The sequence below is a fragment of the Miniopterus schreibersii genome, assembly GCF_964146895.1.
Source record: "Miniopterus schreibersii genome assembly, chromosome: 12".
Classification (NCBI taxonomy): Eukaryota; Metazoa; Chordata; class Mammalia; order Chiroptera; family Miniopteridae; genus Miniopterus; species Miniopterus schreibersii.
Window position 1 is genome coordinate 38,707,989 of NC_138112.1, and position 70,451 is coordinate 38,778,439.

The following is a 70,451-nucleotide window of genomic DNA, read 5'->3' on the forward strand; positions in this document are numbered from 1 at the left end:
CCAGAATTCGTGACTCTTTTTAAAAACCTCCAAAATGTCATACAATAACAATGATAATAGTAATAATAAATATTGGTGCCAGGTGTTTGGGCTGAAAGGCCAGAGACAGGGATTATAAGAGAAAAAGCAGACGGAGGAAGATAGCTCAGTTACAGACCCAATGGGCTGAAGGTGACTGTGGGATATACAAGCAGGGACACCCAGTGAGCAGCTAGTGGAATACGTAGGTCTGCAGCTAAGAGAGAGTTCTTGGAAGTCATTAGGTGGCAAAGGAATTCCTGTAGGTGACTGAGATTGGCCAGAGAGAACTGGGAGGATGGGAAGGGGGAAGGCCTAAGACAGAGTCCTAAAGCACACCAACACAAGGAATGGGCAGAGAGGCTGACGGAAGAGACTAAGAAGAAGTAAAACCAAGAAATTATGGTGTCATCAAAGACCTAAATGTGAGACCTGAAACAATAAGTTACGTAGAAGAAAACATAGGCACCAAATTTCTGGACCATGGTCAAAGAGAGCATTTTATGAACTTGACCCCAAAGGCAAGAGAAGTAAAGGCAAAAATAAATGAATGGGACTATACAAAACTAAAGAGCTTCTGCACAACAAAAGAAACTGACAACAAAACAAACAGGCAGCCAACCAGACGGGAGATGATATTTGCAAACAGTAGCTCCGACAAAGGTTTAGTTTCCAAAGTATATAAAGAACTCATAAAACTCAACACCAAACAACCCAATCAAAAAGTGGGCAGAGGACCTGAACAGACACCTCTCCCAAGAAGACATACAAACAGCCAATAGATATATGAAAAGATGTTCTACCTCACTAGCAATTAGGGAAATGCAAATCAAAACTATATTGAGATACCACCTCACACCTGTTAGAGTGGCTATTATCAACAAGACAAGCAATAACAAGTGTTGGAGAGGTTGTGGAGAAAAGGGAGCCCTCATTCACTGCTGGTGGGAATGTAAACTGATACAACTACTATGGAAAGCAGTCTGGCGATTCCTCAAAAAATTAAGAATAAAGCTACCATACGACCCGGAAATCCCTCTCCTGGGTATCTACCCAAAAAACTAGAAAACATGTATTTACAAAGATATGTGCACCCCTCTGTTCATTGCAGCATTATTCACAGTAGCCAAGACATGGAGACAACCAAAGTGTCCTGCAGTAGAGGACTGGGTAAAGAAAGTGTGATACATATACACAATGGAATACTACTCAGCCGTAAGGAAGGATGGAATACTGCCATTTGTAACAACATGGGTCGACCTTGAGAATATCATGCTAAGTGAAATAAAAGTCAGAAAAAGGTAAGAACTATACGATTTCACTCATATGTGGGATATAAACTGAAACTTGTGGACACAAACAGCAGTGTGGTGGTTGCAACAGGGAAGGGGGTACGGGGGTAGGGAGTAAAGGGAGTCTTAATATATGGTGATGGGAGAAGATATGATTTGGATGGTGGGCACACAGAGCAATATATAGATCTTGTAGTACAGAAACCCACACCTGAAACCTGTATGTTCATGTTAACCATTGTCACTCCAATAAATTTAATAAAGTATTTTTTTAAAAAAAGAAATTACAGTGTTACAGAAGCTATGAGAACAGAGGATTTCAAAAAATTAAAATGTTGGGGACTATAGATGTTCCTTCCAAGAAATACTCCAAAAACACAAATCTGATCACATCACTTAACATGGCTGACAAAGCTCTCCCTAAGCTATCCTCTGTTCAGCATTCAGCCACCTCTCTCACTACTAGCCCCTCAAGTTCTCTACAAAAACCAGTGAATGTTCCCCCAAGGCACCCATGCTTTTTGAAGTCTTTGTGCCTTTGCACACTACATGCACTTTGCCTCAAGTGCTCTTTACCCTCCCATTTCTATAACCTAACTCCTATTCATTCTGCAGCACCCAGGCTCAGTTGAGAACCTTCCTAATGTAACAGCCCTCTAAATACCCACCTAATAGAGTACCCATCAGATAGACAGATGTGTAATTACCTATCTACCCAACTATTTCCCCTACCAGACTATGAGTTTCTAGAGGGCAAGGAGTGCTTCTCATTCATCATTTATCCCCAATACTTAGTATAATATTGGCCTGGCATGTAGCAAGTATTCTCATTATTCTTTGTTGACTGAAAAGGGTTATAGTAGTAAAAGGGACATCAAGCTGAGGGAGAAGTTTTAGGTTTTGTGTTTGTTTTGGTATGGGAGAGGTCTAAGCATAGTCACAGAAAGGAAAATGAAAGAGTTGAAGGATCTAGAAAACACATGGAATAGCCAGTGGGATCAGGTACTAGAGGTAACAAGAAGGAAATGGGGCAAAAACACCACAGAATGGCCCCATAACACTCATCCAGCAGGAATTAAGTAAGGTGAGCGTGGTTGTAAGATAAGGTACAGATAATGAAAACAGAGCTCACATCTGATGTGACACGTATTTGTCCCTGGAGACCAGTTCAGCACCTATCACAAATGAGCCATTTAGTAAAGAGTTAAATGTGTAAATATTGAGGCCCAAGCTGGGAACTTGCACAAAGTAAAACAGAATGAATGGCCTAAGCCTACACTGTCACCCAAGTCTTCTGACTAGAAGGCCCCTATGTAATTCAGCTTGGGGGAGGGGGGTGGAGGCATGCACCCCCACCTTCCCCAGGGACCTCATTAGAGATGTTTAGCTGGGCAGGTGTAAACTCAGGCCCTGGGAGACAGGGCGGGGCGCTGGAGCCACACTGCCTCCACCCCTTCAGGAAACCTGGCTCTGGTTGTGTTGCTAAGAGCTTCAGAAGCCAAAGACAGAGGAGTTGCAGCTGGAGACTAAGGGCAGCCCCTTCCAGGCAGGCAGGCAGGCACTAGCCCCCACCTCCTGAAGCCTCCTACCAGCAGAAGCCCTTGATATCACACCCAGGCACCAGGCCACAGAACCATGAGCCAGGACAGCAAAGTGAAGACGACAGAGTCCAGCCCTCCTGCCCCGTCCAAGGCCAGGTGAGCCATCCTGGTCTCCTGGGTCAGATCTGTCTGCCTCACGAGATGGAGCCGGATTCCTCTTGGTACCCCAGTCACAAACTCAACATTGAATGATGAATAAATGCAACATGACTTCCCCTCTTGCCCACAGGAAGGCACTGCCTGTTTTGGACCCGTCTGGGGATTACTACTACTGGTGGCTGAACACGATGGTCTTCCCAGTAATGTACAACCTCGTCATCATCGTGTGCAGGTTTGGCTGGATGCTAAGTGAGGGGCGTTAGCAGAGACGTGGGCTAAAGAGTGAGGCTCGGGAGAAGGGGCAGGGCCTGGGGACCAGCGGGGCCTAAGCGAGGGCCCCGTGGGGAGTGCTCAGTGGCTTGGGGAGACCACCTCATGCACAAAGGGTGTCCTTAAGCCAATCCTTTCTGTGTCTGCCACGCAGAGCCTGCTTTCCCGACTTGCAACACGATTATCTGGTGGCCTGGTTAGTGCTGGACTACACAAGTGACCTGCTGTACCTACTGGACATCGTGGTGCGCTTCCACACGGGTCAGTGAGCCCCAGGACTGACCCTTTGTTAGAAGTCCTCTTCCTAAAGGGAGAGTGACCACCCCTCCCCCCAGCACTTTCACATACCTCTATGCTTGACAGCACCTTACGCACACCAGGCAGCCTGAGCAGGGTGGCACCTGCCCAGCCTCTCCCTGCCGCTGTCTCCCCGCCCTGCCCTGGCCTGCCATCCTCACCCTCGTTACTGGGGCAGGCAGGTGCCTGACTCAGCCCCAGGCCTGACGATGGCATCCGACACCCGACCCCTGCCCTCCCCTTCCTCCCACCAGGGTTCCTGGAACAGGGCATCCTGGTGGTGGACAAGGGTAGGATCGGGCGTCGCTACGTTCGCACCTGGAGCTTCTGCCTGGACCTGGCGTCGCTGCTGCCCACGGACGCGGCTTACGCGCGGCTGGGCCCGCACACGCCCACGCTGCGGCTGAACCGCTTTCTGCGGGCTCCCCGCCTCTTCGAAGCTTTCGACCGCACGGAGACGCGCACCGCCTACCCCAACGCCTTCCGCATCGCCAAGCTGATGCTCTACATTTTCGTGGTCATCCACTGGAACAGCTGCCTCTATTTCGCCCTGTCCCAGCACCTGGGCTTCGGGCGGGACGCCTGGGTGTACCCCGACCCCGCGCGGCCGGGCTTCGCGCGCCTGCGGCGCCAGTACCTCTACAGCTTCTACTTCTCCACGCTGATCCTGACCACCGTGGGCGACACGCCGCAGCCCGCGCGCGAGGAGGAGTACCTCTTCATGGTGGGCGACTTCCTGCTGGCCGTCATGGGGTTCGCCACCATCATGGGGAGCATGAGCTCCGTCATCTACAACATGAACACGGCGGATGCGGCTTTCTACCCGGACCACGCGCTGGTGAAGAAATACATGAAGCTGCAGCGGGTCAACCGCCGGCTGGAGCGGCGCGTCATTGACTGGTGCGCGCCGGAGGGGCCGGGCGGGGCGGGCGCCGGACAGGGCCCGGGGCCTGGGGCCTCCTGCGCGGGGGGGGGGGGGTGGGGGGGGGGGGTGGGGGGGTGGGGGGGGTGGGGGGGTGGGGGGGGGTGGGGGCAGGAAGGCAGGCAGGACAGGCATTCACTGGGGGGGACTAGGAAAGGGATGTCATCCACTAACTGGGTCTGGACTTGGAGGGAGGGGTTGGGTGAGAGACTGATAAGGAAAGAAACTCATGCGCAAGGAAGGATAACCTAGGTCCTGGGAACTGCCCCTGCCTGGGAAGGCTCCGAAGGCCCCGGAAGGCCTCAGGGCAGCACCCATCAGGGCCTGGCCAAAAGCAAGGTGGTCCATTATGTCACGGTTAGTCCACTCTGTGGGCCCAACGAAAGGAAGTGTCGCCAACAAGAGCAGAAGCCTTTGGAGGCGATGGGCTTGGTGACTGAAGTGGCTCTCGGTTGGGTGCTAGGAGACATCACCGGCTGGTGGGCAGAAACTGACAGGCGGTCAGGGGTGTCTCATTCATTGTCTGCTGAGGGAGGCTTCCAGGCCCTGGGTGAGGGAGGAAAGGTCAAAACATATCTGTGACCCACAAAGGCGACTGTGGACTGAAGGTATTCATCAGCCCACCCTCCAGTGTTCCCATGACCCCTGTGAGATCGCAGTGTGGTTGGGCTCTTGGCTGAAGCAAAGCTGAGCTGAGCCCTGAAGGAAGGGATGGAGGGAGGCACATCAGAGGCGGGTGAGGAACTGGTGCTGCCCTCGTCTCCAGGTACCAGCACCTGCAGATCAACAAGAAGATGACCAACGAGGTCGCCATCTTAGAGCACTTGCCAGAGCGGTTGCGGGCAGAAGTGGCCGTGTCTGTGCACCTGTCTACTCTGAGCCGGGTGCAGATCTTCCAGAACTGTGAGGCCAGCCTGCTGGAGGAGCTGGTGCTGAAGCTACAGCCCCAGACCTACTCACCAGGCGAATATGTCTGCCGCAAGGGGGACATTGGCCGAGAAATGTACATCATCCGCGAGGGTCAGCTGGCCGTGGTCGCAGACGATGGTGTCACACAGTATGCTGTGCTTGGTGCAGGGCTCTACTTTGGGGAGATCAGCATCATCAACATCAAAGGTGGGTACCCCAGCATTTGCTTCCAGACAGGGCTGGGGGGGATGGGAACAGCAGAAACCAGCCCTGAAACCCGATGGTACTTTAGAGCCTACAGATTAAGGATATGTGGCCTTTGCCTGAATCACTAGAGGGCCCAGGACAGAAGCAGGACATAGAAGGAGTACAGGAAAAGAAGCTAAGCCAAGATCAGTGAGTAGGGTGGGCCCTTGGAAGAGAGAGTAGACGTGCTCTGTGGCTCAGTTGGTTGGGCATCGTCCTGTGCACCATAAGGTTACCGGTTCAGTTCCCATCCTGGGCACATGCCTAGGGTTGAGGGCTTGATACCTGGGAGGGGGCATGCAAGAGGCAGCCAATCAATGTTTCACTCTCAGGTCAATGTTTCTCTCTCTCTTTCCCCCTCTCCCTTCCACTGTCTCTAAAAATCAATATAGATAGATGATAGATAGATAGATAGATAGATAGATAGATAGATAGATAGATAGATAGATAGATAGATATAGATAGATAATAGATAGATAGAGATATATACATATACAGATATAGATAGATATAGATAGATATATAGATAGATATGAGGAAATTAGAGCACAAGAGGTTTAGAAACTTGTCCAAGGTCACACAGGTAATAAGCACACACACTTGGGGTCAGTACAGGAACAACTTTCTCACAGCCAAATGGAAATGAAGGCATTTCCATTTATTGAACATGAACTCCAGTCAGGGCCAAATACTGTACATTGGCTCATTTATTCCTCTTATCAGCCTGTGCAGTAAGAGTTTCCTATCACAGGTGGACACTGAGGTCATGGGAGATGGGACAACCTGGAAAGGGGGTGAGCACACTGTCACTGACTGAGGCTAGATACTGTCTCAACCTGGGGATCCCATTCTTCAGTTGTCCTAAAGGCCTTATATCTGTCCTCCAAGAGCCGCCCTCAAGCTCTGCAACCTGTATGCAGTCGGCTGCTGTCTACCTGACTTTGGACAAGTCACTTCCCTTTTGTAGGCCTCACCTGTCCAACAGGGATGATACTAAAAACCCAAAAAGTTATTTGTGAGGATTAAATGAACTATATCAATGAGGCACCCAGAGTAGTGCCTGGCACATAGCAAGTGCTCAACAAACAGTAGCTCCCTTGCCTCTTCTAAGGTACTTCTAGCTCTGAGACTTTGCAGTGTGTCGCCTAACCCTAACCCACCCACCCTCCCCCCACAATATCTTTCTAAAATGCTAATGATGTCATACAGCTCCCCTGCTTAGAATATTTCAGTACTTTCCCATTGCCCTCAGCATAAGGTCTGAACTCCTCACCATGGCTTATGAGACCTGGAGTCACCTGGCTGTCACCTCCTCTTCCCACTGTCCTCACACCCTACACTTCAGCCACTCTGGACTGCCTTCTGTTTTCTGCTCCAACCTAACTCTTTTCTACCTCCATCCCTCTGTTTATGTTTCTCCCTCTGCATAGCTGCTCCAGCCCCGCTTTCCCTAGTTACCTCCCCTCAGTCAGGCATCACTTTCTCTAGGCTTCCCTAAAGTCTCGGCCTTAAGGTTGGGGGCCTCTTTGCCTGTCCTCCCACAGACCCAGATGCACACATCCACCCTGCACCAGCTATGCTGTTATGTAACCATCCAATTAAATGTCTGTCTCCTCTAGACTGTGACTTCTTGGAGGCAGGTCCCTAATACCCTCCCAGCACAGGTCAGTCCTCAGTAAGTTACTGAATGAAAGAATTACTGAAGGAGAGAGCTTCAGAAGCACAAATATGGAGGTGGAGGCCCTTGTTCAGGAGTGAAATGCTCCCTCACACCCACCCTGACTAATTAGCCTCCCATCTGCCCATGTGCCACAGGGAATATGTCTGGGAACCGCCGCACAGCCAACATCAAGAGTCTGGGTTATTCCGACCTGTTTTGCCTGAGCAAGGAGGACTTGCGGGAAGTGCTGAGTGAGTATCCACAGGCCCAGACCGTCATGGAGGAAAAGGGCCGGGAGATCCTGCTCAAAATGAACAAGTTGGACGTAAACGCTGAGGCAGCTGAGATCGCCCTACAGGAGGCCACGGAGTCCCGGCTGCGAGGGCTCGACCAACAACTAGATGATCTACAGACCAAGTTCGCTCGCCTCCTGGCTGAGCTGGAGTCCAGTGCACTCAAGATCGCTTATCGCATCGAACGGCTCGAGTGGCAGACTCGAGAGTGGCCAATGCCTGAGGAACTGGCCGAGGCCGATGATGAAGGCGAGTCTGGGGAGGAAACTTCCAAGGATGAGGAGGGCAGGGCTGGACAGGAGGGACCCCCAGGCCCAGAGTAACCCCATCCCTATCCTTAGGAGCCCCACCTCCAAGTGAATCAGAGCTATAGGAAAGCCTTCCTGCAGAAACTCTGCCATCTTATCTGCTAGGTCACAGAGATGGGAGTGAACTGGGTCTGCAGATGCCCACCTGGAGATGTAGGAGTACAGCACACACTCACCCTGCACTCACCGGCACCCCCACACACACATGCATGCACACTACAATTGCACATACATACACTGGCTCCAAGACTGTGCATTCCACAAAAAATGCTCTGGAGTTTCCATTCTCAGGGCACACATGCTGTCTCTCAAACATAGATATGTCTTATATACACATTCAGTCATGCACTTCATAAATACACATATACTGAGAGCCATCCACCAACAGACACACAGATGCCCTCCACAGGTGTGCACACATCTGTAAATACACAAAAGCACACCCAGAGCCCTCTTATTCCAAGATATCCTTTAAATGTCCCCCTATGGGGTCACAAGTGTACCCTGCAAGTTGCATTTCAATAAAGTATTTGCCTCCTTACTAAGCATTTACAGGGCTGATGGGAAAAGGCTGTTGGCTTTAGTAGTGGGCCATATGACTTCTCTCTGAATTCTGAGTCACAGGGGTGAGGGGCATGGGCTGTGTAGTAGCTGGTGGGTTGGATTCAAAGGGGCCCAGGTACCTGATGAATCAAGAATCAGTACTGAGCCAAGGTGAAGCAGGCTTATACCCCACACTGCTGTAGTGTGTACACGCTTCCATAGGCACATTCACATACACACACTGACCACTGCATCTCATAGCAGAGTGTATATCCTCAACCTTGTGAGTTCTATGGGGTGTGAGCAGATACCTCTGCTCCTTTTTCCTTCCTCTGGCCCAGCCCTGGATCCTGTGGTCAGGGCTACCCTGCATTCAGGACTAATTCCAAGAGAAGAGTAGTTCCTAGGACCACTCACCTGGCCCTGTCCTACCCAGTTGTTGAAGCTGACCTTGATGCTGGCAGATATTACAAAACATAGGGTGAAAATTAGAGACTAGATGGAATGGATTATCGTGGTTGGGACAACTGAAGATGAGGGTTTTGAGGGTTTTGACATGCTTGGAAGGTCTGCAGGTTTGGAGCAGAGAAGGTGTTGTGAGATCTGTATGGAGGAGTCTGATATCATCTGAGTCACACTCTTCCTAGTCACAACTATAGCTCTTCCAGGGCCTGGCCAGTCTTTGTGTGTAAGCTGTAGCCAGTTGGTATTTCAACATGTACCTGGGACTTAATTTATCAATATGGCTGAGTAATGACACAGAGTGGTCAATACCATTGAAAGAAGAATTTATTGCTTACAATTCCCAACAGGAAGGGGCACACTGCACCATGCAGGATCACACAAGGAAGAACCAGGATTGGTCAGGAGGAGCAAGGAGAAATCATGGGCAAAACACCTTTATTACTATAGCAGTGAAGTTTTTATGTGGGAATATCTCCTATTAGGCAAAAGGCAAAACACAGATTTGGGGGATTGTGGTTGAAGATTTCATAATATGATTTCCAAGCACCTGTGAAAGCTGAGCAAGAGGGGCGATGTAAACCATTTTGGTCATTAGTTGGGCCCATGATTTCAAGATACCCAATATCAATTACTGAATATCAAGAATGATTATTACAGGTAGTGCAAGAGAATGCAGAGTGCAGCCCTCAGTGCTAGGGTGGCAGGATGTATGGAGAGCATCTGCTGATGTGTGGTCATAGGGACAGTCCCCAGAGCTGTTGGTGTCTTCAGAGCTGACCAACCTTTTGAATATGGTGGATGCAGGTGACACAGGTGCACTCAGACATGAAGGACTTAAAACAACACTTTCTCAAATAGCCATAAGAACTGAGGCTGAGACTGAAGTCAAGGTGTCAGAAGAGATGGTGAAGGACGTTGCACATTAAATTATTTTAAAATATGTGGTTATTTTGTGATATCTTCTTCGCAAAATATAAGATCCATGGGACTGACCCTAAGCCTCTCTAGTTCATATATGGATCCTCAGGGCCAAAACTGTACCTGGCACATAGTAGGTCCCCAAATATATATTTGGCAACCAAAGAGATGAAAGTTGAAGTAGACAGAGGCTCAATGCTGGAGAAAGATGCATGTCAGTTTCTCAAGAGGTTTTCATACCATCTCAGCCCTCAAATCACATGGAGCTAATTCCTCATGGTGGAGCCACCACACCAGTAGACACCCTGAATATCAGCAATTCCATGCTGGGGCCTTCTAGTTATGGAGTGATTTCCACCACTGTGTGGAAGACAGTGCTTTGACAGTTTGGGATTAAGCTGGATAGAGTTAAATCAAGATGGGCAGAAGGGAACCCAAAGTTTAAGTTCCTGGAATAACCAAAATAATATTTTTTTAGCCCAAAGAATGTTAGTTACTAGACTAAGAACTTATATATGTGGCAGAAAACTTTACTGACATATTCACTTGGGCTCATTTTATCCCTCCTCGCATTATAAGAATGTCCCTGAATCTCTGTGTCTCCCAGACTTAAACCTTTTTTAATTGCAGCATCAAAAACAGAAACTCTATGCCCTAGCTTTTGTTTATGAAAAGGAAGAGTCCTAAGTTTTCACAAAAATAATTCACCTAGTGAATTGTGCCTGATTTTCTGCAAGGGCTTAGAGTTGAAGAAGCAGAAGCCTTGCCCCACCTGGTGTGGCTCAGCAGTTGAGAGTCGGCCTAGGATCAGGGCACATGCTCGGGTGGCGGGCTTGATCCCTGCTAAGGAGCATGCAGGAGGCAACCGATCAATGACTCTCTCATCGTTGATGTTTCTATTTCTCTCTCCCTCTCCCTTCCTCTCTCCAAAATCAATAAAGATATATTAAAAAAAAAAAAAAAAAGCAGAAGCTTCTAGGCCCAGCGACAAAAGATTCTCCAAGACCAAAAAAAAGGAATGAGAATGAGATTCTTGAGCATTATATTAGTTTTCTTGTGCTGCTGTAACATATTAGCACAGATTTTGCAGTTTAAAACATCACCCATTTGTTATCTCACAGTTCTATGAGCCCACACAGTGTGGCTCAACTGGGTCCTCTGTTCAGGGCTTCCCAAGGCCAAAATCAAGGTGTCAGCTGGGCCAGGCTCCTTTCTGAAGGCTCTGGCAAACAATCTTTTTCCAAAATCATTCAAGTTGTTGGAAGAATTCAATTCCTTTTGGTTACAGGACTGAGGTATTTGATCTCCTTGACACATGGCCCCTTCATCTTCAAGACAATAAAGGCACATTAAATCTTTCTCACTCTCCAAATCTCTCACTTCCTCTTCTATTAAAAGGCTGAGAAAGACCTCTGCTTTTTAGGGCTCATGTGATTAGGTTCACCCAAATAATCTAGGATAATACCTGATTTTAAAGCCAGCTTGTTATTAACCTTAATTACATCTGCAAAGTCCCTTTTGCCCTAATCACAGGAATAACACCAGAGGACAAAGGTAATAGGAGCCATAATTCTACCTATCACAGGGTTTCTGGGGAGGAAAGCAGCCTGGACTCCCACTTCCACAGGGGTCCTAGAATATGGAACACTGAGAACTGAGTCTTTGAAAACTGGAGAAAGATCACCGTGCGCTAGCTGGCATGGGCCTCAGAGCAGCGCCCCATAGGTGGAGAGCCAGCTTGAATAAGGTGCATATCAGCATAATCTCCATGGTCTGAAGGCTGAGGCCCTCCAAATATTCTGTCCAATATAAACTCCTTAGAGACTTTTGCAAGACTCTAAGTTGGGGAAAAAGAGAATGGAAAGAAAGCCACAAAACACAACTGAGATTAAACCTTCCACAGGCTGGTGGTTAAAAGCTTAGATGAGAAGTGTTGATTTAAAGAATCAAGAAAATGGCCAAACTTTTACACACTGTTATGGAATCACTCATGACTGCTACACATACATTATTTCATTTGGCTCTTAGAAAAATATTAGGAAATTTAAATTATTATTATTATGCTTATTTTTCTAGATCAGAAAACTGAAACTGATAGAGCAACTAAAAATGTTAGATACAATTTATTGTCAATCCATTTTATGCTAGGTCCTGGGCTAAATGCATTGTCTTAATTAATCCTTACGACGATATGAGAAAAATGCTATTATTACCCCATTTTGAAATGAAACCACAGCTCTGGGAGATTAAACACCTTGCCCCATATCATAGGGAACCTAAGGGCCATGGAATGAAACCTAGGTCTGTCTTACTATTTCTTTTAGAGATAAGGAAAGGGATTACCTCAGCTTGAGGCCAGGCCAGGCAAGCTGCCTGCCTTTTTGAGAATGACTGTTACAGACAGTCGCCAGTGGTAACCAGGGAGAAGGAGCCAATGAAGCAGAGCAAAGCTTGTGAATCACCAGCCAGCCTGCCCAGTGTGCTGAAGTGTGATCTCAGGGCTGCAGCCAAAGACAAGGGACCACCCACTGCTCTAGAGAAAAGCTGCCAATTCCTGCTCTTCTGACTCCATTCATGCAGCTGTGGGAGGAGGGCAGAGGTTTTGGAGTCTGTGCTAGATTCCTACACGGGTGTCAAGAGTTGTCCAAGGGGCCTTCTACTGAGAGCCCAGCTGCTTTTGGGTTAGCTCTTCTTGCTCCCACTTTCCAGACCAAAATCTCACCCACTTTCCTCCTTGGGTCACAAACCTCAGGACACTTCAACCTAACTAGGAATTGAGGTGTATGCTCCTCTACAGTGTTCCCAGTTAGCTACTTCCCCCTAGAAGCTTCTTCAGCCCTCCCCACTTCATCCTTTCCTGAGGATTTGGCTGCTAGCCTCCTCTCCCCCAAGACAGATGAAAATAAAGTACCAAGCTTGGAGGAAATCATATGCATAGGGAGAGGGGCCATTCAACCCAAGGAGAGATCTGGTGCAAGCACTAGGAGGCAGGACAGGAGGTGGGTGGATTCCAGCTTGGGGCTGGAGCTAGGGTTTGGCTTGAGGCTTGGATCAGAAACGAGTCGTCAAGCTGGGGTTAGAGTCACGGTCCAAGTCACTGATGGGAAAGAGCTGAGAGCGAATCGGGTGCTTGGAGCCAGAGTCGGCTTTTTGTTCTGAAATATTACTTACTAGCTGGGGGATTCTCTGCCTCCTACAAAATCTTTCATTATTGTTGAAAGAAATGCTTGGGGAATTAAAATATAAACAAGATAATGAGTGCAAACTGCCTATAAGTGCTTGGCAGATAGCAATTGCTTAAAAATGAATAGTAGCTATAACCGTTATTCCTATCCCTCTAGCAGCAGTTGTGCCTTTGAGGCCTCGGGGCACAGGTGATCTGATCTGGCTTGGTCCTGGGCCTCAGGACTATCCTGGCAATGCCAGACCTGGCCAGCAGAGGGCACAAGGGTCCCCCTTCTCCCCTCCTCCCGGATAACTCCCAGGAGTCAGGATTGCGTTGCCTTGTAGGGTTGGGAGAATTACCCTGAGAGAAATGGAACCTTAAAGACAAAATCAAGGTCTCAACTGGCTTGTGAAGCCCCTTGTTCGGATTTTTAAAGAAAACTAAAATGCAGCAGTGGTGGTGCTGACAGACATTACCGAGGAAGTTGTGACAAATCAGACTGAGGCAGCCCCTAGGGGGCAGCACCATCTAAAGGCCCGAAGCATTCAGGACTTGAACAATCTTTGTCCTCACCCAGAAGGCATGGGCCCTCTCTGCATCTGGCATTGCCTTTCCAGTTTCAGTACCTTGGCCTGTTGTCCTCAGCCTTGTTCACCAAAGGGTCCCATAGGGCCCCACAGGCTAATGACAGGGATGTGTTCATGGAAGTCCTCTCTGGGTGACTTCCTGGGAGAGCCTTCCTATGTCTTTTTTAGCCCTCAAGTGAGGCCCTGATCTGGTACATCCAAGCCCCTCTTGGCCTACCTGTGAGCTTATGTCTGAAGCCAAGAGTAACCATCCAATTGGAGCCAGCCCCGTTGTTGCTTCTGCTCTCCCCAGCACAAGCCCCAAGTTCTGGAAAGCCTGTCCTATCACCTGTTGTTTGTTTTTTTCTCTGCCCAGCATCCTTGCTTGTTCTGGCTCCAGCCGGTCTGTCTTCTCAGCCTGCTCCTTCTTTGTTTAATTATCCCAAGAGAAGGGCCTCCTATGTGAGCAGGCAGTGCGTGGGCAGAAGCTCAGCACAGAAGGATATCTGCACATCATAGAAATGCAGAGAAAAGAAGGCCTTGAAAGATGTGGGGAGAAGGCAACCTAATCCGCCACAGAGCAAAGGGCTGAGCCAGTAGGGGTGTGGGCACCCCAAGGACTAAACTGTGGCTTGGCTTCTCTCTTAGACTGGGTCCCAGCTGTGTGTGTGTGTGTGTGTGTGTGTGTGTGTGTGTGTGTGTCAGAGCCAGAATTGCTGGAGGCAGAGCCTGTTCCATGACCTTCACACCATTGTGTGTGTTAGCACTGAGTTTCCTGAGTAAAATGCTGTTTTGTGGATCTACAAGCTACCTGGAATAAGCAGTACTTTATAAAGCCGGTTATCTGGCTGTGCACTGGGCACTATATTCTCATCTCTTTAGTTGTTTCTGCTCCAACTCTTATTGGTGTGTTTAAACGTTCCCTTCTTATCTCAACTGTGATATAGAATATTGAAAGAAGGACTGTGTGCCCACATTTGGGTAGTAGGGCAGTAGCTAGGTGATTGAGGTTTTCCCAAGGAAAAGGTAAATTGTTCTGCCTACAAGAGTCAAGCTCAGCAGGGCCAGCACCACCCTCCAAAACAGGGAAAGAGAGAGACAGAGAACAAACAAAAAAACCTGCCAACCTTGGCAGGTCAAGGCTTGAGTCAGAAAGGCAGCGTCCTTCAGGACTGAGCCTGGCCTTGCCTCAGGACGCCTTGCACTTGTTTCCTTGACCTCAGGTTTCTCACTTGTTCTGGGACAAGGGTCCAGGTTTCTTTCCTCGGGCTACCCATGCTGACTTTGCAGTTTCTTCCTTACTCTGATCTGAAGTCTCCATTTTCTGGCCCAGAGACATCCCATGAGCTCTGAATGCTGGCTTAATCCTTGGCATAGATGGGATTTCCTGACTTTGAGAAATGAGTTCTGACCCTCTCAGCACTGCATTTCCATTCCCTCTTCTGCTCATGATATGTCCCCTTTCTCTGCTATACCAAATACTTGGAGGGTTTTTCCTCACTTTACAAATCATCTTCTTGAAACCATCTATGCCCACCATCTCCTAGCCCTCACCTTTCATCACCCAACTGTAATTAGTTAGAGGGGTGAATATAAGTGAGGTACAAGGGTGATGAACAATATTGAATGCACCATGAAACTATAAGCAATTCAAGGTTCCTTGAGCATAAAGAAAAGATAGAAAATAAGTAATGAGAGTAGTATGGAGAGTGGTTTGAGAAACTCTAGGAGAAAAGGCCAGAAGCAGACCCTTGAAATATAAACAGCAGAAGGGCAAGTATACGGCTTATAATTGAGAAAGGGGTGGCTTCTGATCCCCTCACAACTCATGTACATAGATTTGGGGTCCTCTGTGCTCACTGATGCTGCTGTTTCACTGCCAATAGAACCCTGCTCCTTGACACTCAGATGTTCACTCTTCCCTCTCTCACTGCCGACAACTCCCACTTTTCTGAAGCCTACTTATTACTCACTTTAGACTTTGTCACCTACCTCATAGTTCTGTCTTCATGTTCAATTGAGATTTCATGGCCCATTATTTTACCTTTGTCCCTTTGTTTTTCCCTCCCCTTTCCCCATTAAAATTTCAACTTTGGATGAATTGAACCATCAACATTCTCCATGCTTGTATCCAACCACCTGAGCTGTGCTGGAGAAACTGATACCACTAGAAATTCTTGGTTCATAACTCTTCAGTGGGTCTTCAACACTCTCCTAATTACCTAATTATCCTTCTACATTCCCCTGGTCTCCACTTTCTCTTTCCCATTATATACAGTTTTTCAAACTCTCTTGACTCTTAAATTTTTAATACTATCCACTCATACACACACACACACACACACACACACACACACACACACACCACTCAGTGTAACCAGATCTCAAACTTCATAGAGAAAATAGAAACTATTTTCTCAGACTACAGCTCTGTCTCACCAAATCTACACACCTACTGTCTTAATTAAGATACAGATCAAGTTGCTATAACAAAAGAGAGAAAAAATTGTGTGGCCTTAAAATTATAATTTCTTTCTTTTTCATACTGGAGCACCATGGGTGATAAAATGGCTTGAGAGTATAAAAGACCCAGGCTCCTTCCATCTTGTCACTCGGCTGCCCTTAGTGTGTTACCCTCACTGCATGGCTAGAGAAAGGTGACTTACTGTCACATCCGCATTTAACCTACAGGAAAGAACAATTAGGAAGAAAGAGTCTATGCCTCTCCTATAAGAGCTTGATCTGGGAGCTGAATTTATCACTTCCACTCATAGCTGCTATTCAGGACATATCATAAAACCACACTTAGCTGCCAAAAATCTAGAAAATATAGTTGTTATCTGGTTGGTCATGACTTATTTTCATCTACATTTATTCTCTCCTACTAACTTCCTCTCACAATTGAATCTCCACTCCTATCAAAATCTAGAACCCTCCATATGTACTCTGGGTTCCATACCTCCCTGCCTTTTCAGGAAATTTGCATTAGTAATTAACTTCTCTTACAACCTCACCACAATGGTGCTTTTCCCAAGGTTGTCAAGGGTCTCCAGGTCACTAAATTCAGAGTGCATTTCTCTGTCCTCATTGTCTTGGTCCAAGAACAGCATTTGAATCAGTTCATCACTTTCTCCTTTTGCTTTTTAGATGCCTTACTCCCCTTGATTTCCTCCCACCCTTCTGCCTGCTCCTCTTGGTCTCTTTAGCAGGCTGATCTTTCTCTATCCAGCTTTTAAATAATGGCCTTTTCCAGACTTCTGACCTGGTTCCTCATTTCTTTTTTCTTTCTTAAAAAATATTTTTTTATTGATTAGAGAGAGAGAGGAAGGGAGAGGGATAGAGAGATAGAAACATCAATTGGCTGCCTCTTGCATGCCCCCTAGTGGGGATTGAGCCCACAACCTGGGCACGTGCCCCCACCAAGAATTAAACCAGTGACCTCTTAGCTCATGAGTCGATGCTCAACCACTGAGCACACGGGCTGGGCTCCTCATTTCTTTTTATTCAACATACTCCCATTAATTCTACGATTTGCATTACTTCCTATGCAACTTGTATATTCAGTTTCCTACTGGAATTCCTACTTAGGTGCCTAATAGACACCTGAAATTTAACATATCCAAAATGGAACAGATTTGCTACTGGGAGTTGTTGTTTTCTCTATGAAGTGGGAGGCTGGCTTACTTATTGTGAGTGAAGGATTCATGTGATTTGATTAAGATTAGTTGGATAATCTCTCTATCCTGAGGTCAACTGATTAGTAACATTAATGACACCTGCAAAATCCTTTTGCCATATAACATAATCATAGGAATAATATCATATTCACAGGTTCTACCCACAATCAAGGGAAGATTACACAAGAGTGAGAGTCATTCTTATAATTCTGCCTACCACAGGAGGGAAGCCAGGAAACCATCCCTGAGAAATGCCAAGAGCTTGAACTGAGATCAGAAGGATAAGCAGGAGCTAATTAGGTAAGGAAAGAAAGCTTGAGCAAAAACCATGCATATATGGAGGGCATATATATTTTTTTTAAATGGACTAAAGGAAGGCTAGTGTGTCTACAGTAGGCAGAACAAGAAGCGCGGAGGCTTGGAATAAGGTCATTAGAGAGGTCAGTAGGAGCCAAGGCATGTAGGCTTCGTAGACTCTGTTAAAAGATTTTCTCTATCTCAAAAGCAGAAATTGGAAGAGTGGCATGCTCTGTGTTCTGAACATACCCCTCTGGCTATAAGGTGGAGGGTGGATGTAAGGAGGCGCCAATAAAATGTGGTGGATCACTTAGGAGGCTAGGAAAATTAGAGGAAGAGACAGTAGGGTGATGTCAGTGGAGATACAAGCAGACCGATTCAAGAAATACGCAGTAGCTAAAATCAACAGGGCTTCCCAAATGGTTACCTATGGGAGTGAGGCAGTTAGGTTCCCAGGAAGTGGACCCTAAGACAGAGATTACTGGGGAGGGTGTTTACTAAGGAGTGCTCTTGGAGTCAAAAGCTGTGTAAGAGAGAGGGTGGAAGGATTTGCAAAGGGAGAAGCTGAGCAGTGATTCAGTCCCAACAGAGGCCTCAGTCAACCCCAGGAAGAGCTGCAAATGCGTTTCAGAGTTGTCCTCGGTTAGGGTGAGGCGGCTGAACTTTTATGCCTCTCATTGGATGCAAGATGTCCCAGAAGGGAAACATGGCCTTCCATGAGCCAGCTTTCTTCAGCTCAGGCAATTCCTGAAGGGGCTGACAGTGGAGAGCTGTGTTCCAACAGCCCTCTCAGCAGCTGGAGAGTAAGTCCTTCGTTTCTGGGGAGGAGTCCGGGCTTTCCATCACAGCCTCCACCACAGCGATGAAGAAGCGTAAAGGAGTAAGGCATCCAAAACGATCCCTAAATTTCTGATTTGTGCATCTTGGTGGGTGGTGGATGTTGTCATCTTGGTGGGCCGTACCTCGTAATCATTGGCTCACCTGTCATTCTTCCCCACCCCACCCCTCCCTGCCCCACTAAAGCGCAACCTACTCAGGCACAGCCTCTATGGGACAGCTAGTGCACCCCTTTATCCCTGGCACATATGTAGCTGAATAAGTGAATGCTGGTCTGCTTCTCCTCAGTCCACTCCTCTCTCCCCTACATTTCCTTTGCCCGCCCACACCCTATGGTCACCCAGTGTGGGAAAAGTTCAGCAGGTTATCTGAGGCCCCACCTGTGCTAGAGTTGAACAAACAGCCAAGCAGCTCCTCTGGCCCAGGGCTCTCTGATGGGGATGGCAGGCGGTGCTGGGGGCGGCGGCGGGGCGAGCAGGTGACATCGCCCCCTGCAGGCTGAAATCCTCCGGCGCCCCAGCCCCTTTCAGCTCCGCGCAGGCTGGACCAGGGCCTCTCCAAAGGACTGGACAGGGCTCTGTGAATCCCCACAGGCTCACACCTCGTCCCCAGTCTCATCTGCTCTTGTGCTGAAATATCGGAGGAGGCAAGTCCTGCCCACGCAGCTGAACCGACCTCAGTGCTGCGCTTGCCCCCATCAACTTTGTTTCCCCGGCACCCCAGTCACCCAGCCCCCTCCCGGCCCCGCCCGTGGGAACCTGGCGCCCCACGCAGGCTGCTCCACCTGCGCTGGGAGCAAACAGGGCGCGTCCGTGCGTCAGGTGAGGGTGGGCGCTGCCTGGAGACCGCGGAGGAAGCAGCCGCCTCCTGCGCGCTCGGGCTCGCGCCGGGCCGCATGGCAACCGCACCCCGCCCGCATCCCACCCCACCCCCGTTATCTTAGGCTATTCTTCCCACCGCTACCCCCGCCGCCCTCGACGCCCACGGCAGACTCCTCCTCGGGGCAGCCCTTTTCCCTGCCGGGGTTCCCGGGGTCAATGCTGCCTCTCCCGCCCCTTCTTCCCCCCCTGCTGGGGGGTTCTTGGGAGCTTTAGGTGGAAGCCTGTGTGTGCGGCCCGCGGTAGGAAGTGCGGGGTGCGGGGTGCGGGGTGCGGGGCAGACGCAGGGGCTGCCCGGCCCCGCGGCAGGGAGCTGCGGGGAACTACGGAGCGATGGTGTCAGGGTCACTGCGGCCACTGCGGCGCGCGCTCGGCGTGGCCCGAGTCCCCTGCGCCCCGCTAGTGACCAGCGCGCGGCCTCCGACTCAGTTGCCATCTCTACGTCCCCAGACTACCGGGGAAAGGGGCTAGACCCCAAGGCAGCCGCACCCCACCCTCCTCCCCACCCCAGTTACCCTCCCTCCCCCGCACGCTCCCTGCTCGAAACCTCTCCATCCACCCCGCCCCCACACACACCTCTCCACACACCGGAGTTCCCGCGGCCGGGACGCGGGTGCAGGGGAGCGGGAGGGAAGGAAATCTCCGAGAGGAGCGGAGATCCAGGGAGGGGGCGGGCCTGGAGGACAGTCCCGCAGGGGGCGAGCCCTGAGCGGGGGAGGGGCGGAGGTCGCCGGGCAGGACCGCCGCCCGCCCGCGCCCGGGGCCCGGAGCCCGCGGGGAGCGCCGCGGGGAGCGCGGGGCCGCGGCCAAGGTTGGGGGCGGGACCAGCGCGCGGGCGCCTCCGTGGGGCCGCCGCGCGAGCAGGTGGAGCCGCCGCGGGAGCCCGCCCGGCGGAGCCGAGGGAGGCGGCTGGGCCAGGGCCATGGAGCTGCTGAAGCCCAACCGGAGCGCGCCCGGACCCGGACCGGGGCCGGGGGCTCCCCCGTGCCGCCCGGGGGCCCCCCTCCTCAACAGCAGCGGCGCCGGCAACCTCAGCTGCGAGCCGCCCGGCATCCGCGGAAACGGGACGCGAGGTGGGTGCCTCCTAAGCTCGCTCCAGAAGCTCCCCCTCGCTGCACCCCACGACTCGAATAGGGGGACCCCACCGCCCCCACACTCCTCCTCCAAACGCTCACACCGCCCCCTCAGGGCACCCCCTCAGCCCCCAGGCAGCTCCCCTGGCACGTTTGTCCCCTGCAGCTCGTAAAATTCCACCCCAGCTTCACACGACCCAGTCCGAGTCCCCTCAGCCCTGGTCCCACCCAGAGCTGCTGGCAAACCCAGCGCACAGCCCCCTCCTAGACGCAGAGGGTGGGGAGGCGAGGACCCCTCCTGCCGCTCCCTCGGGGTCTCTTTTCCCCTCGCACACAGTTCACCGAGCCAGCGCGGGGAGGGGAAGGAGGCCAGGTGGGGGAGGGGGCTGTTTGAAGCGGGGAGCTCGGGAAACCCGAGTGGGAAGTGGGAGTTACCACCGGTGTCCTCTACCCCAAACCCAAGCCCCCCCTAAAGAGATCCTGCAACTTGAATTGAGCTGGAAGTTAGGCTGGATGCTGCTCCCTAGAGCTGCCTGTCTCCATGTCACTCATCCCCAAATCCCCCCCCCGCCTCCCAACCTGGAGTTCTCCAGGCTCTGAAGCCTCTTTCTTTCTCTGTCTCCAAGGCCTTCCCAAGCCTCCTCTCCAACCTGAGTGTCCTTAGGTTTCAGCTCCCAGAGCCCTCCTTGCTCTTCATCACCCCACCACCTCCTCCTGCCCCCCTTCAGATGACAGCCATTCATTCACCCAGTCCCCCAAATAACTTTCACTCTTCCCATCAGTCAACAATTTTTTTTTTTTTGATGACCTGGCTCAAGATATGTTTCTCCCTTTCCTGCGCCTTTCCTTTCCTTAAATGTTTACTGGGCACCTGCTATGGTAGTCCCTGGGCTGGGCGCTGGGGACACGGGATGAACTAGACCTCGCCTGGACCCTCATGGCTGAGAAGGAAGACAATACCCATAGGAAAATCACAGTCAGCGCGGGGAAGTCCCACGAGAGAGGGTCGGAATTATCAGCACCCAAAGGAGATGGGCTCCAAGGACTTCCCGGAGGGAGCCTGGAGCTGGGTCTTGACTTTGGAGTTTGTTAGGCAGGAAAGGAAGAAGTGGGATTTCAGGAGAGAAAACAGTGTTAAGCAGAAGGAATTTAATCCAAGCCCAAGAAGGGAAAGTGGGAATAAATTATAATTCAAATGGGTTTTTTTTACCCGACAAAATAACGCGTGCTTTCTCAGACCAGTTGTTACACACTCTCACTTAGATTCTTTCATTCGACAAATATTTATTGAACCAGAGATTGTGCTAGGCACCGAAACTGACGTGGCTCCTATTTCATGGAGTTCAGTTTAGTGGAAGAGACAGACAAGGAAGCAGGGAATTGAGCAGGGTGGGAAGAGCCCCGAGGGGCTGTTGGGAACATAAGAGGAGCACCTCTAGCTTAGCCTAGCCTTGGGAGTCAACGTTGGCCTCCCAAGAAGGTGAAGTATGAACTGTCTGAAAACAAACAAACAAATAAATATGAGGGAAAGCCAGCCAACTGACCAGAGAGAAAAGGCAAAAAACATCCCCAGCAGAGGAACAGTATATATAAAAGCACAAAGTTTAAATCCATGGCCTTTTTGTTGGGTGTGCCATAGTTTCTGGGTGTCTGGAACATAGACCGTAAGAGAAGAATAATGGACATTCAGAATGAAGACCAGCCTAAAGGGTTAACGGAGAACCTTACAGGTCTGGCTAAGGAGTGACAATTTTACCTTTCAGTTGTACTGCCAGGATTTGTTCTGTAGTGGGGAGCATAGATTGGAGGACAGGACATGGAAGGCAGGGGGTGGGGAAGGCGGACACTTTAGAGGACTATTACATGACACTGGTCCTGGTGAAGGATGATGCTGGCCTAGGCTAAGGTACTGGCAGTGGGGACGAAGGGGAGTGGATGGATTGGAGAGGCATTTCTGGAAGTGGAATCAACGGAATTAGCAATTTATGAGAAATGGAGAGGGAGGAAGAGGTCAGGGGATGACATCCAGGTTCCTGGCTTGGATAATTGGATGGATATTGGTGCTGTATAATGAGAAGGATTAACAAGGAACAGAATCAGGTTTGAAAGAGGAGATTATGAATTAATTCAGTTTGGAATCTGCTGAGCGTAAATGCTGGCAAGATACCCAGGTGGGATTGTCCAGTAAACTGTTGAACCCAGGGGTTTGGAACTTAGGGGAGAGGTATGAGCTGGAAACACAGACTTCAAAGGGCTTTGCCTAGAGGAGATCATGGAAGCCATGAGAATAGGTAAAACCGTGTGTAGAATAAAAAGAGATGTACTGGGACAAGACTCTGAAGAAGAACAATATTTAAAAGCCAGACAAAGAAAGGCAAGTCCATGAGGGTTGAAGGCGCAGAAGATAGCAGGGAAAGTGAATGGAGCGAGGAACCCTGAGAAAGCAGAATGTGAAGTGATTCAGAGCATTGGTGCAAGAATGGCCACTCATCTGGATGTTGTTACTCACACAGTTGGCTGTTACGCAGGCTCACTCCAGTGTAACCAGTAGAAATTTGGATATTACCCACACTATTCTGATAAAATCCACACAGACTTGAGTGTTACCCATGTTCACTCAGATGCTGCCCACAGAAAAACAGATGTCGCCCACACTCGCATTAACATTGCCCACGTCATTTAGATGGTACTCATTCATTAAACACAAGCACTTTCATTTTATTATTATCCACACAAATTAGATATTACCGATGCTCATTTAAGTAACCCTTCTCCAGATATTACTCTTACACATTCAGATATTACCTGTAAGACTCAAATCAGATTGGCTCAATCAGATTAACGTCTCACCATCTTAACATGTTAACATCACATTTATACCACTTAAATATTGAACACTTGAATATTATTTCTGTCTCCAAAGAGACAGAGGTAGAGAGGAGAGGGCATGCTCAAGCTTTAGCTCAGAGATGAAGGATGGATGGGGAAGGGCAAAGCAGGTGCATTTGTATGCAGAGTGGCAGAGATTCATTCCAGGTTCACTAACAAGCGTGTGTTGACACTTCCTCTCTGAGGGACATTATGCCAAGTGCCAGGGATATGCCAGAGAAGGAGATGGACATTGCTCCTGATCTTGAGAAGCTCGTAGTCTAGCGGGGGAGACAGAGGATTAGACATCATTGTAATACAGTGAGAAATGCCGTGACAGAGAACAAAGAGGGAGGAAGAAGCACCGAGACTGAGATTTGATTGGGAGAAGGAGGCAGTGTGACAAATGGCACGGGAGCCAGAGAGCGGTAGGAGGCAAAGCATTTTAGAGATCTGGAGACTTAGCTTCTGTTCTGAGCCTGCCCCTTACTTACTGTGTGCTCTGAGCAAGCAATGTCACCGCTGGGTTTAGTTCGGGGATCTCTTATAAATAGCATTTACTTGACATCTGCAACAGTTTCTGAATAAGTTGGTATTTGTGATGAGAAAACAGCTTAATTTAAGGGCTAAGGCAAAAGTCAGCCAATGTATTGGCTGAGAAAGAGAGAGTTGCAGCCCTGAGTCCTTTCCTCTCCGCAGGCTGGAAGGCTCTGCCCCTGCCCTCTTTCCCTCCAGACTCCAGTCTCCCTCATGCTGAGGCCATCAGTATGGGTGACTGGGCCAGTTTAATTCAATTCAGTGTTGCCTGGGTCTGCTTAGCTGTGATATGGAGACCCAAAGATGAATCCATCTCCCAATAATCCATGATTCAAACAAATGGAGTCAGCCCTCTGCCTAGCCCAGCACCTCTAGTGTCCCTCCTGTGAGTTCCCACAGCACCTCGTGTGTTCTTCAACCTCCACTCCTCATCACACTGTGTGGCAATTATCTGTTTACATAGCTGAGTGGCCTTCCCTCTTTTCATGTCCATCTCTGTTCCCAGTGCCTGGCATGTAAATGTTTGTTGAGTGAGAATGAATGTTTGGAGATCATTAAAATACAAGGTTCTAATAGATGTGTAAGGAACATGCATAGGTCAGAGGAGAGATTAACTCTCAATGAGATGTCCAGAAAGGCCTTACAGGAAAGGAGGCGCTTTATCTCAGTCTTAAGGACCTTGGTAAATAGAAATTCACCAGATACAGAAAACAAGTTTGTGATGGGAGGTGGGGGTTGGTGAGAGAGTATTCCAGGCAAGGGAGGGAGTCATGAGTGCATACGATGCCTTCAAGAAACTGAGTCATCCAATAGCTTAGGTGGGTGCATTGCAGGGAGGAGGTGGAAAGGGGAAGAGGGCAGTGCTGAGAATCTGCACGTGCTAAACGGTTGCAGGCAGTAGAGAGGAGGTGAAGGTGCTTTTTTAGACAATAAGGACATGACCTGACCTGTCAAATACTACAGGGAGTTCAAGTAGAATGGGCTTAGAAGAGACCTTTGCAATTAGCGTTAAAGCTTAGTGACCTTGAGAAGAAATGTCCAAACAATGATTGGGGGGGCGGGGGGGGGGGGGGGACAGATGGGGCACTGGGTTGTAATGGACTGAGAAGTGAACAGAAAGAGGCATATAATCCTTTCAAGAAGTTTGGCTGCAAAGAGATTTGGAGTAAATCCTGAAAAGACAGGCTTTCTCAAGGAAGGGCAGAGTTAGGCCAATTTAATTAAGCCTCAAGGGGTTAGAAGGCCAAAGGATTCAAGTTCACCGTTTACTGAGTTGGAGGGGGTTGTTCTTGGGAAGCAGGTGGTCTGGCTGGGTAGGGGTGGTTGGGGATAAGTGGGATTGGGGGTCTGGCTGAGTGGGGGCCAGACCCCCTATTGCGGCCTCTCCTTTTCCCGCCCAGAACTGGAGCTTGCCATTAGGGTCACCCTTTACGCAGTGATCTTTCTGATGAGCGTCGGAGGAAACACCCTCATCATCGTGGTCCTGGGACTGAGCCGCCGCCTGAGGACCGTCACCAACACCTTTCTGCTCTCACTGGCAGTCAGCGACCTCCTCCTGGCTGTGGCCTGCATGCCCTTCACCCTCCTGCCCAATCTCATGGGCACATTCGTCTTTGGCACAGTCGTCTGCAAGGCGGTTGCCTACCTCATGGGTAGGTGAGGCAGCCCCCTGCCCCCTGCCCCTCTCCTCCTCAGTCCCTGCCCCGTGTTTCCCGGAGGCAGTGGAGGAAGTCACTCTGGTAGATTCCCTGGTTCGGGTTTCCTAGGTGACCCCTTCTCGTTCCTTGCTTAGGGGTGTCTGTGAGCGTGTCCACGCTGAGCCTGGTGGCCATCGCCCTGGAGCGGTACAGCGCCATTTGCCGACCGCTGCAGGCGCGCGTGTGGCAGACCCGCTCCCACGCCGCTCGCGTGATCCTCGCCACGTGGATGCTGTCGGGGCTGCTGATGGTGCCCTACCCCGTGTACACCGTGGTGCAGCCGGCGGGGCCCCGTGTGCTGCAATGCGTGCATCGCTGGCCCAGTGCCAGGGTTCGCCAGACCTGGTGAGGGTGCCCCTTGCCTGTCCGGGGAACCCCTTCTCCATCTCCCCCAGATGCTCAGGACCGTTCCCCAGAAACTTCCCCAGAAGCCGCCCCAAGAATCGCCACTGCGATTCCCTTTCTGCGCGCCACCCCGGGGCTCCCATCTGGGGCCTGGCCGCAGCTTTCCAGGCCTTCACCCCAGTCCTAGAAACACCAGCCCTCGGCTCGCTCCTCATCCGCGGTTGTGGCTGGACGGGGCCCGCGTGACGGCCGCGCTCTGCCCCCAGGTCGGTGCTGCTGCTCCTGCTCCTGTTCTTCATCCCGGGTGTGGTCATGGCCGTGGCCTACGGGCTGATTTCCCGAGAGCTCTACTTAGGGCTTCGCTTCGATGGCGACAGTGACGGCGAGAGCCAGGGCCGAGCGCGAAGCCAAGGAGGGCTGCCCGGCGGGGCGGCACCAGGTGGGTGACACCCAGAAGGGGCGCGCCCGCGTGGGTGGGTGGGAGAGAGGCGGGAAGCGGTCGGTCTGGCGGTGGGGGCGCCGCCTTCTGCCCTGAGCCCCGCCGTCTGTGCCCAGGTGCCGCCCTGCGGAACGGGCGCTGCCCGCCCGCCCCCCGGCCGGCCGGCGAGGACGGCGACGGCTGCTACGTGCAGCTCCCGCGCCCGCGGCCCGCGCTGGAGCTGTCGGCGCTGACGGCGCCCGCGCCCGGGCCGGCCTCGGGCCACCGGCCCGCCCAGGCCAAGCTGCTGGCGAAGAAGCGCGTGGTGCGCATGCTGCTGGTGATCGTTGTGCTTTTTTTCCTGTGCTGGTTGCCGGTGTACAGCGCCAACACCTGGAAGGCCTTCGACGGCCCCGGGGCGCGCCGGGCGCTCTCGGGCGCCCCCATCTCTTTCATTCACCTGCTGAGCTACGCTTCGGCTTGTGTCAACCCCCTGGTCTACTGCTTTATGCACCGGCGCTTTCGCCAGGCCTGTCTCGACACGTGTGCCCGCTGCTGCCCCCGGCCCCCACGGGCTCGCCCCAGGCCTCTGCCCGACGAGGACCCTCCCACCCCGTCCATCGCCTCGCTGTCCAGGCTGAGCTACACCACCATCAGCACGCTGGGGCCTGGCTGAGGCGGCAGGGGCGGGGCGGGGGCTGAGTCAGAACAGGCCGATTGTGCAAGCGCTGACCCATCCAGCTACACAAGAGACAGAGACCAACTGGCGCAAAAGACTGACACCCAACAGCATGGACTTACCCCGATGCACAGGAAAAGGTGGCTTATTGGCACAAAATAAACAAACTGGACCCCCCCCCCAAAAAAAAAAACAAGGCTCACTTGATGTGGTACATAGAAACTGGCCCTGACCTTGGACAGACCCAGACACAGCATTCCTAGCGGTGGGCTATCCCTCCACAGCGGGAACTCGATGACAGGAAAGACCTGCCTCTTACACACATATAGTAGTGGCACTGATTCATTTAGGAGCCTGCAGCCCTACACGGTGCCGACTCCTGAGATGCTCCAGGCTGCCCCCACTTTGACCTCACAGTGCCCTTTGGGTACACCAAAGTAATTTCATAGCTCCCTGACTAACAGGCTGTTTTCCACTGAGAAGTCCTTTCATTTCTTTCCAGTTCAGTAATATGTCCTGACCCCTCCTCTCCAGCTGACCTCTTCAATAAATAATAAATGACTTGGCTTCCTCCTAAACTTCCTTTCTGGACTCTTTGGGGGCAGGTGAGGAGGCATGGGGTTTTGTGGTCTTCCCCGTCAGGTCATGCACAGCAGGACCCCCTGCCTAAACGCCCATGGTCTGAGACTGGAAGAGGCTGCGTGTTGCCTCTGGGCTGTCATCCTGGACCCACCTATACACCCATGTCGTAGGCAGTAGCTGGGAATGGGGGTGAGGGTGGGAGGTGGGGTATCCATGACACATCATGAGTCCTGAGCACATTCTCTTAAAATGGCATCATTGTTAAGGTACTGTATTAATAGATGCTTATTTAACATTTAATCCCTGGCCAGTGTGGCTCAGTTGGTTAAGCATTGTCTCATGCACTGAGAGGTCTCAGGCTCAATTCCCAGTAGGGGGCTTTCAGGAGGCAGCCGATTGATATTTCTCTCTCAAATCAATAAAAACATTTTAAAATTTTTTAATGAAAAGGTAAAAGAGGAAGCACTATATAATGAGACTCTATTTAATGTGTGTTTGAAACACCAGGGGTCAGATCATGACAGGTGTACAGAAGCTAATTAAAGAGTAGAGCCTTATCGATGCACCCTTCTCTGGCAGCAGAACTTGGCCAAGCTTCTGCTCCATGGAAGCGCCCTTACTGGCCAGCAACAACAAAGAGGGGAGGGGAGGGCTGGACCTGAATAGAAGTCCCAGAGCCCAGCCTCCCTTTTGACTATAAGACTGATTCAGCCCCAGAGAGGCAGAGAGAGCAACATCCCCCCTTCACACACACTATGACAAACAGATAGGGAAGAACAGACGAGCTCACCAAGGGGACATGTGTGGATCATCAGAGGTATGCTATGTCAGGAGAGGGCTTCCTTAACATTTCATCTTGCAACAGATGGGCAAACTGAGACTACGAGCAGGAAAGAAAACTGCTCAAGGTCATATGAAAAACAAGAGCAAGACAGAAATAACCCTCTTAAAGTAGACACTGAACTGGAGATGGGAAATAAGCCATCCTCATCAGGGGGCAGATCCAAGTTTTGTGGAGCTTGGAACTTATAAAATTGGGAGACTTTTTTCAAGAGAAAGAATACAAAAATACAGATACAAAATTGCTAGGAGACTAACCAGGGCCTTGGAAGATTGCTTGTGTGAGTGAGGAGCCCTGAAATGTAAGCCTCATTAACTTCACAGCTAATAATGCCTCTACCCACTAACTATGCTGGACAAAGTCTAGGTGGGCGAAAAACAGAAAGGAGAGTGGGTTTTCTGTTTAACAGCACTGAGCCGGCTCCCATCCATCCTTTCTACAAGGCTCTGAGCTGCAAGAGGCAGGACTAAGGACAAACAGAGGGAGAAGGCGTTCCAAGCTGTCAACCACCACAGTGCTGGTTAAAAATAGAATCTCAGCTGGTCTGAGGAGCTGAAGGCAAGATATTGGGCCTTTCTCATGCCAGTTTCTCCTGGATGAGAGCGGGTGGGAGGAGTAGGGTTGTCCATAGGCTTGGCAGCCCTCCCACCTCTCCATGCCTACTACCCCTTCTGAAGGAGATGCAGCCTTGATGAGGGTCAGCTCACCCAGCCGGGGCCTGGACTCCTGGTGGCCACCAGATGGCAGTGGGGAGCCCAAGGGGGAGGGCTGAGTGCAGCCTCGTCTGGATTGTCGGTTTAAGCACTGTGGAGAAGGCTAGCCTAGAACTTAGGAGGTAGGCATGGCCTAACTAACCCCATTTCACACACTTAAGCCCTTTAGTCTATTGAATAGTTATGTATTCATTCTAAGCTCTGTCTAGTTACCAAATGTGGAATCGCAGGAGCCTCCCATCTACTTTCCATCTTTTGAAATGTGACAAAACATTTCAGGTCCAGCCCTAGCCAGTGTGGCTCAGTGTTTAGAGTGTCAGCCTGTGGGCTGAAGGGTCCCGGGCTCAATTCCAACCAAGGGCACATACCTCACTCAGTTGCAGGCTCCATCCCCGCTGAGTGCAGAGGCAGCCAATCAATATGTCTCTCTCACATCAACGTTTCTCTCTCTTCCTTCCACTCTGAAAAGCAATGGGAAAAAATACCCTCAGGTGAGGATTGAAGAAAAAAAAACATTTCAGGTCCTGATTTAATATCGCTGCCTCCATGAAGTCCTGCTGGGCCAGCCTAGCAAAGCTAGTGTGCTCATACAGTAATGACTGCTTTCTCTCTATCATGGTTATCTGTGTCCCTGCCTGATATCCCATATGGGCTGGGAGGAGCACGATGTAGTGGGGAGATGGCTGAGCCTGGGTGTAGATGGTAGAGTGATGGAAGACACGGAGGTGAAATATGCTTCTGGGTGCTATATGACGGGTGTTTTGTATACACAATTCATTTTATTCTCAGAACTCTTCTACAGAACATTTCTCTTCATTTAAGAGAGGAGGAAAGTGAAATTGAGAAATTTAGGTCCTGAGGCTAGATGGAGGCATGAACTAAGCTCAAGTACCTGCCTCCAAAGCTTTTCTCTTTCCATTATGCTGTATCGCCTTGATTCAAGCCTTGAAGACCTGGGCGGGTTCCAGTGGTCCTGCCTCTTAAACGTTGTGTGATTTTGTGCAAGTTATCTCAGCGAGCTTCAGTCTCAATTGTAAAACGGGAATAATTACATTAACTTCTGTGCTACTGTGATTTTTATAATAAATATATATTTGGTCTTCACCCTCCTTCCCTTTCTGACACGAAGCTCCTAAATCCTGGGAATTTTCGAAGTGTGGAGAGCCACAAGTGTCTTTTGTTATGTTAATGAGGTTTCCTTTGGAAAGCCTCTAGGTCACCTAAGAATGGCAGCAGGTTGTCAAAGGAACCAACCAATGATTAGAGAGTTGGAACTTTTAGTCCCAGACCTCCAAGGAGGGGCTAGAAATTGAGTTCAATCACCAATGAGCAATGATTTAACCAATCCTGCCTATGCAATGAAGCCTCCATAAAAACCCCAAAGGACTAAAATAAAGTAAAATAAAGTCTATTTTTTTAAAACACCAAAGGACAGGGTTTGGAGCGTTTTCTGGTTGATGAACACATGCAGCTTTGGGGGAGAGGGCATAGAAGCTCTCTCCCCTTTTTCCCATACTTTGCCTTGTGAAACTCCAAAAGAGTAGGTTTCTTGGCTAAGACTCAGAACTCTGGCTAATATGGGGACAAACCAGAAAAGGGGTGATGTCACAATAAACATGCACAGAGGAGAACCCTAGGCCAGAAACTGACCCCTCTCACAGACAACTCAAGCCAGAGTATTAGAAAATCATACACTCTGGTTAGTCAGGTCTGACTAGTGGGGAGCAAGGGAGGCTTTATGGAAAGATTTGTTCCTTTGAGTTATCTCCCGAGGAGGATGTGTGGGAGGTAAGGAAAGCAAAGTTCAAAGGTCCAGAAGAAAGCATGCCCCAGGGGTCAAAGCTTTGTTGCAGTAAATAAAGCCTGGAGGTGGGGCCTTCCTAGAAATGGTGGCCCTAATTGCAGACTCCAACTGCTATGGTTCTTTAGTTGCTTCAAGTTCTCTGAGCCTCATTCAGAATCTCCCAACCTCAGGGGGCACTTGGTCAGCCAGACTCTTGGTCCATCACTAGCACCTCTCACTTTCACTCATATTACAAATACTGCATTTGGAAGCACGCATGCGGGACGGGGGTGGGGGGGTACTGTAGTTTTAGCAAGGTTTAAAAAGAGAGCCAAATTTTATGCCTAGTGTCAAAGTATAACCTTTGCAGGGAAGTGCCCTAGGCCTTTGCTTAGCTTTTCTATTGGCTTATCCAGCACCAGATATACTGCTTTGGGAGGTAAATTTGGGCCTTTAAGGGAACAAGTACTGCAGGTGCTGCTGGAGGTAGAATCTCACTATCAGCATATTCAGTGCATTCCTCAAATAATCACTTTAATTATGACAATTATAACTTAACGATTATCAAAACAATTATAAAGTCAGTTATGTTTTATAGAGAGCATGGGCAAGGAGGATGCTCCCACGGATGCACGCCAGGTCCACCTGTCTGGCCTCTGCCTGACATAATTCCCATCAAGGTCAGGGCCTGAAGGAGAGACCCACCCAAGCCTGGGGAAGAATCAAAGATGCGGGGCGAGCCCAGGGCAGGCGGTTCAGCGCCCGGCCCAGCCATACACAGCCCGGGACACTGTGGGTGCCCGTTGGTACCCACCTGTAGGTCACCTTTCCTCCGTAAGCCCCAGGGAAACCGGATCCGGGTGTTTCTCAGGTGCAGCTGCGCCACCCTCACCTCCCCCCTCCCCCCCACCACATAAGCCCTCGAGGGAGAGCTTTGAACTTTCACCGTCTTACTGTAAGAACCCAGACCAGGCACCACCAGAAAGGGCCGAGGCCTGAAGCGGCTGAGGAGGGAGGGGGGAAAGAGGCTGTTGAGCAAAGGGCCCCCGGCTGAAAGGGGCTGGTAGGGTAGGGAGTGGGCGAGAGGGGAGGAGGAAGGGCAAAGGAGCTCGGCCAGGCCCGAGGGTAGGCAGTGGGGAGACCCGCACCGAGGATGGGGCAGAATGGGGAGGAACAGGGGCAGGGCCAGGGCACCGGGTGAGTGATAACTGGGACGGGAACAGATGGGCAAAAGAAGGTAGAGGAAGGCGAAAGAGAGGCTGGAACGCTGCCTTGGGGAAAGAAAGGACCTAGGAGGAGAGCCAGTGCGCTCTCTCACTGCAGCACTGAGGGTCCCTCACGGGACAGGAAAACGCCTGTAGTTGTGGAGCCCAGAAGCAGCTGCCTCCATTCTAATAACGTTTTGACGGCTGTGCGGTGCTCTCACTCAGCAGGACTTAGAAGACACTGCGGTAACTCTTGGGTTGGCTTGTAACTGTTCTTAATTTGGGAAGATGCAAATAACTGTAACAACCCCAGTCACATAATACTTAACCCTTTCTAAATGCTTTCCCTTGTTCTAATCTGGTCCCTGCAACAACACTGGTGATGTAAAAACAAAACAAAACAAAACAAAACAAAACAAACTACTGGCGATGTCTTCAGGTGGTTGTATTTTACAAGCAAAGAAGTTAAATTTCAGGTGAAATGACCTGCGCAGAGTCATAAGTCAAGGTTGGTTGTGATCTTATTGAAGCCAGTATTGGCTTAGTCAGGAATAAAAATAGTTAAAGCAGGATATGACTCAGTGACACAGAACCGATGACTTGCTGAGCCCACAAAAAATGTCCCCAGACTCAAAAATCATTCCCTCTTCATCCATAAAGCCCAGGAAGGCAGATGCACCTCACCATGGTCCTTGGGTCTCCAGATCCCTTTACAGCATCTCTGAGAGTCCTCAATGTGGAGCTGTCTAGCAGGCATGCCTTTAACCCAGAGTGACAGTCATTTCAGAAACTGGGGGCTGTCATAACTGGTTCAGGCCGCAGTAACAGAATACCATAGACTGGATGGCTTAGCAACAATAGAAATTTAATTTTGACAGTTCTGCATGCTGAAAAGTCCAAGATCGAGGTGCTGGCATGTTTAATGTCTGGCAAAGACCTGCTTCCTAAATGGCCACCTTTTTGCTGTAAGGGGTACAAAGGAGCTTTTTCTGGTCTCTTTTATAAAGGTACTAATCCCATTCATGAAGGCTCTGCCCTCATGCCCTAATCTCCTCCCAAAGGCCCCATTTTCTAATGCCATCACCTAAGGGATTAGGTTTCAGCATTTGAATTGTGGAAGTTGGGGGAGACACAAGTATTCAGACCACTGCAGATGTGTAAAGGACTCACTGCTTAGGTGGTGTCAGACATGCTCAGGTGACATGGCCACTCTGTTCTTCGGGACTGAGGTAGTGCTACAGCCTTCTAACCTCAGACTGGCTTGGTGGCCCTCCTTGACATTGTTAGAATGTGTTTATCCTTTCTTCTAATCCATGTAATTTCAGGGTTCATTTACTTTCTTGGTGCTGAACCCAAGAGAGGATTCAGGGGCTTTGGAATAGCAGGTAGGAGCCAGCTACTGCAAGGTTTAAGGGAAGAGCTTTCCAGGCAGATGGAGTAGGGAGGGAAAGGCTCTAGAGCAGGGATGAATAATCTTTTCAATTTCTGGAAGCAGACGTCCCCGAAGGCTGGAGCACATAACCAGGAAGTAAAGCGGCATGAAATTAAGTCAAAGAGGAAAGCAGAGCTAGCGGTGGGCTGTCAATAGGAACGTCCTCTTAGGGGCCCTAATGTAATACTGCAGAGCAGCAGAGGAGGCGAGACCAGAAAACCCAGGCCAACCTGGCTGGGCCTCCTAAAGGAGGAAGGCTGATAGAGATGATGTGGGGCGACTGAGAAAAAATACGAGGGCCACTAGTTTGCAACACAGAGAGTCAGTGACCTGAGAAACCTTAAGAGCCATACTGACCTTTTAAGCCCAGAAAATGAGGGGTGTTTGGGAGAATATTTGAGACCACAAACCCAGTTGAAAGCTGCAGACTGTCTTAAACGACTTCCCTCTCGAGGACTGTGTGAGGTGCCCACCTCTGAGGATGGAGATGCGCCTTGCCATTGCCCTCTGTGTAGAAAAATGGGAAATCGTTTATATCGTCAATGGAAGTTTCTTACTCACTGACTCAGGGCTTGTCCCCTAAAATTTATAGTTAGAATATATAAACAGGGTTTTAACAGGTGATCTGTCAGCTGTGGCTACACTGGAGAATAAAGTTCGAAAGGGTAAAAGATATTGGAATGTAGCACCACAGGGTAGATTTCAGGGTCCTAAGGAGTTTCTGCACAGTCTTAGCCTTAACAATTTCACTTGAGAGAAAATGATGATATGAAACTCTTAAGTATTTGTTTTGAAGAACTTGTTTTTAAGGTATTCACCCTGCCTGTCTGGGGTTTCTGTACTATTGCCACCTTATACCAAGCTGCCATCAGCTCTCACCCTGATTATTGCAATAACTTAACTAGTTTGTCTTCCTACTTCCACATTTGTATCCTACAGGCTCTTCCTCAGACAGCAGTCTGAGTGAATCTTCTTTTGCTTTTTTTTTAAACATTCTTTAAAATATGTTTTTATTGATTTCAGAAAGAGGAAAGGAGAGGGAGAGAGAGAGAGAAACATCAATGATGAGAGTCATTGATCGGCTGCCTCCTGCACATCCCTTACTGGGGGTCGAGCCTGCAACCTGAGCATGTACCCTGACCAGGAATTGAACCATGACCTGGTTCATAGGTCAATGCTCAACCACTGAGCCACACTGCCAGGTGGTCTTCTTTTTCCCAGTATCGGTGGGCTAGCTTGTTTGGATCAAACCTCCAGCTGAAAACAACTTGAAAGAGAAAAACTGGACAAAATATAAGAAACATTTTCTCAAACTCAATGAAGAGATGATAAAACCATAAGGAATTATCATGCCAAAAAGTGAAGGGAAGATGTAGGAGGGATAAGAAAGAGCAGTTGCTTTCGCCCCTGAAGGCCCTTGCATGTTCCCCAAATTAGAATCTTGGCTTTGTCACTGTGGTGGGTCCCAGTGTACAGAGATCAAGCTTGGGTGGGGCTGGCAAAGTAGGGAGTCTGATAGGAGCCTGTGGTGAACAGGCCCTAAGGTACCCTCTCCTCCCTACCCCAAGTGCAGGGGAAGGGACCAACGACATTCATCTAACCAAGAGAATATTGCATAAAAGTGATGGGATGTGACCCCCAAGATTACTTTGTTATAAAAGTCTCAGTCTTGTTTGTAGACACATGGCAAGGACCTTAGAGCAGCGTCTGGCAAGAAATTAAAGCCACAAATTCAAGAACTCCTATGAATCCCAATAAATACAGAGGAAATCAACACCTAGAGTCATCACAATGAAACTGTAGAAGACCAAAGAAAAAGAGAAAAGCTTAAAAGCTACTAGAGAACAGGATAAATTATGTTTAAGACAGGTTCATGGTACATGGGGATGCTTAATATTTGTTAAATGAATAAATTATCACACTATATTTGGGAGCTTTTCTGTTTACTAGCTCTATGACATGTGTCATTTGATTCCTTTGAAACTCAGAATCCTAGTCTGCAAAATGTAGATAACAGAACCTACTGTGTAAGGACAAGCGTTAGGATTAAATTCATACAAGTCATACATAGAAGACCTAACAGCTCCTAGTATATATTAGGTGCTTCTATTCTATACAGATTTTCTCCCAAATTTAGGTTTCTGGTCTGTTCTATGCAAACACTCTCTAATCTAGGTCTCCTATCCAGGGTTTCTTCCCAGTTCCAAACATCCATCTTGAAATACTTCTATATCTAAAACACATTTCCTTCTTTCCTTTGTAAATGGCTGGAGGCTTCAGAAACAGGTCCTATTGCTATAACACCTGTTCAGCTGGGGGGGGGGAGGGCAGAGGAGTGAACAAACATCTAGCTTAGGGTGCCCCCGATAATTCTCTGACCTAAATGACACCCAGCAGTGTTTTCTAAATTTCTGTCATGAGAGGAATTACCTGGAGCAGTTGTTAGTAATACAGTTTGGGGTTCTCTTCCCCTGAATGATGTGATTCTTTAGATTCAGGGGAAAGTGGGTTTATAGGTGTTTGTATGGAAAGACAAGCAGGCGGTAATGATTACGATAGCTTTATTAACAGCACACTTAGGGACAATCTCGTAAGTACTCACGTTGCCGGCCTTGGCTATTTACACATTCCTGTAGTCTCCTTGCTCCTCTGGCGGACACAGCCTGCCCTCCATGGCTGCAGGCTCTTAGGGGACACACATGTGGCTCTTCAGCCATCACATGCTTCTCTACCTCTTACCCCTCAAGCTCCCCTCACCGGAATTTTATTTCTGGGAATCACCAGTAACGTCTCACGCATGCTCCCCCATGTGCCTGCCCCAGTAGTTCTGCCCGGGTTCCAGGTCAGCAGCCTCACCTCTGTAGAGTGTAGACTCCGGAATCATCAAAAAGCCACCCAACCATCTGCACCTATCACTTCATAACACCTTCTCCATCAGATATTTCTCAGAACATTTCAATGTATTTTCATATTGGATTATATCTGAATAATTATGGAGGGGAAGTGAATATAATGCACCTCCTTTGTTAGCAGGTGCACACGTTCACTGCGCTTAGAAATAGCGCAGCCGACGCTTCACTGACACGTGCGCATGGGCCTGGAAGGTGACTCTCTCCTCAGCCCTGAACTTGAATCAGAGACTGGTCTGAGGGCATTGCTGCCCTCGGCAGAGAGGTTGAAAGGACTCCGGCTAGCGTGCCCCTGCCACTCCAAGGTGCGGAGTCTCCTGAAATTCACCCAAAGGTTCTTTGGCGTACACCCTGGGACGCGAGTCTCACAAAGTACAAAGAACTGCCTTGTGGGCGAGTTTCTAGAACTCACTGCATCTGCTGCATGGTTCGCTTTCTCCGTGGTTTTGACTAGCTGAGTGAGTCAGTACTGATTTCCCCCCTCCTCTGATAGACAAGCACTTAGTGCTCTACAGCTTTCTGTCTGATGAATCCCAGAGACTATTCAAAATCTGGAACCAAAGCTAGAAGACCCTCAGAACAGCATGAAATCTTGCTATTATTTTCCTGCTTGGCTGCTGTATCCTCTGCGGTTGACAGGTTTTTCAGAGCCTGCAGGGCCTTTTTCAGGCTAGGATAGCCTGAGAATGAAATTTCTAAGGTCCTGGTGAACCATTTTAGGGGGACAGTGGCTGGCTTGGAGGCTGGGAAAGAGGCTGTGTTCTTCGGAAAAAACTCGTTCGGCCGTTACGTTACAGGGGTGGCAGTTGACAGGGTGTGCGCCTCTAGCAATTTCACTTTTTTCCTGCTCCTTCTGTTCAGGGCCTAGTTTCTTCCTTGTCTCTGGATGAAACTCAGGTGGGTTCTTATAGCTTTTCCTGACACTCTTAGAAAAATTAAGAAGTCCTGCAGTCAATTTTCGTTATAAATATCTCATTTCAGTCACTGAAATGTCCAGTCCCATGTAATAGTTAAAACTGAGTGAGTTGGGCAATTTCTCATTTTTCTCTTTCCCAACTCAGGCTGATTCAGACTGGAAGCCGGGGGGGGGGGGGGGGGGGGGCAAAGAGGGCGGGTGTGGCACAGCTGGCTCCTCTTCCCACCTAAAACTTCTACCCCACCCCCACCTCCCTCACCCCCCAATAAGGTCTGCGTCCTACAGGGCTTGGAATAAGGTGGGAGGAGGAAACTTCAGGGGAACGGTAGCACTTGGTGGTGCTGCTCCAAGATCTTGGTGGGTGTTCACGATGGAGTCCTCCTGTTATGGGGCACTTTTGTGGGGCACTCAGAGGTGGCTCCCTGGAAAAAATTGCACTTCAACACTTCCTCTCTGGCCACGTGTTACACTGGCTTCTGCATTTGATTCCAAACCCCTGCTGCCTACCAGCCTCTAGCAGGAAGCCCACCTGTGAAAACAACCCTCATGCTCCTTTTCTCCCTTCTCCCATCTGGTCCACAAGGAACTTGCTTTTCTGTAGTTAGTGGTTCATTCACCACTGACTCCAGCCACAGCTTTCTGCCTTTCATCTTCTCCAGCAAGGGTCAAATACCCGCTTTAGCCCTCTCAATTCTAAAGGACACCGTTTTCCAGCTGATCTTTCAAAGCCCTTTCTCCAAAGGCTTCAGGTGAGGCGGAGCTCAGCCTCTCCAAGGGGGAGGAGGTGGGAAGGAAATGCCACAATGCTTCAACAATTTTTTCCAAAGTCTCTCTTTTCAAGATATTCAACCCCAAACCTTGTGGGGTTGAGGTGTGAGAGTTAACCTCAGGGTCGCAAAACTGGATTCCACTAGCTCCTTTGGTGGTCCTCACAGGTGGTCTTGCAATCCACCTTGAAGGAAGGGGACTTGCCACCTGCAGTTTTCTATTGTGTGTGTGTTTTTTCTTTGTTTCTGGGTCTCAGCTGTATTTAAGACATTTTAACATCGTGTTGTGCTTTATAACTCCATGAAGTTCCAGTTTTAAACCCTAGGAGGAGAAAGAAGCATCTCTACCTTTTTTCAAACACTATTTTAGACTTACGAGTGACAGACTGCCTTTTTATCTTTCTGTCCTTATGAACAGTTTATCATAGTAAATTTTTGTGATGGTTCCCTTTTTTCTTTTTTAACCATTTAGAAATGAGACTGAGCAGCTCACCATGATGCTGAGTCAAAAAGAATTTTTATAGAGAACTAGGGAAGCCTGCTATTTTTCTTGTTGAAAGCAATTTAAAGCAAATGCTTTTAGATTTGTGGGTATTTTCTTTTTACACTGGACACTGAAGTCAGAGAGGTTTTAAACAAATTCAAGTTTAAAAACATGTGGCGGTTTTTTTTGGTCTGAACTTTTCACATCAGGATTTCAGAAGCATGGGAGGAAGGTTCTTTTGTGCGTGTTTTCCATTGTGTGTGGTCTGGCTGGTGATACTGTGAGTGTTAGGTGGCCTGATTGGATGAAAGCTGTGGGGTGGTTGGGCTCCAGGAAGGGTTATAAACATAATCCCAGAGTAATCCTCACCCCTAGTTGGGGCCTGGGAGTGACTGAATTACAGGCAGGTCCAGAAAGATACAGGCATATCTTTCTAGCGTAGGGAGCAGCATCAGCATTTCCACCTTATGTAGGGAAAAAATTGAAAGTCAGTAACACTCTGCATTGTTTATAGTACACCCTTCCCATCACCTGATCAAGTCTATTGGAGCCATTTACAACTGCCAAGTTGTAGATAACAGCAATGCAAAACACCTATGCCACCCCCACCCCCCAAAAAGTTTGGGCTCCACTCGCTCATGTGTGTCAATATTCCTGATCTATAAAGGTATCTGTCCTTTGGACTCTCCTGTGAACTGGTTATATAAACCTCTTCAGTTTCCTCTTTAGTGTGTTAAATAAAATCTTTAATACCTGTTTACATGTGTATGAGAATCATGCCTTTTTCTTTTGAAAATGGTCTTTTAAGAGTTTTGGAGGTCTTCCACCAAGATGCCCATGGATTCATCTGACAGAACCTGGTCAACCTGGACTCCAGAGAGCGCACCTTCTGCAGGCTGCTGAAGTCTAGGCACATCCCATCTCTGCTCGTGGCTTCTTGGCTCCCAGAGGTACCTCCAAAGTGACAAAACATCTTTGCTATTTTTCGAATTTTAGTTTTCCTTTCTACTTATTTATTTATTTATTTATTTATTTTACCTAAACAACAAAAATTTATTTTCTCACAGTTCTGGAAACTAGAAGTCTAAGATCAAGGTGTCAACAATGTTGTTTTCTCCTGTGGCCTCTCTCCTTGGCTTGCAGATGGCTGTCTTCTTGCTGTGTCCTTACAAGGTCTTTTCTCTGTATAGTCGTAGCCCTTGTGCCTTTTTTTCTCTCTACTAACGTGCTTTGTTTTGAGTTTTGGTTTTGGTTCATTTATAGCCAATACTCATTAGTGGTGGCAATGACTGAGAATTTGGTTTTATGGTCTGACCATTTGGTGATCCCTGGAAATGGATTATAGAGATCTCTTTTCTGTTGGATGGGAGACAGTGGAGAATCTGGATGGTTAGTCCTACTGTCTGTTTGTCTGTTTTGAATCCAAATTGATTAGGAATCCTCTGCCCATTGGGAATGAGAACAAGTCTTTCATACCAGGACTGCTAAGATTTGATGTTTCTGTATTTACTCTTGCTCTGTAACTGAAATTTTAGAATTGAAGCTATAAACTTCCTTTATCTGTCTCTGTGTGTCTATGTGTATGTAGTTTAGAAAGAACTTTCTCCCTTTGTGTGAATGTGTAATGTCTTTCTACCTCCAGAGGGTATTAGTTAATTTGATTATAAAGTCTCATGCTAAAGGAGTTCTTTTCTGATTGGCTGACAGAGATAAATAAGTGTTTAAATAAAGTGAATATTCCTAAAATTCCCAGAAAGTAATAAAATTGAATTTCTAAATCTTTAAATGTGCTACATTAATAAAATATTCTTACACAAACCAACTCAAAAACATTTTAGAATTCAGGTTTACAAATTTAAGCACATTTTTGGAAAACGAGACTAGTTTAATATTTGGGATTTGATAAAGACAGCTATATTTTCTCTGATTTATTCGTGTTAGATTTAATTCCTAACAATATTCTATGTGGATATGTTTTTTCCTAAATGTATATAGGTTTACTAATCAAATAAGTTAACATTACTCATACTGTTTAAAATTATGAAAAATGGAAATTTGTGTTTAACTAATGAATCATTATTCTGAAAAAGTTATTTCAACAGTAATTTAGTAATTTTGTAAGTATATCTGCTTGAAGATAATTTCTAAGAGGTTTAGGTAACTTAAAACCTTTCAGAGATATTAAAATTGAGTTAATAGATAAACATTGGAGAGCAAAATTATTCCTAAGTAAATAGAATCCTGAAACATTAATTACTCAGCACAATTCTATATTTATGTTTTTGATTCTTATATTTATACACTACAGAGAGGCTATATCTTTGAGTCTGTTAATAAATGTGTTCATTTTGACCACTTTGATAAGTTGTGCTATAAGGTATGTCTGTGGCTATGAAAAGGTGTTATATGTATTTATGAGCCTTGCTAATCTATTAAAAAACTGAAAACCTGGTATGTGGCAGAGTTCACAATTATCCTGTACTTTCCCACTGCCCCAGTTTTCTCTGTGAAATAGAAGTTGCTTTAGTTAAAACTTATATATTAGTGGTTGGAACTATAATGAAGGGCAATAGAGAAATACAACTATATACATGCTTATGTTTTTCAAGGGGGGAAAAAAAAAGTTGTGTCCTAAAGCAACAGTTCTCAGGGTTTCATGTTGTCAACTGATGGCCATTGGTGCCAATTCAACACCAACAGGAATCCCCAGTTTGGGGTGTGATGAAGAAAACTTTGCTCAATGCAAAACAGCTCAATTGTGACACAGCATGGCTATGAAAACAGCACAGCCACGAGGCAACGCTGGGGCCAGGGCTCTCTCTGGCTAGACAGCTCTGCTCTGCTCCATGCCAGCCTGCTTTGCCCTGCGCTGGTCTGTTCCACTCTGGTGAGACATCAAAGTGGTGTTTCAGCTCAGTGGAGGGAACGCTGTCTTCTGTGGAAAGGAAAAGTGCACTCTCAGGACCAGCAGAAAGCTGCCTTACATAAATAATAACTCCCCATCCCCTAACCCCACCCCAGACCCTGGCAAGACACCATTATACTTTTATTTGCCATGGTTTATAAAACCAGAGTGAAAACTATGAAATGTGTTAAAATCATAGCAAAGTTAGCTCAATTGTGATGGCCTAGTTTCCTTGGTTTGCTGTTTATTGCCTTTACCTCCAATATGAAAAGTTTGTTCTGTGTAATCTGTCTAGATTGCAAAAGATTTTCTTACCAGAATAACTGTCTATGCTTTGTATTAACTTTATTATGTTCTTGATTGTTTTTAAAAAGCAAAGAGGTTTCTCACTTATGAAATTACTGAGGTTTTTACAGTTCATACTTATTTTTAGATGTTTTATTGTCATTTTCAAATGGAGACAACTACTGTGTCTTAGAAACCCATGATCTTAAGTGTTCAAATCTCCTGACAACTTTTGATTTTTGCCCCCCTGAAATCCAAAGATTTGTTGCTTTACCTTATAAAAGAGAGGCGTTAAAAATAATTCAGTTTCACTTGTTATGTTACTATTAATGTGTTTCATGGAAGGAGTCATCAAATCACAAAAGATGCTCAGCTTTTCCTAGGTTAAGTTTGTATAGGTGAAGTATTATTAACGTCAATACTTTTGGTCTTGAATGCTTCATGGGAAGTCCCTGGAGATTTGTCAGTGTTTCTATTTATCAGTGTCCTGATGGCGCTTTGCCTGATGTTAGGCAATATGATGTTACCAGTCATAATGTTTGTTATTATTTAAAATGTTTACTTGGGTGGAATCTTACTTTTTTTTAATTTTTTTTAAATTTTTTTTATTTTTTAAGTATGTCTTTATTGATTTCAGAGAGAGGAAGGGAGAGGGAGAGAGAGAGATAGAAACATCAATGATGAGAGAGTCATCGATTGCCTGCCTTCTTCAGGCCCCCTACAAGGGATAGAGCCAGAGACTCCGGCATGTGCTCTGACGGGGAATTGAACCATGATCTCCTGGATCCTAGGTCGATGCTCAACTGCTGAGCCACGCCGGCCAGGCAGAATCACACTTTTAAAATTTGAATCTCACATCTAGGCTGGTGGTTTTCATTTCGAGGTAAACACCAGACTTATCTGTAGAGTTCAATTAAAACACAGATGTTTAAGAAATACTCAGAATCTATTGACTTGATATTCTTGACACGTTCTTGGTATATCTGAGCATATTGCGCATATATATGTATGCATACATATTTATATATAATGACTCAGAAATTTCATACATCTCAGCTTTTCCGCTGTAAAATGTTTATTCATTTTTATAAACCAGATGTAATATTCATCATCTTCTTTGAAAACAGCGTTAATCATGATCCATACTGACACTGTGTATAAAGATTGACTGATTGATTTGTATTAGCTTTGCCTTGCATGACACAGAAACCACCGGGGTTGGATGGTACTGTACGGAATCCCGTTCAAGCAGGGGGTGGGGGGATGCTACGCCAGCCTCCCCTGGCACTGGGGAGTGTGCTGTCCCTTCATTGACGGCTTTTCCACCATTCCTTTCCTTTGGAGAGAAATACTTCATGAAGTTCAGGAGTGGTATTTTGTTCACCTCCTACAGTGAGGCTCCAAACTTTACCATGAACACTAGGGGGCGATCTCTGCACCTCAATTCTCCTGCCTTCCTCTTACTATGTATTACTTACCAATTGGACAACATTTCACTGGTCCAAATTACCATTGTATTTGCAATATTTTCTGCCTGCTTAAATTTTCTTCTTCTCTTTTAAAATGTACTGCTTTAATTTCTCAACTTTGAAATTCAGCTCAATGGTCTAATGTTTTTGTCGGTGAAGTAAAAGCTTCTTCCACAAGTATGGCAAGAAGATTTCCTTGGAGTAGGCAAAGATTTCAACAGTGCACAAAAGCAATGATCACCCATATGATGGCTCATGCTCAAGAATCAGAATGGCAGCAGAAAGAGACTCAAATTCAAAATTGTTAGGTCTTGAAGACTGAACAGGTCCTCCCTGTTCTGCTTCATATTCCTGCTGAGTTATTTTTGGAAGCTTTCTAGAGATGCTCTCTGCAAGGGACTTCGCCAAATAATTTCCAACCAGCAGCACTATGGACAACTGATCTGGGCTCCTTTTGTTTTCTTTGGAAAAGGTTCCGGACAGCATGGGCAAGTGGAGGGACATTCTGGAAGCTGGGAGAGGGGACCATACCCTCTGCCTCCCTGCTGCTCCAAGTCTAAGGCCTTCGGTGTCTGCGCCACCAGGCAGCTGCTTTGAGGAGAACAGGCTGCCCGCCAGGTGAAGTGACCGCAGAGACAAGGGAGGAGGCCCCCTGCCATCCTGGGGGAGCTGTCACAGGTGCCTGACCAGTCCCTTTTAGGGGAATTAAGGTTGACCTTATGGAGACAGTGCTGAGAAAGCCCTCCCGGTGCCTGGCTTTCAGGGTCCAGCCTTAGAGCTGGTAAGAGAGGTCCCTTCACCGCAGGCCGTGAGCCTGGAGCTGTTGGAGAACTTTGAGAAAAGAGGGAGCCCTCAACAAGTGCGGGCACTGCAGATGGAATCCAGTGGGTAGAGTTTCTTGGACACGGTTCTTCGCCTCAAGACAGCGAGTAACAGAGGCTTTGAAGTCCATCCCGAGAGTCCTTACGGAAACCTCGAGCAGGGCAGACTCAAAGGAGGCGGTTATGCAGCGTGAACATCTTGCTGCACCCACGCGGTTAATCAGCCAGGTCTAAGGAGGCCGGGCCCATTCTGTGATCAAGAATCCTCTCGGATCTGTCTTCGCTGGCGTGTGATGATTACATTTACACGGATGGGGCGAGGGCACCGATCCCCCTGCTTGACCGCAGCCCTGAGCCCCCGCCCCCGCGCGAGCGGGTCAGCGCTCAGCCCCGCACACGCCCGGCGCCCCGCGGCTGCAGCTGGAGGACCCGCCGCCCCCGCGGCCGCCACCGCAGCAGCCCGCGTCCGAGGAGCCGCGGCGCCCCGGAGTCCAGGCGGGCGCGCAGCCTGGGCCCGAGGAGAGGAGCCCGCAGGAGGCGGCGCGGCCGGGCGGGGCGGGCTCCGCTCGCGGCGGGAGGTCCTGCCGCTGGCGCCTCGGCTCGCGGGGCGCTGCGCTTGCGGGACTTGGAGACGGAGGATCCCCGGCGGCCTTCACGGAGGCGGTGTGGAGTTTATCAACGGCGGACGCCTGCCGGCTTCGGGGCCGCTGCCAATGAAGGGACAGCCCCCCCCCACCGCTTGAACGGGACCCCGCACACCACCGTCCAGCCCGCGGAGAGAACACGCGTGGACCCTGATTGCTCAGCGCTGTGAGGCGACGGAAGAGCTGGCTGGTGCGAAGGCCCGGGAAGAACGGAACAGCAAGTTCAGCGTCGCCGGCTTCGGGCGAGGCCAGACCCGCGCGCGCCAGGGAGGGGAGGGGGGGTCGCCAGGCACGGCCGGCGCACCCCGCAGCCCCCCAGCGTGCGCCCCGCTGAGGAGGGAGAAAACAAGAACAGCAAGTGTCTATTTCAGGGAGGAGCGCGGAGGTGGGCAGGGGGAAGCCCTGCCCCTGCCACAGTGTTTAGGGGGCACAGGCTTCCTGGGGTGCAGGAAAGACCCCCAGGAAGAACTTCCAGTCGTCAGCCGCGCCAAACCTTAGCGCCGGACGGCCCCCCTAACAGGTAACGACGGGCACAGTGCGGGCAGAACCCCGAGCAGAAGGCGGTGGTCACCGAGGGCTGGGCGGGGGGGCCGTCGGCGCTGCTCCGCGCCCCTGCGCCGGGGCGGCTGTAGGGGCGGGGGAGGGGGGAGGGCCCCGGCGCACCAGTGCAGGTGCTGCTGCTTGGGGAACAAAAGCACGCCGGGAGCCATCCCGCAGGAGGAAGTAAAGGGGGGACAAAAGCAAAAGCGTCTTCTCCGGCCGAAGCTCAGGGTGCATGGACTTCTTGGGGGGGGACCTGCTGCTGGGTCCCGCCCAGGGCCCCCCTCCACTTCCGCTGCCGGCGAGCCCACCGGCTCGACCTGGGCCTCCTTACGGACCTGCGCCATGAAGAACCCCCCGAGGAAGAGGGGGGCTAGGAAGACGAAGGAGGAGAACACCAGGTCCCCGCGACGGGACTGCTGGAGCTTCTTCCAAAGCAGCGGAGCAGGGCCCGTGGTGCCGCCGCGGCGCCGGGAATCTCCACGGACGGGGCCCCGGGGCGCGTGGACCACACGCACCACCGCGCGCTCCACGCCCGTGAAGCCAAACCACAGAGACGCCTCCCCCCAGCTGCTCAGCTTCTCGGGGGACCAGGGGTTCTGAGGCCAGGAGAACCCCGACCTCGCCGCGGGGCTGGAAGGAGAGCAGGTGCCGGGGACCCTGAGCACGTCGGAGAAGCCTGCGGAGGCTTTGGGTCCGCCACCCGCACTCGGTTCCTCATCTTCACGCACGAGCGGCGTCCGCACACCCACGGGCGGTGGCCCTTCCTCCCGCTCCAGCCGTGTGAAAGGCCGCCCGCCCTCCCCCCCGGCCGCCGCCCGTGACTGTCTGTGCGCCTCTCGTCTCCCCTGCGGGTTAGGAGCCCCCGGAGGTCAGGAGTCAGGCTCCGCCCAGCTTGCAACGCCCGCGGCACCCAGCGCAGACCATTGCATATAATAAGGACCTCGTTAGGAGTATTATAGAACTGTACGCTTGGGAACTATATAACGTTATTAACCAGTGTCACCCCAATAAATTCAATAAAAATTTTTTAAAAATAAAAAAAGAATCATTTTTGAGATTTTCTTTTTTTTTTAGATTTTTTAAATTGATTTTTAGAGAGGGGGGAGGGAGAGGGAGAGAGATTAGCAAAACACCAGTGTGAGAGGAAATTTTTTATCAGCTGCTGAGCCTGCAACCCGGACATGTGCCCTGACCAGGCATTGAACCAGCAACTTTTCAGTGCACAAGATGATGCCCAAACCACTGAGCCACACTGGCCAGGGCTCATTTTTGACATTCTTTTTTTTTAATCAAAAGCAGGGAAACTATAGGGAAAATTTGTTTTTAAATGGAAAATTATGTGCTGTCATTCTAAAGCACACCTGGGTTGTCTGATTCTGTAAATCGTAGATAACTGACAATATTGCTAAATAATTCCTGCCCATAGACATGCAAACAAATTCTGTTCAGGGGAGAAACAACCTAAAACACCAATCTTGGCTCTATTTGCACATTGGTTACTATATTCCTGACCTATCCCGGTGTCTGTTCTTAGTAATCTCCTTTGACCTGGTTGTAAACACTTCACCAGGTTCCTCATGAATGAATTAAATAAAATATTTAACATGAGTTTATTATATCTGTATGAGTCATGATTTTACCTGCTTTCAAAAGTTATCTTTTAATGCCTACATAGGACTAAACCATTCTTTAATGGTCGAGCAACATGTGCCTTGAGTTTTTGCATCAGCCACCCAGGGCCTAGACACTTTCACACAACAGTGTCAAAGAGACTTTTGAGGCAGCCCAGTTTGGTGACCTTTCAAGCAACCTAGCACAGGAACTTTCTAGAAGCTTTATGGTAGCAGCCCCATTCAGAGGCCACTTGGTGTCTTTTCTGTTCTCTTTGACGTTACCTGGGACTTTTCAACAGACATTGTCCTGGTCTTTCAGCTCCTCGTGAAAGACTGTGTACACCCCAAAAGCATATTTACGGGGGAAAATACAAATTTAAGACCCTCATATTCTAACTCTTACAGAGAAGAGTGAGATAGTGCTCAAGCACTGCCACGTGGGCCTTTATATGCTTATTTAAATTAAAACCATGGGAAGGTTCATGCTGGTGTCTACACAGCAGATACAAGGAGGCCATATTTTCTTCAAGGAGGACCCTACATGGTCAAGAAAGTCATAGAGACCCAAGAGAGCACATCCCGGGGTAAAATCAATGTGTGAAGATGCAGGTGGTCTGAGCTGTGCCAGTATTGTCTGCATTCTCCCAGAGAGCCATTGCCACATTATCACCTCTGAACTGACATGGGGTGTATTAATCATCTCTAAAGTTGGGTGCACACATCTCAGGGGTTAGTCAGGACAGCCTTTCTTCTATTTTTGTATATGTGTTTAATGTATGAGTACAGTAGTACATGCATGTAATTTGTAAATATACATATATTCAGGTTGAATGTCCAACTTTTTTCTCATAGGATATGCAGTCAAGATGAGAAAACAGTAGGATATATCATGAAAACATCTTGCTGTTAGGTTTCCCAGGTATCCTCACCAAGATGGTATTGGGAAGGGTTGACCATTGTGCACATTTATCCAGAAAAACTATGCCAACCTCCCTCTGATTATAGTCCTGAAAATTTGTTCTCAAAAGTAAGGACTTTATTCTGCTCATTTCTCTATTTCTAATGCTTGGAAAGGTGCTTGGCAAATAGTAAGTACTCAATATCTGTTGAATGAATCTCACAGCGGTTTAACTCAGTATCCTATTTTTAACAATCATTCCTCGCTGCATTGCCCCTCGTGGTTTAGAAATGGAAACCTCATTTTTATAAGGTTGCGGATGAACGTATTTACTGAAAGTAATGTGGAAGTTTCTTTAAAACACTGGACCTCATCAATCTTGCTTGCCCATGCCCTTTGACCAGAGGCATACTCAATTCTATTTAGGGCAGCTAGTCACCCAGATTTGCCTGAGACTGAAGGGTTTCCTGGGATGCAAGAGTTGGTGTTAGCCCTAGCAGGTCTGGCTCAATGGTTAGAGTGTCAGACTGTAGACTGAAGGGTCCCGGCTAGTTTCCAGCCAATGACACATACCTGGGTTGCGGGCTCGACCCCTGGTCCTCCTGGTCGGGCCGTGCAGGAGGCAAACAACCAATGGGTCTCTTTCACATGGATGTCTCTCTCTCTCTCTCTCTCTCTCTCTCAATCTCTCCCTCTCCTCCACTCTCTCTGAAAAGCAATGGAAAAAGTTTCCTCAGGTGAAGATTTAAAAAAAAAAAGTTGGTGCTAAAATAGGGGCAGTGCTGGCCTGCCCAGGACGCGCGGGTGACTCCTCTGCACTGGGCACCGGGCATTTACCCATTGCAGTCAGGCAGCGCCAAGCGGGCAGTGGCCAGGGACGCTGGCAGACAGGCACCAGGGAAAGGCTTATACAGAGAAAGCGTGGAAGCAAAGTAAGGAAATTACCCATTGGCTATAGCTCCAGGTTTACTTGGCTGTTAACTGTGATTGGCTGTCCTTAGGTTTTAATTTTATAACCTTGAGGCATCCACACCGTGGGCCTGGGTTGCTCACACAGGCCACCACGGCACGAGAGCCACCTCAGTCTTAGGGCCTCCTGTTTACCTAATGCAATGGAAGCGGGGCAAAAAGGAAGGAGGGGGGAGATGGCACGCGTGCTTTTGGAGATGCTGCTTTAAATGCAGTGCAGAGTATATTATACAGGGCGTGGCCCTCTTGCCTTCGTTTTCCCTGGTGGAGACCCCTGTCTGTGGATTCTGTGTTTCAAAGTCCCATCCCGGGTTTGTAGACACTCTGCGCAGCATAAGTAATTGTGCCTTGAAAGCCAGTGGTTAGCATTCATGCCACACCGCTCACCACCTCCACCCTGTCACCTTCTTGTTTAGCTTTAGCTTCCTGTAAGTAACTCAGACGCCTGCAGTTTTATTTTCCAATATGTGCTGACAAGATAGAGAGGAGCCTGCTCCGCCGGAATGTAGAAATACCCCATTATTAAAGCTTTGTCAAGGGAGGAATGACTGCCTGCAGAGATTCAGACTCAAAACAAAGATTATCTATCTTCTGCACCTTTTTTTTCTGCTCCGCACATTCTGAAAGTACCTGATTTGGATGCTGGAAAGATAAATTCACATCTCAGAACACCATTCTCTATAAATCAAATGAGACATTCTTACTAAATTGAATCTCTTCAACTCTCTTTTAAATTTTACACATGTCAGCCTAGAATTGCTTCAGTCTTCCTGTCTCTACACTTGTAAATTCCATTCTCATTTCTGACAGCTTTTATTTACTCAGATTTATATTTATGGCTGCTTAACATTTTTTGATATTTACTTTTTCCTATTTACAAAAGTAATATGCACTCACCACAAAAATAATTTGATTTGGAAACTAAGAAAAAAATATAAAGGAGAAAATATATGTCCGGTCCTCTCATCACTATTAACATTTTGGGCTACCATTTTTCCCTATTATGCACATTTAAATTTTAAAACATAGCTGATCTGAAACTAATATAAAATAATATTAGCCATGGCTGGTTTGGCTCAGTGGTTAGAGCATCGGCCCTCAGACTGAAGGGTCTAGGGTTCGATTCTGGTCAAGGGCATGTGCCTCGGTTGCAGGCTCAATCCCCAGCCCTGGACAGTGCACATGCAGGAGGCAACCAATCAATGTGTCTCTCATATAGATGTTTCTCTCTGTCTCTCTCTCTCTCTCCCTTACACTCTCCCTGAAAAGCAATGGAAAAAATATCCTCCGGTAAGGATTAAAAATATATATATTAAATGTAAACTGTAATCGAACACCTGACCAGTGTTGCTCAGTGGTTAGAGTGTCAGCCCATGCACTGAAGTGTTGTGGGTTCAATTCCTGGTCAAGGGCACATACCTGGGTTGCAGGTTTGATCCCAGCCCTGGTTGGGGCGTGTGTGGAGGCAACCAATCAATGTGTCTCTCTCCCATCGATGTCTCTCTCTTTCTCCATTCCTCCTTCCCTTCCATTCTCTCTAAAAATCAATGCAAAAAACATCCTCAGGGGAGGCTAAACAAAAAATAAGATAAAAAGTAAAAAATAAATAAAATGTTGCTACAGAGAAGATGAAAATTGTGACCTAACCCTTTATAATGAATTTTAAAAACTTAATAGTTTAAATTAGAACCTAGAGATACAAAGCATGTGAGGATCAATATGCTGTGGGGTATTGGATCATCCACTGGTTGATAGGATATCAGTTATAAATGTCTAAAAATTTAGAGGTTTTGTCTGGTCTCTATGCTGTACAGCTGAAACTAATATAATATTGAATGTCAACTATAATTGAAATTTTTTTTAATTTAAAAAAGATTTAGAGATGTTTAAATTGGGAATCATTTAAAGCAAGAAACAAGTGCGTAAATAATGACATTAAGCCTGATCTTCTTCATCTGTAAAATAAGATGCTAATGGTCTCTGCTCTAGAGCTGGCATGGGAATCCCCTGTAAAAGGTTAAGACAGTGTTTGGCACAGAGAGGATCTTCATAAGTGTAACCTATATGTGACCATTTCTCGGGGAGTACAATATCAGGGAAGCAAGAGTGAGGGGAAAGGCATAATTGAGACAAAGGAAAATGGGAGGAAGGAAGGCAAACAAACACGAGATGATACAATAATTGAGCTGGCTACAGCTTCTCAAGAAAACATTGGTGGGCCACATGGCACCACGCCATCTGGAAACAGTCCCTCCGGCAGCCCCTTGGTTGGACCTGAGTGCTAGAGCTGCTGCAGGTTGCTCCTACAGTGGCTGAGGCAGTGAAGCTCAGCCAAAGCCTGGCCCTTGCTGCCAGATGGTCAGCACAACAGGTGGTGTTAGATGAGACAAATGTGGCAACGTTCAGGCTTTGCAACCTGAGCCAGGAAGGGTAGGGAGCGCTAGGTGGATGGGGAAAGGACATAAAGTGGGCCCAGTGCATTTTCTAATGAAAAATATTTGATCTGGCTGGTAGCTCAGCTGGTTAGAATGTCATCTGATATGCCAGAATTGTGGGTTCTGTCTGGGCGCATACAAGAATCAACCAAAGAATGCATGAAAAAGTGAAACAATATCTCTCTCTCTCTCTCTGTATCTCCCCTTTCCTCTCTCTCTTTAAAGTCAATCAATAAATTAAATGTTTGAGGTTAATTCTAAATAATAGCCAAAGACATAGAAATAATGAGTCAGACCCAAGAGAAAATTGGAGCCAAATTAAGGATCAAATACATGAGGCTGGATGTGAGAAGACAAAATAAAACCATGAAAACTCACAGAGGAAGAAGACAAAAGGGAGACCGAGGAAGCAGGGCTGCATCCTGACCTCCCGGGCCCTAGACACTTTTGCCCTCAGGGGCTCCTTCCTCCATAAAAAAAAAAAAAAAAAAAAAATTGCAATGATATTTTACAACTTTGTTGATGTAAAGATGAATATATTAATATTATATGTTAAAACATTTCTTTTACCTAAAATTTCACTTCTTCTGATTTAAAAAACATTAAGACATTTGCCATGGGTCCAGAAAGGATCATGGGTCCCAGGCACCATCCCTGCCATGCCGTCAGCCCTGAGAGAAAAAACAGAGCTCCAAGGACAAACCACCGGCAGGGGTGGGCTGTGAGCCAGTGTGTGAGGGCAGGTGCCTGCTCACCTTTGTGTCCCTAGCACGGCACCAGGATAAATGAGCTTATTCTCCAAATACCCAGTGCACACCTACTCTGTGCCAGGCACTGCGCTAGGTGCTGGGGATACTAAAATAAGTAAGCAAGGTGCTGCCCTTGTCTCCCACGTTGGTTCCAGTGCCAATGGTGTCGTGTCTATTAGGAACCTTTTCAGTTGCGAGGGGAAATCACATACATAAAAGAAAACAGGTTAAGCAAAAAGCATATTAGCTCACATAAATGAAAACATCTCTGGCTAAAGCTGGTTTCCTGCTGGACTGCACATAGGGATCAAGTGATCAAAACAAAACAATGAACCTTAAGCTTTCACATGCCTGGCGCAATTCTGAGCATTTTACATGTTTCCATTCATTTAACTCACAACAAACCTACACGGTAGGTAGTATGAGTGTCCATTTTGCCCAGTAGCAAAGTGCGAACTCAACTTCTCTCCATTTCTTGGCTCTGCCTTCCAGTGTGAGGTTTCTTTTCAAGTCCTCACAGTGACCCTGAATTTATTAGAGTTGGTTATTAGAAGAAAATTCACAGGAGTTATGAATAAAGAATCTGCAGGCCTTGAAGATTCATTGGCTGTAGGGATGGGGTGGGGTGGGGGTGAAGGGTCAGGTTTCTGGTTGTGACACTTTCTAATGTGATTACAAAAGAGGATCTTGATGTTTGAGAAAAGATAAATGCAGTTTGGGATTTAGTATGTCAATTAGATATTCAGATGATTGTATTTTTTATTATATCAGGTCATTCTAAAAAGTCACTTAAGAAACTTAAATAGAAAGACAAAATACAACAGGATAAAAAATAAACAGAAGAGGCCCGGCCGGGCGTGGCTCAGCGGTTGAGCATCGACCTGGGATCCAGGCGATCAGGGTTCGATTCCCGGTCAGGGCACATGCCCGGGTTGCGGGCTGCAGCCGATCAATGACATTTCTATCTCTCTCTCTCCCTCTCCTTTCCTCTCTCTGAAATCAACATATATTTAAAAATAAATAAATAAATAAATAAATAAATAAATAAACAGAAGAGGAAATCAGGTTGGAGGGAAGATCATTTCTCCTCAGGAGACCTCTATAATCACTACAACTCCTCCTGGACAGAGGCCCCATGTTGCTATGCTGCCTTATATTTCTCTCATCATAGCACTTACTTAAAACTTTATTACAATTGCCAGTTTAATGAAAGTTCCATGAGGGTGGCCTACCTGTTTGTGTAATAATCCATCTGTCTCCATCACGTAGCACAACAAATGTCAAACGGATGAATGTGTAAATGAAAACTCCTATACAAACCTTATAACTGACCTTAAAAAAAGAGAATTATCATTCACCAGAAATGAAGCTCAGGTGTCTTTGACTCTGAAGGCCATGCTTTTTCCATGCACCTTTCCACTTCCCTATCTAACATGGATGCGGGTAAACAAAAACAATTCACAAAAGAGTGGCTGAGATTTGGCAATATTTTGCAAGGAATGACCCAACAAACCAGCAATGTTTGGCCTGAGATTGTGGGGGAATTCCTAAATAAGGCAGTCCTGTGTGCCCTACTCTAGTTAGACTCCAAAGATATGCACATCACAGAAATAAAGAAATTTTATTGTGCAGATGTTGCTGAAGGGAGGCCAACCACCACACACTGGAAACTCTAAAGACAGATTTTGACCTCACTATAAAGGAAAGTTTCCTATCACTCAATGTTGTCCAGAAATATAGTTGTCTGACAGGCAGTGAGCTAGCTCCTTGTCACTGGGCCTTTTCAGGTGCAGGCCAGGTGAGGATTGGCAGCAGGAGGTAGAGGATGTTAAGTGTTGGTAATGCAGGCGGATTCGGTGGCTTTTGAGTTCCCTTCAGCGCTGAGGATATACGATTCAACTCTCAATAAAGGAAAGTCAAAAGGATCTCCAGCACTTAACCGGGGCAGAAGTTTTCTACCAGGAATGTGTATATCCTTACTCGTGTGGGAGCAATAACACAGGAGAAAATGGGCACACCGATTGGATGTCCTGCCCGTTGTGTTCACCCCATTTCCACTCTTCTGTTCCCTCACACGCTAAGGCCTCGCTTTGGCTAGCCATGTCGCAGGATGGGATATGTTCTGATTAGCTAAGTAAATTATTCTAGGTTACTTAGCAGTTCGACTTCTTAGGGAAATTAGTGACTCCAGCACTCAAGCTGATCCGTGTTTTCTGAGTTTGATGATTGCAGATCAGTCTCTCTCAGCCTAGTCGTGCTGGAAGGCGTAATAAATCTGTGCGTCTGGCCTGAGGAACAGAGAGTCAATCTCTGCATACTGATTGTCCACCAGAGTGCCTCCCCCTTGATTAAAGCAACCATATCAATGCCACATATTTGGCCCTAGATGGTTTGGTTCAGTGGTTAGAGCATCGGCCTGCGGACTGAAGAGTCCCAGGTTTGATTCTGGCCAAGGGCACATCGTACCTCGGTTGCAGGCCCTACCCAGGGCCCTGGGCAGGGCATATGCGAAAGGCCACCAGTCAATGTGTCTCTGTCACTTCGACGCTCCTTCCTCCCTCCCTCTCTCTCCCTTCCACTCTCTCTGAAAAGCAAATGGAAGGGTGAGGATTAATAAATAAAAAGAAATGCCACATATCTGGATGACAAGTTGGTACTCTGGGTCAGCATCTCCACTCCCTCTAGTTTATAATCATATGAACAATAAACACAGCAGCAATGATAGAGAGTGCAATGTAACAAAAACAACTATTAAGAAATTAAGTTACCTTTTCAATGTGATTTTTATTATTTGCTGCTGTAAATGTATCAGGAAGAAATAAAAAATATCATCTTCCCTGCTGGAGTGGCTCAGTTGGTTGAGCGTCGCCCTGTGCACCAGAAGGTTGCCAGTTCAATTCCCCGTCAGGGCAGGTGTGGAGGGCAGGGGATCATGTTTCCCTCTCACATCAATGTCTCTCTCTCACACACTCTCTCTCCTTTCCTCCCTCTAAGCATGTCCTCAGGTGAGGGGGTTTTTGGTTTTTTTCAGTGTAATCCTTCCCACCAAAGTTAGCCAAGCCTTTAGGTTGCCAGGGGTCAGGGTCCACACACTGAGCCTTCAGGTGATTCCCAGTGAGCCATCAAGACATTTTATGTGAGAAATATGCAGCTGGGCTCTTAATTCTGTATGTGGGTAGAAGGAAGGTAATTGGCTAGATTTCCAAGGACTTGGAAAAAGAACAAGAATTTATTTTTCCTTGGGGATAGAGAGCTGAGCCTGCTCAGACCAGCCCCTCTGCGATGGCATTCCTTGAAAGGAATGGCTGCTGGGAAGCTGATAGTCTTTGCACTAAGATTTGGAAGCCTGAGGAGGAGCCCTGAATTTCTGCAGAGGGACCAGAGCTACTGTAGAGCTGCTCTCCATTGAAGGACCTCTGGTTGGGGACAAGGAGCTGGACAGGCAGACCCCAGGGTTGTTAGATGAGGCATCAGCCAGGACACTGGTTCCCCAACAGTGACATCATGTGGTCTCAAGGAGCAATAGCAGCTGAGACACCCAAAGTGAGAGGCAGGGAGATGGTGTGATTTTAAATTCCATGTTCTCATCTAAAGTGCTCCCCTTCCCTATCGTTGTCTGTATGCACCCTCCTTGTTTTCTTCAGAGCCCATAAGCAGAAGGCTCCTCTAGTTCCTATGTGTACTTGTTTTTGTCTGGCTTAGACATTTACTTGTTTATCGCCTGACTCTCCCTACTAGGTCCACGAAGGCAGGGATCTTGTCTTTCTTTGGTGCTACTGTATCCTCAGCTCTTAAAATAGTGCATGGCAGATACTCAGAGCTCAGTAAATACTTGTGGAGTGGGTGAATGAATTATATAGCTAAAATTAACTAGGTTCCAGGCACTGTGCTAGGCACGTATGTCATGCAACACTCACATCAGCCCAGTAGGGGCTACCATTATCCCATTTTATAGACGAGGGAACTGAGAAAATAAATTAACCACTGAGCCTACTGGCCCTCACCATTCCTGTTTTCCATCCCACTATTTACCTTTTCCAAGAGCACTTCCTTAAACATCCTCCTCTTTCCCTCCTTCAGGTTAGGTTGTGTTTCTTTCCTCTCAAGATAATCTCACTATCACTGCACTAACATCATTCATCATAATCATGTTTGTATCTCCCTAAACTCTGAAGTCCTTGGAGGCCTCAGAAAGGTTTGTCACCTTGGTTTTCACAAGTTCTAGCACAGAGCCTGGAACACAGTAGGTACTCAAAAACATTTTCATAGGACAACTGAGTGGATGGGTGGGTGACCATGCTCCCATCCCTAGCCAGTCCCTCCCGCTTCTCACTTCTGTGATGGTCTGGCTTCACGAGGCCCTACTGGTATGGGAAACATCAAAATGAGTAAAACAGTTCCTACTGCTGGGAGCAAGGAAGAGAAGCCTCTGGCCCTGAAACAGGTGTACCTTGCTGAGTTTTGCAGGACAGTAAAGATGAGTGAGAGCATATAGCTCAGTGCAATGTAGTAGAATGAAGGGAAGTGGCCAAAAGGCGAGGCTACAGCCTGGCCGGTGTGGCTCAGTTGGTTGGGTGTCGTCCCATGCACCAGGAGGTCACCAGTTCGCTTCCTGGTCAGGGGAAATGCCTGGGTTGTGGGCTCGATCCCTGGTGGGGACCGTGCAGGAGGCAGCCGATCAATGTTTCTCTCGCATCGATGTTTCTCTCTCTCTCTCTCTGTCTCCCTTCCTCTCTCTGAAATCAATAAAAACATATTTTTTAAAAAAGAGGTGAGGCTACAAAAGGTTATATAAAGATGTTGAAGGTAATGGTAAAGAGCTTGGACTTTATTCTAAGGTGATAGGGAGCCACTGAAGGGTCTGAATCAGGAAGGTGATGGGATCAGATTGGGAGTTCATATAATGTGAATGTCAGGTAAAAGATAAGGCCTGACACAGAACAGTGGCCATGAGTATTAAGAAAAGTGGGCAGGCCCTGGCTGGTGTGGCTCAGTTGGTTGAGCACTGTTCCGTGCACCTAGAGGTCACCGGTTCAATTCCTGGCGGGGGCACATGCTGGGGTTGTGGGCTCAATCCCCAGTAGGGGGCGTGCAGGAGGCAGCCGATCAATGTTTCTGCCTCTCCTTCTTCCTTCCTCTCTCTAAAATCAATAAAATATATTTTTAAACGGGGTGGAATGGGTCATTGGGGAGAAAAAGGGACATCTGTAATATTTTAAACAAAAATAAAATTTAAAAAATAAAAATAAAATAAAATAAAATCAATAAAACATATTTTTAAAAAAGAAAAAGAAAACTGGACAGGTTGCAGAGGTCAAAGCAACAGGATAACTGTTTCCATGTGCTAGGGGAGTGTGAGAGGAAGAGTCTGCCAGATTTCTGTGTGGGAGGTGGCACCACTCAGTGGTAAAGAAAACACAAGAGCAGGAGCAATTTTGACTAATATATAATAAGTGCTCAATAAATAGTGTAGACTTGGAAATAAGCTTAATTAAAGGTAGAAGACAGATTAAACACATTGAATTTGCAGTGCTTCTCAGCTCAAGGCGGAGGGATGTATGTGGCTGGCAGAAGCGAATGTTACCTGGGGAGTCCCCAGAATGAGAAGAGGGCTGAGGCACAATCCCGGGACACCCAACTCTCAGGAGGTGGCGGAAGAAGAAGAGACCGAGAGGAAAACCACGAGGTGACGTTTATTGAGCACCTACAGCCAGGGACTTCTCTGGATGTGTCCCCTTGAAGAAAGCACTTAAGGAGCAAGCGGCCGGCAGGCTATTTCTGTGTGCCACCGGAGGAGAGCCCGGGGTTCGGTGGAAGCTGGAGAGCTCACACAACGGTCTGTGGGCACCTGAAGCCACGCCCCTGGTTCCCCCTCAGTGTGGCACCGCCGGCGCCCTTCCCCTTCGCGCGGAGCCGGGTTGGGGAGCAGGACGTCCGCCGACGGGAGCGCCGGCAGGAGCGAGGGCGCCGGGCCAGGGGAGCCCGGAGGGAGGGCGGCCGGGCTGCGCAGGACCGCTCCTTATTTGGGCGTGAATGCTGCACTCGGAGAGCGGGACTTATTTTGGGACGAGGCACAGGCACGCGGGAGGCGGGCGGCGGCGGCCGTCAGGCCGCGCTCTCTATCTGGAGCACGGCCAGGTCGGCGGCGCCGGGCCTCCCCGGCTCTCCCTCGGCGTCCCGCTGCGGCTGCGGCTGCGGCTCCGGCGCGGGCTCCGGCTCCAGCGCGGGCCCGGTTTCCTCCGCTTGGCCATTAGCGCTCCGGCCTGGCCCGAGGCGAGGTGGCTTGACCGGAGTGGGCGCTGCGGGGCCTTTCCGGCCCGAAAGGGCCCTTCGCAGGCTCTGCACCTTCTCCAAGCCCGTGCGCCGCAGCCGCCGCGCCCTGGACTCCACCGGCTCGTCGTCGGAGCTCTCCCCGCCGTCCGCCTCCAGCGGCTCCGCGCCGGGCTCCGGCTGGTCCCCCGGGCCCAGGGGCTGCGGCGCCCGCTGGAAGGCTCTGGCTGGGATGTCAGCCTCCTCCTGCGTGTGGGGGACAAGCGCTGACCCTGAGCCTCACTCCTCAGTCACAGCAGGGGGACCCGCCCCACCCGAGGCTGAGGAACCCGCGGGAGGGCGAAAGCGGGGCGGGGCGAACTGCAGAAGTTTGTTAAATGGGTGCGACCCGCTTAGGGGCCTGAGACCAGAATGGTGGCCGCAAGGACCAGAACTGGGGAGGGGCGGTGCCCTGTCGCGGGATGCGCTTCCACCGCCGTTATTTTCTTTCAGGGACAGGCTGAGACTCGCAGGAAATTCCGTGGCCGTGTCCCGGGCTAAGAGCCGGCCGCGTGTGCATTGGCCAGGTCGGGCTCAGGCGTGGGAGGGGAGGGGCGGGCAGGGCGCGGGGCGGCTCTGAAAGTCTGTTCCGCGGGGCAGGGTAAGGAATGTGGGTGTGGTGGGCGGGTAAGGGGGGGAGCCCCCAGATGGTGGCCTGGAGGCGGGAAAAGGCCGGGGATTGGGGGACGCCCGAGGTCACTGACCTTGAACAGTAGGACGTGGAGCTTCCCGCGCGCCACCAGCAGCCCGTGGTTGGCCTCCAGCCGCTGCACCTGGGCGGCGCGGCGCACGGCGCGCTCCTGGGCCGCGTCCGCGTGCGCCCCCACGCGCTCCGCCTTGGCCAGCAGCTGCTCCAGCGCGCTGCTCGTGCCTTCGTGGCTGCGGCTCAGCGCGCCCAGGCCGCTCTGGATGCGGCTCACGGAGCCCGCCAGGCCGCCCTGCCTCTGCGCCAGGCCCCCCTGGCGCTCCCGCAGCGTCTCCAGCATGGCGGCCAGCTTCTCCAGCAGGGTCACCACCGTCACGGCGTGCACGGGGCCCTCGGCCGGCGCTCTGGGCGCAGGCCCGGGATCCAGCGCGCTCTCCCCCATGATCTCCGGCCTGCTCTCCCCGCGACCGCCGGCGCAGCTCTGGGCTGGGGCCGCCTTCCCCGGCTCCTCCCCGGCTCCAGCCGTGACTCAGGCAGGCGGAGTTGGCCGCCTCGGGCCGCGGGAGGGAGGGCGAGGGGCGGGATGTCGGCGGCGGGGTCCGAAGCAAGCGTTCCCCCTTCGGCTGCCCCGCCCCGGGGACCCGCGGGGGAAGCAGGCGGCCCAGGGTCAGCCCCAACCGTCCCACAGACTCTCTCACTCTGAGTCTGACTTCTGCTCCTTGGCCCCAGTTCCCTGGCGTGCCTCTCCCTGGAACACACTCTCCCCCAGAAAGGGCGAGCCATGGAAAATATTGTTGTCCGCATCGAATGGGCAAAGAAGCTACGGTATCGATGTTAGCGCAGCAAAGGGACGGCCGGAGGGGCCTCCGCAGCGGCAGCGCCGCCGCCGTCCAGGCCTCTGAGGGTCGCGTCGGCGCCCCGGCTGCTGCTGAGACCGGGAGGCGCTCGCCTGCTCGGGGCCCACCTAAGACGGCCCGAGGCTTCGCTCCGTGGCCGGGCAGGCTGCGCGGGCGGGGCGTCCTCTGGTATGTTCCGAAAAGTCATGCCAGGGTTTAGCTGCAGGCCCCATCTCCTGCTTCTCTGGTTCTAGCGGCACTACCCTGTTTGGCTTCTATTTCTCCTGCCTCCCTTTCATTGGGCTTCCCGGGTAAACCCCAGGGCGCCTAGGTCCTGCACCCCAAGCTTGGAGGGCAGGCGGGACGCCCCTTCCTTGGAAATCCCTATGAGGATTACAGTAGGTGCCAGTGTGACTTTGTTTTCATGGAGGTAGGTTGCCCGGCTGCTGCCTGATGTTTTTAAATTTTTTTCTGGAAATAAGTTCAAATATTTGCCGCAAGTGAACAAAATTTGAAATTGCCGCTGTAGAGGTGAAGAGAGTGAGCAGAGAGGATCCAGTTAAATAATGTGGGCCACGAATTTGTAACGTCTTTAGCAATACTTGGTAAACCAAGGGTAGTCTCAGAAGTCCAAGCAATCCATTGATACCAATGATCTCTCTGCTCACCGAGTCTGTGAGGGCCACTTGATACCAGCTGCAGAAGAAATAGTGTCACTCAGGATAGTTAAGTGGGTCTCCAAGGCCCGGAGATCTGACTCACACAAAAGTCAGAAGATGGGCAGCTATTGCCAGAAATCTGGTGATGTCAAGTTGATGACCTACTTCTACAGATACAAGGTCATGGAGCCTGACCCCTCTGCTTAACACAAGAGAAATGGACTCCCTCGGGAGCCAGAAAGGAATTGCAGTCTCTTCCAGTGGGTCTGTATTTGCCCAGAGATACCCGCCAGGATGTGCCAGTTAAAATGCTTTCAAACTGAGGGAACAGAAAACCCAATTCAAACAGTTCTTAGAAACGGGAAATCCAATCCAAACATAATTGAAAAAGACTATTCAAGGGTGATGATTGAATGTGGGTCAGTCAAGGCTCTAAATCTGGTTCTCTACACTCTGTCCCCCTACAAGAGTCATCTTTATTCCCAGGTTGGGAGCAAGGTGACTACAGCAGTTCCAGGCCTCATATCTCTGCACAAGATCAAGAGAAAAGAAGGGACTATCTTAAAATTTAAGACATTTATTTCTCATAAGTCCCCCAGGATTTTTCCACTTGCCTCCCACTGGGTTACACGGACATTCCAGAAAAAAAAATTGTTTGCAAAGGGTTCCTTTTATGCTCTGACCCATCCCCTTTCCAGAATGCATGAGGAAAGATCGGCTTTATTTTTTAAAAAAAAATCCACTGCCCTTTTCGCAGGGCTGAGCCTGCCTATAATATACCTGCCTCTGTCTCTGCCTGTATCAAGAACAGCTGGCTGCTCCCTTGACTTGAAGTGAAAGGAGGGAAAAGGAAAAGTGAGGACAGATCAGATCAGGTTCCAGTGCCTTAGGCGGTGCCACAGTGCATCCTTGTTTTTGTTTTTCTCTCAATGATCAGTTGCCCTTAAAGATGCTGCAAAGATCCCCTGAAACAAAAGAAGCCAAGACACTGCAGTTAACATCCTACCTGGGGGCGGGGAAGGGGGGTGAGCATGTGCCCTCAGGCCTGGGGACCAACCCCGAGGGATCCAGCACACGGGCCTTCCTAGAGTACCTGTGGTAGCTAGTGAAACTGGCAGCGGCTCCCACAGCAGCTCATGGGGCTGTTTGGGTTTCAGAGTCAGCACACACTCCCCCTTGGAGTTCTTGGACACTCCATATCTTGGATTATCCTAAAGGCCATCTACTTTGAACAGGCTCAGGGGAGACTCCGTGATTGGCCCTGGCCAAGTGACAAGCCACAGTCTAGTCAGCTCTTCCCCTTGGGCCCCATAAATCAGAAAGAAAGATGAGATCTGAGGTGTCTGTGATTTTTTTTTTTTTTTGCCTCTCCCACCAAGACCGGGGAGAAGGCATGAGAGTGCAGATCCTAGAAGGAAAAATATACAAGTATTTAGGATGTTGGACAAAGGCAATGCTTCCTGCAGCTGAGAAGTATACTGCCTTTGGAAGACAATTTCTGACTTACTACCAGGTGCGAGTGGAGAAAGTCACCAGAGATTCCTGGGTTGTTTTGTAAATTGAAATGGCCGGTCACACATAGCAATACAACCTAACAGTCTTAGACCATTAAATGGGGAAAAAAGCATGTGAGTTAATTGTACAAGAAACATCCCTGACACTGAGCCTCAATTTCAGCTGCCAGACAAACTGGGACACCCTCCAGGGACTGAACCTTTGACTCAAAAGTAACAACTTGCAACACAGCAGAACTACCTTTTAACAGGGAATGTGCCTCAGTGGACAGGCACTGCCTTCCACCCTTTGTCATCGACATCCTGTCTACGGAAAGGGTATGGCCATTCCACACAATGAGGGAGCTCTGTGCTGCGGGCAATGAAAAGAGCTGTAAGTTTGGGGCAACAGGAAGTGAGGGGCAGGGGAAAAAAAACACCAATTTTACCAACTAAGTAAATCAATCAACATGCCGTAGATGGCCAAGGCGCACCAGGCACGTCAGAGCACCATGCACCTGAGATGAGACGGAGGTTGGCAGGAGCCCAGAATTCTGGAAAATCTAATTGCTGCTGGAGCCAATTGTCAGGATGTGGGAGCTGGGTTCCTCCTGAAAAAAATGGCCTGCAACATTCCAAAGGCAAAAAGCCTAGAAGCAGTTACTGAATAGACTCTATTGAACCTCTTTCTGTAATCTGAGGAATTCAGTGGCCCCTGATGGGGGGTGGGGGGAGGCCTTGCCTGAATTTGAACTTGCTTTCTTGGACAAAGCACTGAGGAGCCACCATCAGAACCACTGTGGCCCTCTACCTTAAGCTAACACGGCGTTTCTCAGCTATGGCCTCCCATCCAAGAACGTGTTTTGCCACCCACATAGTAAAGAGCAGGGCAGATCATGAGGTGTGCCCTACATCTCAGAGGTAGCCCTCTAGACTGCGAGACAGAATGGAGCACCGAAGGTGGCCTTGACCAAGATGCTGTGGGCAGCAACCCCAGACCAGTGATGACTTACAGGAAATTGTACATAGCTAGGGCCCTGCACCTACTTTTATCTTAGTACACACATCCCCCTGTGTACCTGGGGCTGGGCCCAGGGAAGGAGAAGCCATTATGAGCCACCTACTATTACCACAACTGGGAGTTAATATGATTTATATGATTTAGCACTACATTAGTTGGATGGTGTTTAGTTATGAGATTTTGTTTGAAAAATAACTATCATTTGTTTGATGTCTAAAAAAGAGATAGTAGTGTCCTGGCTGGTGTGGCTCAGTTGGTTGGAGCATCATCCTGTACACCAAAAGGTGATGGGCTTGATTCCCAGTCAGGGCACATACCTAGGTTGAGGATCCATCCCCTGGGTGCATGCAGGAGGCAACTGATCAATGTTTCTCTCTCACACTGATATTTCTCTCTATCTCTCTCCTTCCCTCTCTCCAAAATCAAGTTCTAAAAATTGCTTAAAATAATAGTTATGAAGAAGAAATAGTAGCCATTCTGTTCAACAAGGGAAGGGGAAGAAGTGAGCGTATCCTGGGCAAAGAATAGCATTGGCTCTTCCATCCCAGCCCACCGTCAGGCAATTGGCATGGTTTAGTGATACTGCACAACACAAACTACCATAATGAATATTTCTTTTCCTGTTTGGATTCAGTGCATTGTAGAAACAGAAGAGAAGGTTCTTAGAATCAGACCGTATGTGTAATAATCCGTTCACTAAGCCAGCCAGGTCTGGCAATTGAAAGGCTTTGAAAAGGGAAAATGTTTTAATAGGTCTGCAAGCTTACCCATTTAATTCAAGGGTAAGAAGGATCCCTGAGACTGGTGGAATGGTCCTTGAGACTGGTGCCCCAGCTTTTTGGTATCGAAATCCCATCCAGTTAGTGTGATGGTATCACAGTGATCCACTGAGACCCCTGGAGATAATATGAATGAGAGGGGAAAATAAACAGGAAAGATTTTAAACATCAACTATTATGAGAAAGAGGGAAACAAGAGGGGAGGAATTTGGTTACAACTACAGTTAAAAAAATCTCAGAAAACAGATTTAGTTAAACGTATACAAACTAAAAGAAAAATAAGCTGAAATTAAATTCCAGCATGCCCATTAGATAAGAAATCTTTGGTTGAGTTTAAGAGGTAGAGCTGGTCTTTATTTTGTCTGCCCTCTATATCACATCTCATGTTGTCCAGCCCTTAACCAGTACCTACACTGGATACGGTTTCTTTACCAGGTGAACTGACCCAAACCCTTATACCAGAAGAGTCTCACCCCTCAGTGAATTAGCCTAGAATTTGTGCTAATGTTTTGATTAACATTTCCCACCAGACATGGCAGAAGAAGGATTTCCCCAGGCCTCCATTAGAGTGGATCCCACCCAGGCATCACTTTTTCTGCAATGGACAGCAGCCCATTCAATCTGGCGAGGCCTCACCAACTGCTCGTCCCAGGACGAGAGAACCTTCAACGCTCTGCACCAGGCCGCGACGGTGGGGACAGCGCCCACCTTCCACTGCTGCGTCAGACCTACTTGCCAGAACCCATTTCTCTTCTAGACAAGGATCAGTTCGTTGCAGGAACAGAAACTATCTTGGTTAACGTAAGTGAAGGTGGATTTGTTGTAAAAGAACTGGCAGCCACCCCATCCCCAAAGCAGTGCTGAAGCAACTTATTGAGTCTGGAGCCTTTCCTGAATTAACAAAAGGGAGGAGCCATTAAAGGCTAATATAGCTAATTTATTATTTCAATAGCTTCCCAGGCAGAGCAGGAAAGATACCAGACCTCTTTTCTGCACAGTAATGGGCCTCACTTACTCTGGGAAAAAGGCAAGACGCCCTTCTAATTGAGGAAACATCCTTTTTCAATATGGGCTTAGATTGTACCGTCTAGAAATTAATGTCTGTTTCTGGGAGCAGTAGAAAAGCTAATGCAACAATTTTATTCATCAAATGAACTGCCATGATTTCCGCTCACACGTGTAGGCATATTGAAAAGGAAACCTGACCAGGAAGATCTGAATCCACAACTAGCTATGGATGGGAGGCTCTTCTTCCTCCCTCACCCTCACCCCACCCCCACCCCTATACACACAATTCTGCAGGACTTGGGTGACAATAGGCATCATTTTTAACTGCCTGGGGTCTTGGGGGCCCATCTCAAATTGGTACACTTGGATTTAGGACTCTGAGGTAGGAAAAGCACGGTGAATTTAGAGAGAGAAAGAGCACTAAGAAGTGGGATCCCTTCCTGTGATGGGTGTGGAAGTTGGTAGGATTTTGAATGGAGCAAATTTATAAAGGAGGGCCCGTGGAGAAGGAAAGGTTGTACATCTGAAAGCCAGGGAGCTTGCAGAGGTTGAACATCAGCCTGTGATCCAGGGGATTGAGGTTGGATTCCTGGTCAGGGCATATTACTGGGTTTTGGGCTCGATCCCCAGCAGGGGGCGTGCAGGAGGCAGCCGATCAGTGACTCTCATCATTGATGTTTCTGTCTCTCTCTCTCCCCCTCCCTTCCTCTCTCTGAAATCAATAAAAACATATATATATATATTTTAAAAGTCAGGGAGCTTGTGAAGGATTTTATGTGTAGGTACCATCCCTTTGAGAAGTAAAGAGAAAGTCTAAGTTGGGAGTGCTTTACCCCTCCCTGTTTGGCACTGAATTTCCCTGCTGATTTCTCCTCACTTCTCAGTGGTGCAGCCTGCGTATAAACACCGAGGCTGTTGGTAATTTTGGAAAGACTAGAGGGAGAGAACTGTAAGGGAAGAAAGATCTGCCAAACCTTCTCCTCGTTTGATTGATTGGAGAGAGAAGTAAAGTGGGCTGTAGCGTGGCGCTCCCGGTGGTGACAAACTGAAAGCAGGGCGGAAATCGCCCTGATGATAGGACAGCGCTGCAGAGATGACAAGGTTGAGGGGCAATGAGACTGAGGCTTATGGCTTTTCATATAGATTCGAGGACACTGTCCTCTGAAAGAGTAAGTGAGGGCGGCGGGGATTCAAAGTGACCAGATACCATCTGGTTACAGTTAGTTCTAAACCGGATACAATTTGTTCTAATACCCTCCGATACACTCCTACCACACACATGTGCACATGCACACACACACACACACACACACACACTCAGGGCTCCCACACTGCCTCTTGCTGCCTGGATTCTTCCACATGAAGCTGGTTCAAGCAAAGCCCCTTCATCAATTTTCACTAAGAAATTTCAAGAAGTACAAACTCTGATGTTTTCAATGGTTGGTCATGGGAAATGTCACACCAATGTCGTGGATTCTACCCCCCACACTTACTCTCTTTCTTCCATCTCACTCCTGAATAGTCAGAAAATGCCTTTTCTTTCTCCTGTCGTGGTTTTACCCATACTCAGACTCCTTGGCTCTCAGCTGGTACTTTAATTGAGCCTAGAATGAAAGTCCTTCCAAAAATTACAGTGATCTCTCTTTAGCACATCCAGTGAGTATAATTTCCTCCATTTCATACACTTAGAATCAGGTGACCATCTCACAGAATCTAAGAACAACAACAACAACAACAAAAAGTGTGGCCCAGCCAGAGTGGCTCAGCGGTTGAGCATCAACCTAGGATTCAGGAGATCGAGGTTCGATTCCCAGTCAGGGCGCATGCCCCGGTTTCGGGCTCTATCCCCAGTAGGGGACATACAAGAGGCAGCTGATCAGCGATGACTCTCATCATTGATGTTTCTATCTTCTCTCCCTCTCCCTTCCTCTCTCAGAAATCAAAAAATATTAAAAAAAAAAAAAAAAAGGCATGGGGAACTAGTACAAGGTCGGTGAGCCGGGCTTCTCCCTCTGATTCCTCAAGGCCTCCTGATCTCTTAGCTCCACTACTCTCCCTGGGTCGGCTCCATGATGCTTCCCCTGAGGCCAGCTCTCTGTCCCTACTTATCAGCAATGCACGTGGTAAGAAAATGTCCATCCCAATCCCTCCCAGTGCCTGCTGTCAAATGATTACAGTCACTGTATTGGTTGAATTTCTTGAGAGAGAAAGAGAGTGAGCACCTGACTGAGAGCCCTGGGCCAGGTCCAATAGGCTGCTGCCCAGGGGTGAGGGAATGAGATGACTGTGGTAACTGTGGTGAGTGTTACAGGGCCTGTGGGCAGGGCGGGCAGAGAGGCTTGTCTAATACTTGTAGCTACTCCATTCATCCTTGGTAGTGGCTGGAGCTCCCTGTTCCCTGCCCAAGTTCTGAATCAGTTGAGAATTAATGCAAAAGTTTAAGGCACATGAGAGCTGTAAATAACAATAGCACTACTGTTAACGTTGAAATGGGCAAATGTGGCTATATTGTTTAGTAAGTGGGCCTTTTGCTACTAAACCCCATGATTATTAGGGAGACTAACCCATCCACTCACAGACCTTAAAAGAAAACGATAGCTCCTCTCCCCACTCCCAACCCCCTGCCCTAGCCAGGGAAGACCCTTTTAAAGTTTACTTCATGGGAGAGGAGAGCAGAATGTGTGTACCCTGGGAGAGTCGGCTAAGGAGGAAGAATCAGAGGAGTTGTGTTGAGTATGCCCAATTTATTCTTCCCAAATTTACCAGAGAAGTGACCCTTTAACCCCAGAGGGATGAAATCTGAATCTGATCAAGTCTCCAGATCTAACTACCAACTCATCAGCAACATGTGAGACAAAGAAACACCTTTAATGGAGTCACAGGGACTTGTGCCCACTGTGAGCCATTCCCTAGGATGAACGGCCCAGGTTCCTAAACCAATAAACGTCAAAGAAAAAAATTGTGGGAGAAAAATGTATAGATTAAGAGAGCTCTAAGAAGCCTCTAAACTAATATTAATGATTGGCTCTTATTTGGAATCTGACTCCAAAAACAAATTGAAAAAAATTATGAGACAACCTGGGAAATTTGAGCGCTATTTGAATAATACATATGAAGGAAATAAGTTTTGACTGTCATAATGGTATTGTGGTTGTGTGTTTTTAAGTGTCTTTAATTCTCACACAGTTAAAGCTCTGTAGTCAAAGCCTGGTAGAAGTGAATAATGTTCTTGGCTACTGATCTCAGTAGATAAACTGATAACATCAGTGAAACGCTTCTGACACACAAAAGGAGTGAATTACAATTTCATGGGCTCCAGACAGGTGCTAACTCTGAAGCCTCTGCACCGTATGTCTCTAGTTTTGTTAACCATACAATAAGGGGGTCATGTGCATCAATAAGGAACTCTTTCTACAACAACTAGTCAAGTTTTTAGTGTCTTTATCTCTTAGAGAAATATACCGACTTATTTACCAATAAGATGATATTGTGTTGAGGATTTACTTCATCCATTAAAGGACCATGACCAGATCCTACATATGAGTTATAAGGTTCTTAATAATCTTACCCACATATATTGTCATTCCTACTCCCCACCATCCTCCCAGCCCTCCCCCACCTCATTTTCTCGACCCCAGACATTTGGGGCTGCACAGAGACCCCTCCACAGGCCAGGCTCTTTCACCCACTCATCTTCATTCACACATTTGCTTCCACTCCAGACACCTTTTCTCATTTGTGCCTCACAAACAAAATCCCTGTTCATACTCTGAGACCCTACATCAATGTCACTTCTCTCTTCTCTCATGTTCACCACCTCCCCAAGCTCTATATTCATTCCTTTTCTGGGCTCTCACGGCACGCATATGTCCTGTGTTACAGTCTTCATCACATTTACTGTAATCATTTTCTTTTTATAACGTTTCGCCTCCAAACACTATGGGCTTCTCAACAACAGTGACCTTGTTTAATCACCCTGCGCCCTCAATGCCTAGCACAAATTCTATCCGGTGTTGGGTGTACGTTTGCTGAACAAAGGAATGTATGAGTAAGTCAAGCATAAAAAGTCACACTGCGTTTAGAACTAGTTGGTCTGGTGCTAACAGGACTCAGCCTCTAGGTGGCCTGTGTTTAGGAAACTAGCTTTGGCCATCATAGCCTGGTTCCCACCGTCTGCAGGGAGTCGGGTCAAGGGAGCAGCTAATTTCTTCTCTCTCCCTCCTGTCACCTGCTTGCACCTGGACCCCACCTTGGGAATCAAGGCAGCAGCCCCTTCCTCCATGAAGTTGCAGTGCCATCTGCTGGTGACTAGAAAACCTGCAGGTCAGGCTGAAAGGAAGGGAAAGGAGCAATCAAAGGGCCTGCATGGTTTCATCTGGCCCTGGGGTCTCAGCTAGTGGACCCCACATACGGTCATCTTCCCCACCCATGTGAACTCATAACTGATGGAGGGAGCCCCTTATTTATATTTCCTATTGACCAAAGACACTCAGCCATGTCTCAGTGGTCAGAGCCCTTTCTTCAAACCTCTCAAAGCCAGGACCTCTACCCTCAGTCCCCTCAGAAGTCAATGTCCCTAACTCTGTGACCCAAAAATCCTCCCTGGTCCTCTCATGGAGTAGATCTTCTCGCTCAGGAATTTATGGTGGGAGCCTCGCCTCCCTTTGGTGACCAGATGTCCCTGGCAAGCCCCTCAGCTCAGTGACCAGGACCTTTCCTTAGATCCTCAATGACCAAACCATCTTGTTTAGTCCCCTCACTGACCAGAGCCCACCCTCAGCATTATCTGTGACTGGGGGCCCTCACATGGACCCCTTAGCTGTCGGAGCTCTTCCCTCCATCCCCTTAGCCAGGGACCCCCACTCAGCCTCTCAGTGAGCCAGGGACCCTCAGTCAGATTTCTTTAGGTCTCACTCAGGTTTCGGTGACAAGACCCCTCCCTCAGCCCCTTCCTCAGGGATGGATTCCTTAATAGGCTGGCAAGAAAGAGCTGTGGCTTTACTAAAGGAGAAACATCGAAACAAAACTAAAAAAAAAAAAAAAATGGTTGTAGTTTTTTTAAAAAAAGATTCAGTATTTGCAGAAAAGCATCAGTGTGACCATCGTGGGATAAACCTGAACTGTACTGACCTTCTTGCACTTATTTTATGGTTTAACTGTTTCACTTTGAATGACATATCGAGACCAACCATAATCTTTAACATGTTTAGACTTTTTCCGGTCTTGATCCAGACCCATTCCCTCAGGAACCTGGTGCCCATCACTCAGGGCTCTGAGACCGAGGGTCCCTAATTAAGGCCTAGTGAACATAACAAGAGCTCAGCGGGTCCCCTCGGATCACTGGTCTACCCCCTTCTTCCCCCTGGTCCCCAGAGAAGCTGTCAAAGCTTCTTGCCCCAGGACTTCTGCCTCCTGCTTTGTCCCTAGGCCCCTTGTCCAGACAGGGGCCGCAGCTGTGCCCAGGTCTCAGGAGGAGGTATGGCCTGCTGGGCTAATTGGTGCAATTCGAGGAATTGTCCCCCCAAAAGGCCAGTTTGGTCACCCTGAGCCAGCTCACAAGCACCAGGAGTGATTAGAAATGACCTCTTTGAAGTGTTATTGCCACACACTACTCCACAAACAGCATAACAGATAAACCAACTTCCACTCTGCCCCAAATCCTCTGGGAACAGCACAGGGTCCAAAGTAAATATGATTATGGGAGAAATTGGTGGGTCACGTAAGGGAAATTGTGACTCACCATCCCCATTCCCATTCCCAGCCCTCCCAGGGTCATTTGTTTCCTCTATTTTGGCCCAAGCTGGGCTGCCCATGGGTCCACTTAAGCACTAACTACTGCTCTTGGTCACCAACTTCCC

At 48.7% G+C, this 70,451-nt stretch overlaps 3 protein-coding genes across 5 annotated transcripts; 2 read left to right on the top strand and 1 right to left on the bottom strand.

The window, feature by feature from the left end:
- Nucleotides 1-2,803: 2,803 nt before the first annotated feature.
- Nucleotides 2,804-8,462, top strand: CNGA4 (cyclic nucleotide gated channel subunit alpha 4). Its single transcript, XM_081154395.1, has 6 exons — nt 2,804-3,007; nt 3,141-3,242; nt 3,435-3,541; nt 3,832-4,477; nt 5,266-5,615; nt 7,470-8,462. Exons 1-6 carry the CDS (start codon nt 2,946-2,948, stop codon nt 7,928-7,930), a joined length of 1,728 nt encoding a protein of 575 aa, XP_081010521.1. The 5' UTR covers nt 2,804-2,945; the 3' UTR covers nt 7,931-8,462.
- Nucleotides 8,463-20,184: 11,722 nt separating this feature from the next.
- On the top strand, nt 20,185-27,448 carry CCKBR (cholecystokinin B receptor; the record flags this gene model as incomplete). 3 transcript variants are annotated; one of them, XM_081153836.1, is made up of 5 exons in its annotated part: nt 20,185-20,335; nt 25,141-25,392; nt 25,533-25,782; nt 26,049-26,221; nt 26,338-27,448. In XM_081153836.1, 5 exons carry the CDS (start codon nt 20,185-20,187, stop codon nt 26,874-26,876), a joined length of 1,365 nt encoding a protein of 454 aa, XP_081009962.1. In that variant the 3' UTR covers nt 26,877-27,448. The 3 variants fall into 3 exon arrangements, with proteins under 3 accessions (XP_081009962.1, XP_081009963.1, XP_081009964.1); XM_081153837.1 differs by having other exon boundaries at nt 26,049-26,206; XM_081153838.1 differs by lacking the exon at nt 25,141-25,392 and having other exon boundaries at nt 26,049-26,206.
- Nucleotides 27,449-57,516: 30,068 nt separating this feature from the next.
- Nucleotides 57,517-59,504, bottom strand: CAVIN3 (caveolae associated protein 3). The gene is made up of 2 exons (XM_081152592.1): nt 58,856-59,504; nt 57,517-58,358 (listed from the first exon to the last, which is right to left on the bottom strand). The coding sequence occupies exons 1-2, from the start codon at nt 59,237-59,239 to the stop codon at nt 57,948-57,950; spliced, it is 795 nt and encodes a 264-aa protein (XP_081008718.1). The 5' UTR covers nt 59,240-59,504; the 3' UTR covers nt 57,517-57,947.
- Between the last annotated feature and the right edge of the window lie 10,947 nt (nt 59,505-70,451).

What these genes read in the sequence shown, in the direction of transcription:
- CNGA4 (XM_081154395.1), top strand. Translation starts at nt 2,946, where the DNA reads ATGAGCCAGGACAGCAAAGTGAAGACGACAGAGTCCAGCCCTCCTGCC. An exon ending in CCTGCCCCGTCCAAGGCCAG is followed by an intron (nt 3,008 to 3,140) that starts GTGAGCCATCCT and finishes TCTTGCCCACAG; the next exon opens with GAAGGCACTGCCTGTTTTGG. An exon ending in CAGCATCATCAACATCAAAG is followed by an intron (nt 5,616 to 7,469) that starts GTGGGTACCCCA and finishes CATGTGCCACAG; the next exon opens with GGAATATGTCTGGGAACCGC.
- CAVIN3 (XM_081152592.1), bottom strand. Translation starts at nt 59,239, where the DNA reads ATGGGGGAGAGCGCGCTGGATCCCGGGCCTGCGCCCAGAGCGCCGGCC. An exon ending in TCCACGTCCTACTGTTCAAG is followed by an intron (nt 58,359 to 58,855) that starts GTCAGTGACCTC and finishes CCCCACACGCAG; the next exon opens with GAGGAGGCTGACATCCCAGC.